The sequence below is a fragment of the Zingiber officinale genome, chromosome 8A, assembly GCF_018446385.1.
Source record: "Zingiber officinale cultivar Zhangliang chromosome 8A, Zo_v1.1, whole genome shotgun sequence".
NCBI classification, from domain to species: domain Eukaryota; kingdom Viridiplantae; phylum Streptophyta; class Magnoliopsida; order Zingiberales; family Zingiberaceae; genus Zingiber; species Zingiber officinale.
In genome coordinates, this window is record NC_056000.1 from 6,300,790 (window position 1) to 6,372,878 (window position 72,089).

Consider the following 72,089-nt stretch of genomic DNA (forward strand, 5'->3'; position numbering starts at 1 on the left):
TTCTTTCTAAACTTGGTACGTAAAGACAATTACTCAAAAATCCATGTTTTATTCTTATCAAAGGATAAACATCTCTCACTACAACAGCTGCCACTTTTACAGCAGTGTCCACGTGGACGGTGTTTTTATTTTCATTTAGTTGTCGGGTTTCCTGGAACCCTGCAATGAATTGCAGACATGATTAATGGCATCTGTATCTACACTCCAGGTTCTAGTAGATAACACCACTAAACATGTTTCAACTAATGAATTAAATACACCTACATTGTTCTTAGTTCTAAGAAGACAGTCTACCTTAATGTCCAAGTCCTATTTCCAATCATTATAATTGGGACTACTAAGTCTTTTCTATAGTATAACAACTAGGGGATTGACTAACATTTAAATCCTAAGAATCACAAAAAATATTTGGTCAAGAACAATACCTTAAAATCCCCATGAATTTTGTATGCTACGATAGTGTGGACGTATACAAAATCAAAGAAGAGATTTTATCCATTAATTTTATTATCTCTTCAACTTTACTTTATGACGAATAAAATTAATAGTTGATCTTTCTTTGATCAAATATTTGGTCAAAACTTTGAATTTAAAATAACATTGATTCCTCAAACAATATTATTTAAATTCACCAACACCTCAAACACCGTGAATTTTGCATGCCACGATAGTGTGGACGTATACAAAATTAAACATTTGTAAGAGGAGGGGTTTACCCATTAATTACCTTGTCAATAAATCTTTGTGACAAATAAAATTACCTCAAATACCATGAATTTTGTATGTCACGATAGTGTGGACGTATAATAAATCAAACATTTGTAAGAGGAGTTTTTAATTTTATTATCTTGTCAACCTATTTATTTGACAAATTAATAGTTGGTTTTCTTCGGTCACACAAATAATAGCAGTGACTCCGATGGGGAGGATACTATTAGATGTGCCTAAGTGTATACCATTACTTGACATTAAGTCCATTAATAAGATTGTGCCCCTTACTTGCCTAAATGTGCATCTGATGCTGAGTTTCAATCTATACTTTCTTTTTGTCATTCACTTGCATGTGGAGGATATTTTGGTCCTCAACGTACGATTAGGAAAGTTTTAGATTCGGGACTATATTGGCCTACCGCGTCTAGGGATGCTTTTAAGTTTCATAAGACTTGTGAGCGTTGCCAAAAGATGGGGAATATAGGACGTAAGCATGAAATGCCTCAACAATGTATTTTATTTTGTGAGATCTTTGATGTATGGGGTACTAATTTTATAGGTCCTTGTCCCATTTCATTTGGTTTTGCTTACATGTTATTAGCTCTCAACTATGTATCAAAATGGGTGGACATTCCTACCAGGACGGATGATTCTTCTATGGTTGTGAGCTTAGTCAGGTCTCATCTATTTTATAGGTTTGGCTTGCCTGGGGTCATCATTAGTGATCAAGGATCCCATTTTCGTAATAAGCACATGAAGACACTTATGAGTAAGTATGGTGTAATTCACAGGGTGTCTACTCCTTACCATCCACAAACGAATGGTCAAGGTGAGGTGTCTAATAGGGAGATTAAACAAATTCTTGAAAAAATAGTGAATCCGAATAAGAAAGATTGGAGTAACGAGGTTTGATGAAGCTTTATGGGCTTATAGGACAACTTACATGGCTCTTATTGGGATGTCACCTTTCTAAATTGATTTTTTAAGTTTTCTATTTCTTCTTTTAATTTAACATTTTCAAGTTTTATTTTATCAAAATCTTCTATCAGACATGATTTTGCTAAAATTCTTTTTAATTCTAAATTTTTATTTTTTTATTTATTATTTTTACTTTTTAATTTGTACATAGATTTTGCCATAGACTTAATTCCAAAATAATGTTGATCAGGAGTTAAGAGGCATACCTCACTTACCATATCAGACTTGAAGTCTGACTCTCCCCCTGCTTCGCTGCATTCATCTGAAGTCGCTCCCCCTTCATCGATGCTGGCTTCTGATGTACTTTGCCCTTCATAGCTCGCCATCAGTGCTAGTCCGGCATATTCTTGCATTTCGGACTCAGAAGATGAATTGTCGTCCCAAGTGGCTTTTAGATTCTTATGCTTCTTGAGTATTTTGACTTTATCCTTCTTGAGTTCTGGGCAATACTCTTTTAAGTGTCCTTCCTTTTGACACTGGTAGCAACGAACCCTTCTTCTATTTCTTGGATTTTTCTTATTCTGTATTTCTTTAAATTTATGAGATCGAAAGAATTTTTTGAAATTCTTTACCATATAAGCTTCTTGATCTTCTTCTGATTCTGACTCGGGTTCATCCTTCTTGGTTGCATTTAGCGTCATAATCTGGCTTGAGTCTTTTGATGTTCCTACACATCTGGTTTCATGTAATTCAAGAGTAGAAAAAGTTCCTCTAGGGTACTTACCTCCAGGTCCTTTGAAATGTAGGCGTCGTCGATTATTGACGTCCATTCTGGAGTCCTGGGAAAGACATTGAGTGCGTAGCGTATTGTGTCCCGGTTGGTTACCATTTCACCGAGGTTTTCGAGTCCGGTGATTAATTCTTTTACCTTCGCATGTAGATCGGCTACCTTCTCACCTCTTTCCAGACAAATATTCGGCAATTTATTCCGAAGTATATCTCTTCTTGCGAGCTTGGCTTCGGATGTGCCTTCATGGAATTCCAGAAATTTTTCCCAGAGTTCTTTGGCCGACAAGTAGCTTCCAATGCGATTAATTTCTTGAGGTGGCAGCACGCTCAACAAGTGATATTCCGCCCGATTATTTGCTACGGAATTGTTTTGTTCTTTCTTTGTCCAAAGACTTTCTTCTTTTTCCTCTCCATTTTGATTCGTAGGAGCTACAAAATCATATTTTATTATTAAACGAATTTCAAAATCTATTTTCAAAAATACCACCATATCACATTTCAGTGTGCGAAGTCTCCCTCAAATTTTGGTGGAATAATCCTTGGTCCGACCATTGGTTGTTTTGCTTCGGTTGGCGGTTAATCCTTCTGAAGCGTCCTTGCTCTGATACCACTTGTTGGTCCCTTTGGAGGCCGGTAAGAGGAGAGCGGTGAATTGCCCTAAAAAAATAAATCAACCCTTTCTCCGACTTTCAACTAAATAAGAACATTGTAATTAAAACAAATAGAGACTAATAAAAAGGAAATAGACACAAAGGAGTTACTTGATTTGCAATCAGAAGATTATTAATCCAAGGAAAATGAAGAGCACTATCTGAAGATCTCCTTCGATTCTGTTGCCACAGCGATTCTGTTGGGCACAAAGGAGTTACTTGATTTTCAATAGAACACAACAAGCCCTCAACTTGTTGCCACAGCGATTCTGTTGGGCACCCCGAGGGAGCACCGAGTAATCCTTCCACACGTCGCAATCTCATTTCAAGTTCCAGAATGCGATCACACACCGTATTAATACTTGAAAACGAATTGCTAGAACTAGGGATGTAAACGAGCCGAACCAAGCCGAATAGTATTAGGCTCGAGCTCGGCTCGTTTAGTTATATTCGGGCTCGAGCTTGGCTCGAGCTCGAATCGAGCTTGGCTCGAGCTCGAATCGAGCTTTTATCACTCGGCTCATTTTACAATTACAAAGCTCGCGAACAGTTCGAGCTCGGCTCATTATTAGCTCGATTATCAAAGTTAACGAGCCTAATTCGTTAAGCGAGCTCGGGCTCGTTTAGAGCTCGTTTTTGGCTCGTTTTAGAACTCATTTTTTGGCTCATTTTAAAACTCATTTTAATGTTCGTTTTAGAGCTCATTTTTTTTGCTAATTTTAGAACTCGTTTTTTAGCTCGGTTTAAGGCTCGTTTTTTTGGCTCGCGAGCCTATAAACGAACATGTTCACAAGCTCACGAGCCGAATATCCTTAAGCTCGAGCCCGGCTCGATAAAATTGTGGAGCTCGAAATCAAGCTCGAGCTCGGCTCGATAAGATAAACGAACGAACTCGAACGAGCTTTTTACTTAATCGAGCTCCGAATAACTCGCGAACCGTTTGTTTCATTTACATCCCTAGCTAGAACCTTTTGCCATGAATGTATATTTGCAACGTCAATGACAACAACCACAACTTGTCTCTGATACCAACTGTCACAGGGTTATGCAACGCACTGAATTATTGCAGATTTCCCACACTTGTGCAAGTACACTCACACGCCAAGCCAATTTTTGATGTCTTGTGCTTGATTATGTTTTCAAGGAATATAACTAGCAAGAACCAAGCATGCATAGGCAGAAACAAAAGCAACACACAATTACGGGCTACACTGCCCAATCTTGCACTAACACGATAGTTTACAATACAAGAAAAAATCTGTAGATGGCTTACACACAAGAAGAATCATCACTTCTAAATGTCCATGCCTTGTACAACTCATGACTCATATAAATGAAATGCATTACAACAACGACTACATAATTCAAGTAACCGTCTTACATATTTGCCTTCACTAATGATGACAGGTGTCACCGCCACGGCTACAGAATTCAAGTAACCGTCATACATAACTGCCTTCATTAATGCTGACAAGTGTCACCGCCACATGCATGTAGTAGGATGTCTGAATGCCACTTGTCTTGGTTATCTTGTTCATTTTTTTTATACAAGGTATTCAAAAATCAAATGTTCACAAAGTAAATTAGAAAATGCTCACGTTTATCAATGTCCTTAGATTAACCATCATTCTATTAGAGGAAGAATACCCCGTAATATGCCGTAGTTGGGATTCAAACTTGAAGTGTTTGATTAGCCGCTAGAGTGCTTGACCACCAAAGCCCTGAGGCAGTAATTAATTATCTTGTTCATCAAATAGCATAAAGTGACCGTGGGATGTAGATATCAAAGCGTCAGAGGCAACACTATCACCAAAAAATACACCCAAACTGTCTAAAAAAATGCAACTACTACAATCCCCTAATGGACACAGATTTATTCCCGCTGTTCAGCAATTCATAGATTCTCCTTCCCCATGAATTATCAAAAAGAACTAAGTTTCTGACTACAGAGACATGTTTTGTAATTAATTTTATTCACACGAATTAAAACACTAGGAAGTAGGAATGGAGTATGCATACATCTTGGTAAAAGAAAGAAAAGCAAACAGACAAGGAAAAGTCTGACACTTTGTAACAAATGTGATTGGAAGAACCACCTTTAAATTTTGGGGGAATAACTTCAAAAGCAGTTCATTCAGAGATCTTGGTCCGCCGGCAGCAGATGATGAGTAGCAGATGGAGTAGTGGATTGTGTCACGTAACAGTGCGCCAGCAGAAATTTAAAAGCAGCTGTCAAATTTCAAAAGCATGCATCAACTTATAGATAATTAAAATTTTCGTAATTCCAGATACTATAATATCCCAACCGAAACTAGGATGAGAACCATACTCTAAGGAACCATACCTCATTTTAGTCCCTAAGGAACACTACGAACTCTCCAGTAGCTACCGCCAAGACAAGGATGCCTCGAGAGCCGCTAGGTTGTCTCATTGATGCCGCCGGTAGCAGATGAAATAACGGAACCCAATGAACTCGCAGGACTGGCACTGGAAGAGAGGCGGCGGCGGATGACGAGCCAAGCGAATCAGGGAATTACACCGAAAGGTGTCTTCGTCAGAGAAAGGGAAGACTACCATCTTCAAGGCAGGTAATGGGGAGAGTTGCAGAGTCAAGCTATGCGCGGCTAGGGAAAAGAAGAAGAAACCCTAACTTTGTTTTTTTTTTAAGAAGCAAAAATCACGCAGCTTGCTTTCCCGATTTCGTAGAGTGGCAGTGAGAGCGTCTTTGTTTCTTCGAGATGTGAGACCCTTCATTTCTCGCGGCCATCAAGCCCTAGCTAAGTAGACGTCTGGTCGCTCGTCTGCAGTGATGCGAGATGTTAACGATAGCCAGACTTTAGTCCCACATTGAAAGTTTTCTCTACGTACAATGAGAAAAAGAAGATAAAAGAAAGTGATGTGCACCACAACAACTCATACCTTTCTCGGCCTTTTGGCTAAGATCAAGTGTAGTATCTGTTCTTATCAGTTTAATATCTGATACGTGGACTATTGATTCACTATGATATTAAATTAATTTTTGATTGGGGGAGGGCTCATAACAATAGCTTGCTATTGGGGTTCTTATGCGTCGCTTATATGTTGCACTATTGTATAGGCCTGGTGCACCCTACCAAATTGTTTTAAATATTAAATTTTGTTACTCAAATCAATAGTTGAATATTGGCTAGGTTTTACAATATATTTTGTTTGTCATAGTATTTAATTAATAATTTAACTTTAGCAAAATTTAAAATTAAATTATGTAATTTTTTTTTACATTCAAAATTATTATAAATTTTAATAGTAATTTTTTATTATAATAAAAATATGTATTCTTTAATTTTATATTTTAGGATTGAGTGGAAAAGCTTCTATACATATTTTTGGATATGTTTTAGTTAAGATAAAGTATTATCTTTATTTTCATTGTTACACTATACTACTGTATTAGCCTGACACACTAAATCTAATTTATAAATCTATATGCTACTAATTTATACTTATTCATATATTATACTATAGAAATAATATGTACGCATGATGATTAAACTAATTTTCTTTAATTATTTGAACGTGGAAATTAAATTTAATGTGATAGAGATGCTATTGAGATCGTTAGTTGTTAATATCTTTAAATTTAATGCTATGAAAGTTTAAGATACCTCGTTAATTTATTCAAATAAAAATGGGACTTTTTGACATTATTTTAAATTTTAAAGTAAATGGTGGTTTGCGCAACAAAATAACGAACTAAGTGGTTCAGTTTTAGCATTTTGTTTACCGGTCACACGATTGTTAAGAATGGAGGTCATGTTTTGTACAATTTCTTTGAATGAAGATCAATTTTTGTAAAATTGCTTGTTTTTTTTAATCAGACATCTCAATCAGCATGGATAGACGTCCAATCTAGTATAATTCGAGCATGTGTCTTGTGAATAAATGTGCGGAGGAGGTCGAGTATTAAATGTGGTCTCCATATACAATATCCAGTTAATTATAGGATGATAGATTTATTATAATGGGATATGCGAGTGACAGAGTTATTACAATGAGACAGGAATCAAATCTCAATGGACACATGTCCTGGAGAAAAAATTTCTCCAAATCCTAGCCACGTGACGGTCAGCTATAAACTGACCAGGTGAGGTAGCAAATGAAGCAGAGAGGAACAGAGAGTGGTGGATTCAATTCGTTCTCTTCATCTTCTAGCCAGCGATCATCCTTCGTCGAAGCTCCGATCATGCCCAGGATTTGAGAGTGCTTCCTACTATGCATTCTTTGTTTTGATATTGCTGATTGATCCCACCGGATCAGAGCTCATCTGATCAATATTCGTTATTCTATAAGTTCTAGATTACTTTGCTAGGATCTATGAGTGTTTGGAGGTATTCCCAGCTCACCTGAGTCCATTTCTTCTCTTCATTTCATTCTAAATTCTGTTATGTTGTTCTATTTCCAATACAGTTTTAAGATCTGTAGCCGTTTAATTTTGAGATCTACATTGTCTGAGTTAGCTGAATTCTTAAATTTGCTTCTTCTTTTCGTTTTTACTGAGTGCTTGTTGAATCAGTGAGTATAGATCTGAATTTGTTTTTGAGTGGATCCAGTCACTGCTCATCTGGATTTGAGTTCTTGTTATTCTTTTTCATTTGGTTTTGTTCGCCGATTAATACTGCTTCTGGTTCAATTTCCTTAACTAAACGGAAACCCCATAGAAGCATGTATAAGGATTTGATTTAACAATTATAACACTTTTGCAAGGTCTTTGGGATGAACTTGGGTTACCTTTCACTATGCTAGTTAAGGGTAGATTCTAAGATATATTTGATTCCATTTTCTTGCGACACGATTGTAAGTTATCAAATTTGGAGTCATTGCCGGAGACCTTTAAGTTGGTTGCAACTCTTAGATTGATAACTGTTGCACTATTGTTACTTTGTTTGTGTTTCTTGATAGTCGATGTGTAAGTGCAGTTTATGACTAAAAGCTCCACGAATTCTAGCAGTAAATTGATTCCCTTTGATTCAGAGATTGAAAGAACTTGTGCACACCGCAAGGCTAAAAGGGAATTGTCATCCATCCTTGTTTCTGATAATAGTTCTGAAATTTTGAGTACTAGGAGAAGAATGGCACGAAATAGCAATCATACACTGAGGGATTTGGCATCATCTGATGGTTCAAACCAACCTCTATGCATCCAGTATCTAGAATTGGAGGTGGTGTTTGAGCTTAGATCAGGGATTATTCATTTGCTTCCTAAGTTTCATGGACTTGTGGGTGAAGATCCCAATAGGCATTTGGAAGAGTTTCATATGGTTTGTTCCACAATGAAACCTCATGGAGTTTCAGAGGAGGTGGTTAAGCTCAGGGCCTTTCCATTTTCTTTGGTTGATATTGCTAAAGATTGGTTCTATAATCTCCCTTCAGGTACGGTCACTAGTTGGAATGATATGCGAAGAATGTTTAATTTTTCCCTGCCTCTAGAACAAATGCAATCAGAAAAAGCATCAGTGGAATCCAACAAGTTAATGGTGAGATACTCTATGAATATTGGGAGAGGTTCAAAATGTTACGTGCTAGTTGTCCACAACACCAAATAAGTGAACAGTCGCTTATTCAATATTTCTATGAGGGGTTGTTGAATATGGATAGAAGTTTGATTGATGCTGCTAGTGGTGGTGCATTGGTTAAAGAGACTCTTATAGAAGCTAAGTAATTAATTGAAACCATGGTTGAAAATTATCAACAATTTGGTACAAATCATGTAGTAGCAAGGGGGGTTCATGAGGCTCAAATAGTTTCTCCCGATCAGGATCAGGCGGTGAGATGAATGGAGGAGATGTTGTCTAAGATGGAATTAGTCACAAGGCAGTTAACATCACACCAACAACAACAGTCTTCTACAGAATTAGTTCAAGCAAGGAGAGCTTGTGGTATTTCCTCTAGTACTCTTCATTTATCTGATACTTGTCCAGCCTTACAACCTGAGGATGTGTCTTGGATGCATGAACAATCATTAGCCACAGTGAATACATTTCCTGGCAGACCTCATTATCAACAAAATCAACAACAAAGGATTTATGATCCCTTATCCTCTACTTATAATCCTGGATGGAGAGGTTATCCAAACTTCAGGTATGGTAATCCAATGGCAGCTCAACAACCAAATAGTCAGCCATATCAGAGCTTCTATCAGAGAGCTCCTGGTTTTTATCAAAATTCTGTTCCAACCAGATTCCAGCAGCAGGGAGGTTTCTAGCAATCTTATCAGTAACCTCAGAATTATCAACAGAATTTTCAACAGTCATCAAGATAACTTTTACTTACTAACCAACCAAAATCATCAAGCCAAGACTTGAAGGAACTTTTGCAACAAATGGTATTAGGTCGGCAGCAAACTCAAGCTGCATTACAGAATTTAGGACAGCAGCTCAGCCAATTAGCTTCAAATTCTAGACAATCCATTCTGGGCAGTTACAAACAGCAAGCTCTAGTCAGTTACTTTCTCAAGTGATACCAAAACCAAGGGTTAATGTGAGTGCTAATAACCCTCAGGAGTGGTTGGTCCACTACTGAACGAAAGAAAAAAATCTGGCCGGAAAAGCACGGATTGTTGACCCAGCTCAGCAGCTTTAGTTTGGAACTATACCAAGTGAGCTCTTGCCTTCCAGTAAGCCATCAAGTTCACAAGACTTAGTGCCCTTTTCAAAACCAACCTTGAGTGTGTCTCTACCATTCCCTCAGAGAGTAGTACAACCTAAGAAGGATACAACTATAGAGAAGGCTAGGGAATTCCAAGTGCTAATGAATATTTTCAGTAAAGTAGAAGTTAACATACCTCTTCTACAAGTGATTAAGAATATTCCTATGTATGCTAAATTTTTGAAGGATTTATGTGTTCAAAAGAGGAAGTTGAAAGGTGATGAATTGGTGAGCATGAGTAAGAATGTTTCTGCTTTATTTCAACCTATGCCACAGAAGTGCTAAGATCCTGGAGTGTTTGTTAAAGTAATTTTTGAGATGCCATGCTTGATTTGGGGGCATCCATCAATGTAATGGCCAAATCTATTTTTCACGCCCTTAGGATTTGACCATTACAACTAACAAAAATAGTAATTCAGCTTGCTAACAGAAGTTTCGCTCATCCTATGGGAGGGTTGGAAGATGTGTTGATCAAGGTGAGGGATTTAATCTTTCCAGTTGGCTTTTATGTTTTAAATATGGAGAGAGATACTCTATCTAGTCAAGTGCCAATAATCCTTGGGAGGCCATTTTTAAAAACTGCTAGGGCTAAATTTGATGCCCATGCAGGGACCTTTTCAATGGAATTTGGGGATACTAAAGTCCAATTTAATGTTCATGATGCTATGAAGTATCCAATAGAAAATCATTCCATACTTAGCATTGAAGTTTTTGGTAAACTAGAAGTGGGTTCAGATATTGTTCTGCTTGATGTTGTTGATTTTCTTAAATATTAAGATTATGGTTTGGGTGATGGTCTAGATTCTATTCTGGAAGCTGATGTTGATCTAGAATTTGCACCAGCAACTGAGAATTCTGTTCCATCAATTGATGAGGATCCAAATGCTTTCTAGCAGTACAACTTTATCGAGCAACAAATTCTATTCTGGAATCTGTTCCGATGCAGCTCTGTTCAATCAGCACATATAGACGTCTAATCTAGCATAATTCGAACATATGTCATGTGAATAAATGATTGTGTAAATGAAGCCGAGTAATTCAAACTGGTCTTTGTATATAGTTTTTAGTAAATTAGAGGATAATAGATTTATTATAATGAAATATAATCAAATTTCAAGAGATATGAGGGTAATAGATTCCTTACAAGAGGAGGTGGAGGAGAAGTTGCGGTGACTGGGGCCGTCTGTTTGCCTTTGCGTGTCAGGCGCAGCTTCATAGTCGGAGGAGGAGAAGACACTTGTTCTGCAGGCGATGGCTCGGTCGTAGGTTGGTCAGAGGTGCAAGGCAGGGCTGAGTCCGCTGGATTAAGTGCAGTTGGCTCAACAAGCATCAGAGCCTCCTCAGCATCAGAAGGCCGGGGTTCCGAAAGTTGCGGACCGACGGCGACGGCGGGAGCAGAAGGTAGACCCTGTGTTAGCTCCTCATTCAGAGCTTGTAGAACGGCCACCGCGGGTGTCTCTTGACTGGCGAAGGAACGGAGGATTGCGGCCGCTGCAAAAATAAGAAGAAAAAGCACCTCAGTTAGCGAAGAGCAGTATACGAAAAGATAATGACTTACCGAAAGGAGCTCCAATTTCGGTAGGGACAGGACTAAGGCCAAAAACATGCAGGATGCCTTCCAGCATCAGCGCAGACAGGCGAACAACGACACCTTTCAGCTTATCCATAGCAGCGGAGCAGGCAGGTTCATGGACATGCGAAGGGAAGTCCGAAGCGAGGAGGGGGCGCCATTGGGAAGGCCCGGCTAAGGGGACGGGGGGCTTGAGGAAGAAAAAGCGAGACCTCCAGCCTTTATTGGAAGAAGGTAGGTCATCAAAAAACCTATGGCCCGGCTTAGCCTGAACATTGAATACCCCCGCTTCGGCTCGCCGGAAGGAATAAAAGTGATGGAATAGTCTTGCGGTCAAGGGGATTTGGTAAATGCGGCACAAGATGATGGTTCCGCAAACCGCTCGGAACACATTGGGGGCAAATTGAGAGATACCAATCCTGCAATACTGACTCAACTCAGAGAGAAAAGGATGTAACGGGAAGCGAAGACCGCCTACGACCTGATCCTTAAAGACTGTGATAAACCCTTCGGGGGGAGAAGAAGGATGTTCGTCTGTCGTGGGAAGGCGAAGCTCATATATGGCGTCTAGCCCCAAGTTAGATTGCAGTGAAGATAGGTCGTGATGGTCTAAATCAGAGATGTAATGTGAATACCAGAGGGGGTCCTTACCATCCATGGCTGTGGAGAGCAAGCAGGCGAGGGGGATGAAGATAAGAAGGGTCACAGGTCAGGCGCAAGCAGGAAGACGAGGAGCTGCACTGCTAGAAACGGCCGCAAACGAAGGGAGGAGGAAGGTGAAGCATCGAGGTAAGAAAAGCGGACTGCCTTTAGGGTTTATAAAGCCCATTCATTCCTAGGAGACATCGAGAGTTGAGCCGAATATCTTTTTGGGGTAACGTGCCTCAACGCCGTCGGATGAGAAACAAGCGCCGAAGGGTGCAAGAGGGGGTCATATGCTGGCGTCAGGAGGCGTGCGCAGTAAAGGCGCCGGACAGGTGTCATCCCGAGAAGAAACGCATTAAAGATCGACAAGGCAAGGTAATCATGAAAGGGTGTGGCCTCAAAAAAGAAGCATTCTTCGTGAAAAGCTCGAGGCTAGGCGGGAAGTCTCATGAAGCTGCAGAAGCCAAGCAATTCAAAAGGGTCGCAGGTAAGACGGGGCATTGGAAGCGATTGCCAGACCAGAAAAGTAGCAAGCAGGTCTGTGGGGATGTTCCTCGACCGAGCAAGCAGCTCTGCATAGGTAGCCCTAATCCGAGCAGCTGACCAGGCGCGTCACGAGAACTGCGGAGTCATCATAAGATGCAAGGGCGTTGTGGCCCAAGGGTGGAGTAAGGTTTTTACGTTCCCTCTCTTATTCTTAATTCTATACCATGCATGATGCAATTGCAGGAAGAGACGCGACGTAAATGAGTAAGGCCAAAGCTAGCAATAGCTACCAGATTAACCAAAGCAAGAGGAGCGGCGCAGGCAGGACGGATGAAGGCAGTACATCTAGGTCTGTGCTGTTTGGAGTTCTTACTGGTCTCGGACCAGCGCCATCGCCATCGGTCTCGGACCGGAGTATTATTACTGGTCTCGGACCAGCGCCATCGCCACCGGTCTCAGACCGGAGTAGCCCCAGATTCTCGCCTCAGTGCGAGTTATAAGTGAGCTCTGCTCTCACGCCCAACGACCTTTCAGGTCGGTAATCCCAGACCCTCGCCTCAGTGCGAGTTATAAGTGAGCTCTGCTCTCACGCCCAACGACCTTTCAGGTCGGCTCCCATGCGAGAATTATAAGTGAGCCCTGTGCTCACGCCCAACGGCCTTTCAGGTCGGTAGCCCCAGACTCTCGCCTCAGTGCGAGTTATAAGTGAGCTCTGCTCTCACGCCCAACGACCTTTCAGGTCGGCTCCCATGCGAGATTTATAAGTGAGCCATGTGCTCACGCCCAACGGCCTTTCAGGTCGGTAGCCCCAGACTCTCGTCGCAGTGCGAGTTATAAGTGAGCTCTGCTCTCACGCCCAACGATCTTTCAGGTCGGCTCCCATGCGAGAATTATAAGTGAGCCCTGTGCTCACGCCCAACGACTTTTCAGGTCGGTAGCCCCAGACTCTCGCCTCAGTGCGAGTTATAAGTGAGCTCTGCTCTCACGCCCAACGACCTTTCAGGTCGGCTCCCATGCGAGAATCGAAAGTGAGCCCTGTGCTCACGCCCAACGACCTTCCAGGTCGGTAGCCTCACCTCAGTGCGAGTTATAAGTGAGCTCGCTCTCACGCCCAACGACCTTGTCGGCTCCCATGCGAGAATTATAAGTGAGCCCCGTGCTCACGCCCAACGGCCTTCCAGGTCGGTGTCCAGACTCTCACGCCTCGGCGAGTTATAAGTGAGCTCTGCTCTCACGCCCAACGACCTTTTAGGCCGGCTCCCATGCGAGAATCGAAAGTGAGCTCTGTCCTCACGCCCAACGACCTTTCAGGTCGGCCCCCACTCGGGGATCAAAAATCAACTCCCCTGCGAAAATCATAAGCGAGCTCGGTGCCTATACCTGACTACCTTTCTGAGGGATGTGCCTCACCTTGAGCGGAGCGTTTTCCATAATCAGGTCAGCTACATCTGGCTTTACTTTACGCAAATTTCAAATATGCAGCAAATACGTAGGGCAAAGGATGCGGAACGTCATCTACCCTACTCCTAGAGCGTCAGTATTAACTACGAAATCAGGTTTTGCGCGTTCATTACAGTTTTAAGTCTTAAGCTCTATGTCGGTTTTATTATCCCAAATTCACACATGAAAAGGAATCATGAAGCAATTATTGACTCTTACATACGGACTAGTTTCTAAAAAACACTTGCTAGATGAAAATTGAGCAGGAAAGACCATGTCAGAAGGAGACAGATGTACAAGCATTGCAGCACAGTCCAACAAGGGGGTGATACAGCCTAGGCCACAAGCAGGAACGCCGTATGACAAAGGAGCCACTGAGACAACTATCCCCCAGACCAGCCTTAACTCGTGGAAGGGACTGGCCATGGAGAATGAGCATTTCCACGTGAAGACCTGTCGGGAGACTCAGGGGCGTTCTGAGCCCGAGCCAGCTCCGCACGTAAGGAGTCGATGACCGCCTGTTGCTGGGCGATCGTGTCTTGCTTGACGTCAAGGCACGTGCGAAGAAGGGATAACCCCGCCTCATGATCTTGCGTCAAGCGTTCTTGGAGGCTAAGTTGGCGCTGCAGGCTAGCCTGGCATTCCTCTTTCCTCGCCTTTTCCGCATGCACGCAGTGCTTCGCCAGACGGTACTGATCTTCCATGGAACGCAGGGCAGTCTTCTGGCGATCCCGATCCTGAGACACGCGCTCCAATTCGCGTTCTCTCGCGACAAGTAGCGAGGTGAGCTGATTTATCTGCATTTGGGAGGGCGGTTGATCAACTTCGTGAGAGGAAAGAGAATGCATATTAAGGGGAGAAAGAAAGCAAGTAGGAGAGCCAGAATGGAGATGGATAGGGTAAAAGAGTGACCGTGAGGCTCTTTATAAAGAAGGTGGGTGCCCGAGTCAAAGCAAGTGTGTGGGGACGGTGCCCCAGGCGACTGCCGATGCAATTAAGGAGGCATGGTATCCCAGGCGACACGACATAAAGGTTGATGTGAAAGCCCAGGCGACGCGACACAAAAGTTGGTGCGTGACGCAGGAAGCAAAGCGCGCAGAGATATGCTGAGGTCACAGAGATGCACTGAGGTAGAAGCACGGAGATATGCTGAGGTGTCAGAGATATGCTGACGTCGTAGAGGGGTGCGAAGGTCTAGTCAGTCAGACTGTCGTCCTCCTTCGACTAGACTTGTGAGGGAGGCTTGTGATACGGTTGGTAATGGAGGGGCCCATGAGGAAAGGGTTAGAAAAGTCAAGGTCATATAGCGGTCAAAAGTCAAGAGGACGTGGGGGTCAATAGTCAAGGTGATGCGGCAGTCAATGGTCAGGCTGACGGGGCGGTTAGAGGCAAGTAGGTGTGATAGTCAGAGGTCAGGCAGACTGGTTGATCAAGGGGGCAAAGCAGTTGGAAGACGAGGGAAGGCGTCAAGCGGAACACAAGTCACGGGTCGGCATCAGCAGGGCTGTCCCGAGGAAGTCCGAGCTACAAGCCCTTGATTCAAAGGACTGGAGGTACAAGTCACGGGTCGGCATCGGCAGGGCTGTCCAGAGGGAGTCTGAGCTACAGGCCTGTGATTCAAAGAATTGGAAGTATAGGCCAATGGGTCGGAAGCGGCAGAGCTGATCAGAAGCAGCCCGAGCTACAGACCTGCGGTTGAGGGCCAGGAAATACAAAGCGCAGGATGCAGGTTGAAGATCAGCGTAGCTGTGTCTAGACAGCTAGGGCTGCAGGTCTGCGAGTTGAAGGCCCGGAAATGCGAACCATGGGTGCAGGCCGGTGCAGGGACACAATGGATCGGAGGAGCTAAGTAATACAGGTGCGGAGAATCTCAACGGTCCGCCGAGGAGAGTCATTACATATCAACACTGCGGGCGAAAGCGGAGATTCCTAAAACGAAAAGATGCCCTCATAACCAGTAGTAGCCTGCCAGCTGTCCCCCACTACAAGACAAAATCCATGTACGAACGCGGAGGTTCCAAAACGGAAAAATACTTGCACAACAAATAGCAGCACGACAGGTGTCCGGAACTAGGCGACAAAGCCCAGCGTCTAACGTTTTTTCTGACAGGATGGCAGGCTCCAAAAGGGGGAGGCATAAAAGGCGAAGAATCCCTCGTATGCAGGTATGCGCACACACTCTCTCGTCACTTTTTTCCAGAACTGTTTTCCTTCTTCTTCTCTCTGTTTTTTCTGGGGGAAAAGGACCTGACTTGAGCATCGGAGGGCCTGATCCGGGGACTTTTTCCCTGGGTTTCGGTCTCTAACGTGAAGGGGGAGATTGTCTGAGTGTGTACAGGGTCCTGCAGCAGCGTCAGCCACCCGTGGGAGCCGAATCATCTTCTACGACCTTCCGTCAACCATCGGGACAGCTGGACCAGCCTCCGTCCGACTCAGCCTCCGGACGGGATCAGTAGCGATCAAATTTAAATGGACACATGCCCTGGAGATAAAATTCTTCTAACTCCTAGCAACTTAGCGGTCTACTATAAACTAGCAAAGTAATTTATCTTTATTCACATAACATAAGAATAGATAATAAAAAAATACCTACAATGAATATACTCACATTTTACTACAATCACCACTAAAATAGATGAATTGACTATTTTATCCGACTATGCATGAATAGTCGTACAAACTCTCTCAATTTACTTATCACAATCATTTTGTTAATCTAGTTTTTCTTGTTGAATTTAATGTATAAGTTGAACATGACTTTCTTTTCTTGTGTTTTTACCAAAATGAAATGGTTTCGTACATTAAATAATCATTAGTACCATTTTACTTAAATATCTATGTCAGCACTAAATATAAAATTTATCTTAAATTTTATATACATTTTTTTACATTAATTACCTTATTTATTCCTTAAATTTATATTTTATGAATAGTACTTTTAATTTCTAAATTTAGGGAATTAAATTCATTCCCTAAACATTAAAATATCTTTTAATTTGAAAAATAAAGGAAATGAACTGGATAATGAAAAACAAATTAAATAATAAAATAATAGAAGAGAAATAAAAATAATAATAATAAATAAAAATCATTAAAATTTTAGAGTAGTTAATATAATATGTAGTGAAAATTAATTATCTAAATTTAATAAAATAGATGGTTTATCCGAAATTTTAAGGATATTATAGAAAAATTGATGTATATGTTCTTAATACCGCGTGAAATAGATTATACTGCCAATAATGTCATGTTAGCAAATTGTTCTACTTAACTAAAGTCTAAATTATAATTAGTTGTCCAGGAGCTACAATTGTTGGAGGGTAGAATCTAGAGGGTGTGTCGGGTCAACCAAGGATGACTCTCGGCTACACTTGGTGGCCGACTTCTGACAACACCGGGCTACGCTCGGTGGTCAATTTCCAGCTACTTTCGACTCTAGGCTACCTTTGGTGTCTGATTCCCGGCTACTCCAAGCTACGTTCGTTGGCCAACTCTCGACAACTCCCAACTTCGGGTTACTCCATGCTACCGATTATCGACTATCGACTCTCGACTCATGCTTCAGCTCCCTCAAACTAAATTGAAACAGTCTCGGCTATTAAGAACTAGAGTAAGAAGTCTTACACTATTCCTTGAAATAATATGTATGCGTGATGACTAATTTTCTTTAATTATTTGAACGTGGAAATTATATCTGTAGAAATCTGCATGTTGGAAGTGGAGGTTATATAATATATACCCATGTGAGAGTCTGATAGAGATCGTTAGTTGTTAATATCTTAAATATAATGCTATGACAGTTTAAGATACCTCGTTAATTTATTCAAATAAAAATGGGACTTTTTGACATTATTTTATATTTTAAAGTAAATGGTGGTTTGAGCAACAAAATAACGAACCAAGTGGTTCAGTTTTACCATTTTGTTTACCAATCACACGATTGCTAAGAATGGAGTTCAGGTTTTCTACAATTTCTTAGAATGAAGATCAATTTTTGTAAAATGACTTTTTTTTTAATCAGACATCTCAATCAGCCCAGTTAGACGTCTAATCTAGTATAATTCGAACATATATCATGTGAATAAATAACTGTGCGGAGGAGGTCGAGTATTCAATGTGGTCTCCATATACAATATCCAGTAAATTATAGGATGATAGATTTATTATAATGGGATATGAGAGTGACAGATTTATTACAATGAGACAGAAATCAAATCTCAATGGGGCCAGATTTGTTACAATGAGACAGAAATCAGATTTATGGTTTGGGTGATGGTCTAGATTCTATTCTGGAAGCTGATGTTGATCCAGAATTTGCACCAGCAACTGAGAATTCTGTTCCATCAATTGATGAGGATCCAAATGCTTTCTAGCAGTACAATTTTATCGAGCAACAAATTTTGTTCTAGAATCTGTTCCGATGCAGCTCTGTTCAATCAGCACAGATAGACGTCTAATCTAGCATAATTTGAGCATATGTCATGTGAATAAATGATTGTGTAAATGAAGCTGAGTAATTCAAACTGGTCTTTGTATATAGTTTTTAGTAAATTAGAGGAGAATAGATTTATTATAATGAAATATAATCAAATTTCAAGAGATATGAGGGTAATAGATTCCTTACAATGGGAGCGATCAAATTTAAATGGACACATGCCCTGGAGATAAAATTCTTCTAACTCCTAGCAACTTAGCGGTCTACTATAAACCAGCAAAGTAATTTATCTTTATTCACATAACCTAAGAATAGATAATAAAAAAATACCTACAATGAATATACTCACATTTTACTGCAATCACCACTAAAATAGATGAATTGACTATTTTATCAGACTATGCATGAATAGTCGTACAAACTCACTCAATTTACTTATCACAATCATTTTGTTAATCTAGTTTTTCTCGTTGAATTTAATGTATAAGTTGAACATGACTTTCTTTTCTTGTGTTTTTACCAAAATGAAATGGTTTCGTACATTAAATAATCATTAGTACCATTTTACTTAAATATCTATGTTAGCGTTACTAAATATAAAATTTATCTTAAATTTTATATACATTTTTTACATTGATTACCTTATTTATTCCTTAAATTTATATTTTATGAATAGTACTTTTAATTTTTAAATTTAGGGAATTAAATTCATTCCCTAAACATTAAAATATCATTTAATTTGAAAAAAATAAAGGAAATGAATTGGGTAATGAAAAATAAATATTATATAGCGAGAGAAAAAAAATATTAAAAAAATAGAAGAGGGATTAAAATAATAATAAAAAATTTAGATTATGAAAATTTTAAAGTAGTTAATGTAATGTGTAGTGAAAAATAGTTATCTAAATTTAATAAAATAGATGATTTATTCGAAATTTTAGGGATATTATAGAAAAATTGATGTATATGTTCTTAATACTGCATGAAATAGATAATACAACCAATAATGTCATGTAAGCAAATCATTCTACTTAACTAAAGTCTAAATTACAATTAGTTGTCCCGGAGCTGCAGTTGTTGGATCGGGGGGGGTTGAATCGAGATGGCGTGTCGGGTCAACCAAGGATGACTCCCGACTACACTCGATGACCGACTTCTGACGACTCCTAGCTATGCTTGGTGGTCGATTTCCGGCTACTTCCGACTCTAGGCTACGTTCGGTGGTCATTCCCAGCTTACTCCAAGCTACGTTCGTTGGCCAACTCCCGACTGTTGATACAGTCTGACCTGGCTGTTGTTTTGATGTTGACACTGATTTAAGTTTGTATCAGATATTAATTAAACTCAGACTGATCATTGATCAAGGTTGATCATATGAAGAAGAAAAGTCCAAGTACGGATACTTGGCACGCGGAGTCGGAGAGGGCTCGGTAGCTCGTTCTCCGGACTAGGTCGGAGAGGGCTCGGTAGCTCGTTCTCTGGACCGGACGAAGTCGGAGAGGGCTCGGTAGCTCGTTCTCTGGACTAAGTCAGAGAGGGCTCGGTAGCTCGTTCTCCGGACTAGGTCAGAGAGGGCTCGTTCGACCAGTCGGAGAGGGCTCGGTAACTCGCTCTCCTGACTAGGTCGAGAGGGCTTGGTCTCGGGACCGGGAAGACCTTAGGGTTTCGGTTGGAAAGTCGCAAAACTCACATGAGCATTGGATCACCGCATCGATCCAAAGGATATTGTCGCCCGGATCGGTCCGCACCAACCGGGATACTAAAGATCACCGATCGGTCCGGTGACCGATCAAGAACTTTACGTGGGCTATTTGATCGATGCGGTGACCGATCAGAACCCACGTAAACTTTACGTGGGTTAATCGATGCGTGGACCGATCAAGAACCTACGTACATTTCAGGTTATCTCGATCGGTCTGCACCGATCAGAAAGAAGCGATCAGAAATGCTGAGAAAGGGTGGATCGGTCTGTGGACCGATCCACACATAGGCTGATCGGTCCACAGACCGATCAGGCTCTTCCCGGACCGATCAGGATGTGTCCTGATCGGTCCAGAGACCTATGGATCGGTCTGCTGACCGATCCACAACATGTCGTTTTGTTTCTGCGCTTCTCTGATTTTGCTGATTCACTTCTGATTCACTTCCGATTCACCTGACCTAACTATCTGCTGTGAGATCTTTACATAATTAGGTTGACGAGACATAAATTGAGTATGGGGAAGACCATTACATAACTCATGTGTATTTGGTTCCTAGATCTTACTCATATATTCCAACCAAGGAAACTTGGTTGGGCCTTTGCCTAGATTTTATCTAACCTTGATTAATGTGTTGTTTGATATGGCTGTTTGATATTGTTCATGATTTTGAATGAAAAATAAGACAAGCTATTGAAGTAATAATAGCAATTTGAATATATTTTGACAAATTTGAAACTGTACATAACAAAGGTCAAAAATTTCAGTTTTCAGGCCTTAAGTTGTTTGTTTTCTAATTATCTGCATCTTTAGGGCTATAAACAAGTTCATGCCTTAATTTTTAGGTAATAGTTATGCTTGTAGATCCTCCAGGTTCTAGATTCTGAACTTGGAAGTTTTCCTAGAGAAACTCCCAGGAACTATCGAACATCTCTATGTATTTCAGTTACTGAAACTGCGAATTTCAGTTACTGAAATCTAGTATCAGACAATGATCGGTCTACGGACCGATTAGGTCAGCCTGGCACGCAGAGCCCGCTACTAATCGCTTTCTGATTGGTCTACAGACCGATCAGGGAGTTCCCTGATCGGTCCGGAGACCGATCTGATCAATTCGGCACAAAGGCCACTGATCAATCTCTGATCGGTCTACCGACCGATCAGGAAGCTCGCTGATCGGTCAAGGGACCGATCAGTGAGTACTGATCGTCTCCTGATCGGTCCGTGGACCAATCAGGATGTTCCTGGATCGGTCCAGGGACCGATCAGGAGGCTTCTGATACTCCTGATCGGACAACCGTCCGATCACATTTCTTCACTGTACACCCATCTAAACCCTTAAAACCTCCCGATTCCTTCCTTTCCCCTTTCACGTGATACCCTAGCCGACTCTTCCCACCAGCTCACCCTTTCTCTTCTCTTTGCACGCCGGAACCCTAGTCGAAGTTCTAGCCCTCCGAAGCTCTAGCCAAGAGTTCAATGGCACCACGGTAACTCCCTATTTCTCTAGAACTCTGGCATTTCGATTTCATTTCTCACATATATGTGGCTTTTGTTTCGGGTGGCTCCGGTGCTCTTTATTCTTCCCATTGTATCCCATTAGAAAGAAACCAGTGGGTGAGGGAACCTCTAAATCACTTGAGAAGTCGAAATCTAAAGCTCCTTCCCGACCTCAACCATCTCTTTCCGGGAGATTCCCGAACAACAATTTTGAGGAAGCTTTTAAACAAAGAACTTTTAAGTTACTCCCCTGTAGGTCTGTAGATCGTAAATTCATGGACGAATTTTGTCCAACTGTGTCTGAAACCATTGCCTACTACAAACTTGACTCACTTGTCTACTTAGAACGGGATATCAACTATGACTTGGTCTCTGAGTTTTACAACAACCTTCATCAGACTAATGATGTAGGTTATAAGACAAGAGTTGCTAAGCGTAATCTCGATTTTAGTTACTTATGCTTCTTTGAATATCTCAGTTGTCGGTTGTCTTCCGGTAATGCTTGTTCGCTTTTCCCTGATTTACCAGATCCTTTACCTCCACCCTTTGATATCTCATCTGACGAGATTTATGAGTACTTCTTCAGACATCCTAGACCAGGTGGCCTTGATGAGCTAGATGTTGACTTTCCTACTTTCGCAGCCTTGAGATTATCTCCTCAAGACTACATGCTTTTTAAAATTGTCACAAACTGCCTTCTGCCTATCACATCTAAACCATTGTCTGAGATTCGACCATATCACTGCTTGATGCTTTATGGATTGCGTCGGCGTCTCGACTTTGACGTCGTATCTAGCATCTACTCCTCGATCATCTCCTATATTGAGCCGAGCGGCTACACTGTTTATATGCCTTATGGGCATATAATTACAGATTGGCTCGAGACTCTTCAGATTGATGTTTCTAAGGGTAGGATAATCAAGATGGTCAGACAGGATTGTAGACTTGGGAAGCGGGCATTTTCCAAATCTGGGATCATAGGACGAAATGGGGATGTTTGGTGGAAGGATGGGAGAGCTCTAGGGGAGTTACCACGGAGACCTCCACAGGTTGCGGCTGCTCCTGCTGCTGCTGCTGACGATGGAGAGGCCGACCCTGATTTGCGCTGGCAGATCGCAGAGCTGAAGAGTCGCTTTGACCGACACGACGAGCTGCTAGTTGCTGAGCTTCACGGGCTGCGCGTCCGGATTGACCAGCGCTACGATGATTTACGCAGTCAGCAGCTGGCGACCCATCAGGCGATTATGGACTGGATGGCCAGATACCCACCTCCGCAGGATTTCCCGGGTTATCCATCTTCGAGCAGCGGCTTGCCACCTCAGGGATCCTTTCCTCCCGCTGATGTTGCTGATGCTCCTCATGATGAGGAGGCTGACTGACACACATTGTGCTATGATATCATTTTGATGTTTTGGATGTTGCTTGTTGATACTTATGTCTGACCAGACTTCATATATTTATGTTGTTCATTTTCTTATTTTTCTCTATGTTTCATTTCCTATTTGTTTTCTTTATATATATTTGCTGCTCATATGTCATGTCTGGTATGTCTCTTATGTTGTTATCACTGTCTCGTAATACACTTAGAGGTATTTTGGGTGGATTAAGAAAGAAAACAGTATGGGTTAAGGGGGAGTCTTTTAACATTTTCTTACTTAGTTCGCACCTTTTCGGTGTTTGACAAAGGGGGAGAAGGTAACTAAGTTTAGAATTAAATGAAAGTTTGAGTTAGGGGGAGAATCATGATTCCCCTATTCTTACATGGTATTGTATCTGTCTTAGGGGGAGAATCTTGATTCCTCTAAAATTAGGGAAATATGAACATCTCTGATCTAAACTTAAATCTCGTGTTGTCAAACATCAAAAAGGGGGAGATTGTTGATACAGTCTGACCTGGCTGTTGTTTTGATGTTGACACTGATTTAAGTTTGTATCAGATATTAATTAAACTCAGACTGATCATTGATCAAGGTTGATCATATGAAGAAGAAAAGTCCAAGTACGGATACTTGGCACGCGGAGTCGGAGAGGGCTCGGTAGCTCGTTCTCCGGACTAGGTCGGAGAGGGCTCGGTAGCTCGTTCTCTGGACCGGACGAAGTCGGAGAGGGCTCGGTAGCTCGTTCTCCGGACTAAGTCAGAGAGGGCTCGGTAGCTCGTTCTCTGGACCGGATGAAGTCAGAGAGGGCTCGGTGCTCGTTCTCCGGACTAGGTCAGAGAGGTCTCGGTAGCTCGTTCTCGGGACCAAGAAGACCTTAGGGTTTCGGGCTGGAAAGCTGCAAAACTCACATGAGCATTGGATCGGTCTGCAGACCGATCCAGTGATACCTTGGTCGTCTGGATCGGTCTGCAGACCGGTCCAGTGATACTAAAAGATCACTGATCGGTCTGGTGACCGATCAGTAACCACACAGACTTTCTGTGGGCTATCTGATCGGTCTGGTGACCGATCAGGAACCACACAGAAACTTTCTGTGGGTTAACTGATCGGTCTGTGGACCAATCAGTAACCACACAGACCGATCAGAAAGAAGCGATCAGAAACGCTGAGAAAGGGTGGATCGGTCTGTGGACCGATCCACACATAGGCTGATCGGTCCACAGACCGATCAGGCTCTTCCCGGACCGATCAGGATGTGTCCTGATCGGTCCAGAGACCTATGGATCGGTCTGCTGACCGATCCACAACATGTCGTTTTGTTTCTGTGCTTCTCTGATTTTGCTGATTCACTTCTGATTCACTTCCAATTCACCTGACCTAACTATCTGCTATGAGATCTTTTAGTTACAGGTTGCAGGTATCGTGCCATTGGTTGATTTCAAATGAATCTCCATCAGAAGAATAAGAACAAGTGCCTTTTACGCTGTATTTCACTGCAAATGATTCATTTGAAGCATCAACGGATACTGGCGATCTGAGTATGTTCTGGCTGCAATCAGCTTGACTCCTTGGCATTGGTTCGAGCTCAGAAGACACCAGTGAAGACCATGGATGGTATTAGTGTGAGTTCAGAGGACCAGATGAGGAGGAGGAGTGATTGGCTACGCCTGAGTTAGATTGCAGTGATTCGATACAGATTGCAACGATTCTATGCAGCTTGCAGTGATTCGATGCAGGAAAACGCAGTGAAGAAAGCAGAGAAATAAGAAGGAGGAAGAAGAAAGGATTGCTAAGGTTCTGAAAAAAAAACTCTCTGTCGACCAAAGCAAGGGCGCTGTGTGGTTGAGCTCTTGGCTGAGGAATCCTTCTGTCTTTACGCGTTGTTTTTCATTGTGGCTGTCGAGTTCATTTGTTCATTCCTTTAGCCACAAAGCTCTGTAAGTCTGTGCTTCATTTCATATCATTTTCTGTGACTTTTGTGGAGAGGTTACTCCACCGAGAAGGAGGATCTTTAGCCGGAATTTATCCGGGGTGCGATCTACCGAAGATCAAGGGGTCGTCCACCTTACGGACACGCCGAGGAGTAGGGGCAAGTTATCCCCGAACCTCGTAAATCCGTGTGTTAGTTGTGTTTTGTTTTCTTCCTTGTATTAGTTTGTTTTTGCTTATTTCCGCTGTGCTAACAAAGTTCTGGAAGAAAATTTGTGTTTAAGTTTTTAAGAGGCTATTCACCCCCCCTCTAGCCATCTAAGATCCTAACACCGACAACTCCCAACCTCGGGTTACCCCATGCTACCGATTACCGACTCTCGACTCATGCTTCAACTCCCTCAAACTAAACTAAAACAGTCACTGCTATTAAGAACTAGAGTAAAGAAGTGTTACACTATTCCTTGAGAATAATTAATAATGCAGTCGTTATCGTGAGAAAGGCGAAAACGTAGCTATTAACTCACATAGATGAATCGTAATGGGCATTTATTTCGGAGAACGTGACCACGACAGTGAGAAACAAGAGGACACAGGAAGAACGTGCTAGAGAGGTCCGGTCCTATAAAAGGTAGTCGATTCTGATGAATAAAGGTACGTACGCACATATTTTAAAATCCTAATTTTTTTCTTTTTCATAAAGAGATGACTTAAACATCAGAGTGACTTTGCCTCAGACTTCCTTGATTATCATTCTAACTCATTTTCTATAAATTTTCTTCTTTACAGAACGAATGTCACACCACCTTTGACCTTCCTACTGAACAATAATAGTAGTAGATTATCGACGAATCAAATGTCTCCATTCTCCGATAACATCAAGTATAAATATGGTTTTTCTTCCCAGAACATCTGATGTAGATATATAGGTAACGTCCTAGTCCTAGATGTGGTTTGGTTGAGCCATTTTAACGCAAATGGAGATTTGAACATATCTCATTAAATCTCAGTAGCAGAACAAGAGTGAAAAAAATGGATAATTTGAGGGAAAAGGTGTAATTTAAAATGTACAATCTAAGAGATTAGAGAATGAAAATATTGAACGAATTTGAATGAAAGATGCAGTATGATCTTGTCCGGAATTTGAGTCAAATGAAAATCGGCTGAGCTGTTACTGGCATTGATGGAGAGGTGACCTGAACACCCTTGGCATATGTGCACCTGAAAACAGACCCCCACATGAAACTGAAGGACGGCGATGACTTAACCGATGGTACTTAGACTTTGCGCACACTCAAAAAAGCACGCAGTGTTGAATAAGTGTGAATGGAGAAGAGGAGGAAGAGAAGAAGCTCTATTGTGCATGGGATTTTAGTTCCACATTGGGAGTTTCTTGACATTTTTGTTGGTTTATATTGATTCACATACATTGAAGATGTGAACAAATGCATGGGGAGAGGCTCTCTCTCACGCGTGGGTGCGCAGGGGGTGCAAATCCAAGGCCTGGATTGCACTGAACCAAGTTGACTTGTGCGCGAGTGCGACCTGCGCACACGAATGCCGGACCGGTCGGGGCAAAATTTGCCCAAGCGGAACAAACAACATTTTGCCACATATATCTTTTTACTGCTTGTGTAACGAATGCATTAAAGAAACATTAATGCAGAATCAAAACGGCCAAGTGAAAAGCTGACGTTGAGTAATGATCATTACTGCTGCGAAGAAGGCAGAAGCTCTCCTCCTCATTCCCCTACCTTACCCACTGCAGACCTGGTCTTCCTTTCTGTAGACCTGCTTGAGCAGACCTGGCCATTCTGCTCAGCAGACCTGGTCTTCCTTTCTGCAGACTTGGTCATTCTGCTCTGCAGACCTGGTCTTCCTTTCTGCAGACCTGGTCATTCTGCTCTGCAGACCTAGTCTTCCTTTCTGCAGACCTGGTCTTCCATTCTGCAGACCTGCTGCTCTCGTCTGCCACTCTACAGATCTGTTCTGCTGCTCTCGTCTGCCGCTCTGCAGACCTGCCCTGCCACTCTGGTCTTCCGCACTGCAGCGCTGCAAACCTGTCCTGCCATTCTGGTCTGCTGCTCTGCAGACCTGCCCTGCCGTTTTGGTTTGCTGCTCTGCAGACCTACCCTGCTCTTCTACTCTGCAGACCTGCTCTACCGCTCTGCAAACCTGCCCTGTCGCTCAGCTCTGCTGCGTTACGGAAACCAGCCCCTGTTGACAGCCTGAGATTATTTGCTTAGGTCATTTCGACTGTAAGTTGAATTTAAATTCCGTGTAAGTTTTAAATTCAACTAAGTCCCCTAAAATCTCCGGCAACAAATTGTTTGTATTGTCCAACACACAGAACATTAGATACCAAAAATCAGGAAAAAAAAGTCCCCGGCGCAGGCCCTTCGACGCTCAAGTCAGGTATTTTTTTTCCCCAGAAGAACAGTGTACGAAAGAAAAAGAACTGTAGAAGACAAGTGCGAATGTGCAAAAGAGCATACCTGTGTAAGGGAGAGGACCTCCCTTTTTATATGATACTGTGTACCTCTGGAACCTGACCACTGTCAGAGAATATCGGGTGTCAGGGCATGTTGGGTGATGGATGACACGTGGTGCCATCTTGTGGATTGAGAGAAGGTTCTATTCGCAGATGACAGCGGGCCACTGAATATTTCCTGTCATATGACAGTTATTTCATGACAGACGATTACGATTCCTTGGCATAATTGTCGCCTAGTGCCTTTTGTCCCACCCGGTTTTAGTTATGGGCAGTTCGAACTGATCGTTAGGGTGTGGCGCCTGCCCCAGTTTGCGATAAGTGTCTCATCTTTCACGTTTGGAGTACTGAAGGGTCGACCGAGAGTTGTTTTACTGAAAGTACCAGGCCTGTCTATACAAATCGGGTTGAGGAAACTAGACCAGTCGGAAAAGGTCAGACCTTACTTCAGGTCGTATCTCATATCTTTGACCTGGGATCCTGATCTGTCAATACCCGACGGAATTATGCGGCTGATGACGTCTGGTCGTCTAACTCTTTCTTCCTAACTTCTGACTGTCACGTCCCCTTGACTTCTGACTGTCACGTCCCCTTAACTTCTGACTATCACGTCCCCTTGACTTCTAACTATCATGTCCCCTTGACTTCTGATTACCTGACTTTATCGGACCCCACCTTTATGTCTCGTATCACAGTAAATTAATTATTTAGTAATAAACGGCTTAAACACCTTTTATATATATATATATATATATATATATATATATATATATATATATATATATATATATATATATATATATATATATATATATATATATATATATTAAAAATGAAAGATTTTTTATACGTGGGGGAAAAAATGTTCAACAAGCTCAGACAGGCAGTGAACGGTAAAGGGTCAAACCCGTCACGGATTGTCACCGATTTACACAACCTGTGTAGAGCAAGTCTGTAGATGAAAAACGTAAATCCAAGTATTAGAGGAAAGGCATTTAACCGAATAGTTCGAATTAAAAAACACTGAATTGAATTGAACAGAATATTGGTGTCCCAACTGGCATTTGTTTGCATCCAACAAAACCTCATCATGAGAAGTGTTGGTTAGGGGGAACAACCACATGTGGCCAGATTGCCCCATAAACTGAAACTTGTTTCCTTGACACCTCTCCATGGGGCCTTGGACTTAAAAGCAGGACTGGACCGGCGTGCACTGTGGCATAAGCTAACATTATTAGCATGCACCCTTCGATTCAATCTCCTTTCCTTTCATTCACCACTGCAATCATACACCAAACTCTCATCTCAAATCCAACCGCATTTGTCGGCTTTCCCGTCGACCGTTCCACCATGCCGTTGTCATTGGTTTCATTATTATCTTCAGCAAAATTATGGTGAAAGTCGCTAAAATTTACCATCTTCGAAGAATATGCATCAATTAATGTAATGAACATTTAGGGTGCAAGGGTGGTGATGCCATTGTTGTAGAATGATTCACTTGATGAAACAGAATGAAGTTGTTAATTTCTAGCAGTTTAAATTAACAATTACAGAAAGAATATTACAATCTCTCCCCAAACCCACGTTCTGAAAATTAATCACTACAATCACAGGTAACAATGATACCTGGTAACCGAGACTGACCAACTTAATGAGACAACATCTATATCACTGAGCATTGGATCCGAGCTTTGCTCTTATGTACATATGCTTTCTTCTTGTTGCAAGAATGAGATCTACAAGTATACACACTGTACATCTGAGAAGAAGCAATATGTCGGCCATTGTTCTTTCCAGTACATCTACCTCTTTGCTTCCATTAGCAATTAATGTAGCCGGTCCAACTCAAAAATTAAGCATCGCCAGAGATTCATCAAGTTCTAGAAACAAATTGAAAGCATTGTACCATGGTCATCTTCTGTTATTGAATTGTCCTGGTTAGCTTGCATTTTGACATGAAGAGGGTAGTGGTATAATTGAGGCTACAGAGCTTCAATAGATAGGCAGCCCTCTGTTTTAGCTCTGCATCGTAACCACTCTGGATGACAAACAATAGCTTCGCACCCAGACCGGCTTCTATGGCAAGTGAAGCACATACATCAGGGGCAAGGTTAATGATGTTCCACAATATAGACACCCCATGTCGCGTACAAGCTTCAGATGTCATCAGAAGCTTCACGGCAATTGGAATGGTTTGAGGGCAATTCTTCAATGCCATTTGGCCTTCTCCAGTTGCAGAGAGATTATCCAATATGTGCAAAGCTGGTTCCAAGCAATCAGGGAGCAGATTTGGCAGTCGCTCCACGAGCTGAGGTACGGCTCCGATGCTGACAATTAAGCTCCGGACATGCTCGTGGAAGGAGACTGATTTGAGCAAGCTAAGCCCCGCCGCAATGCCGTTTGGATGTCGTTCATCCTTCGCCAATCTCAACAGCGCCACCAAAAGACTGGGGCTTGATACAAGCTCTGACCGGAAGCTCTTCTCCCCCATCAGCATTTCGATGAACTTGGTACAATTGATCTTAGTATCGATCGTTCCTTCATTTAGCATGCCCGCAACGATCGAAATCTTCGCAGGCTGCATCAGATTAGTCTTCGCATCGGTTCCCAACCTAATATTTACAAGAATGGCGATCACCTCGGAGCCAACGGCGTGGGAAGTGAATGGGCCAAGGAGAGAAGAAAGATGCGTGACGCCGCCGGAGTCCGCTACTGTCTTTTCAACCGAAGGTTGGTCGAGGATGAGCTTTAGAAGGTCTTTGAGAGCCTGAACTCGGGCCTGCCCCTTGGCCTTCTTCAGGCTTTGGACGAGCCCGGCGGCGCGGCCTTGGACATCCTCGGATCTCTTCTTCGAGAGCAGGTGCCTCTGCGAGAACCAAGCAAGGATCAACTGGCGGAGGGTGTGATTGGGAGTGACATCGTCGTCCCAGAGTTCCTGCATGGTGGTGGGGCAGTTGAGGTGCCCGAGCGAGATCCACTTGAGGATGTGGGCGCGCTCGTAAGTCTGACCGGTGCAGAGTGTCACAGGATCCACCATGGGCTCGAGTGAGATGGGGCAGATAAACACCGAGGGCACGTCCTCTCCCACCGCCGAGTCGAGTTCATCGACCATCTTCTTGAGGTCGAACTTCTCCGCTGCTGTCACCAAGGTTCCGTCTTTCTCTGCCAAGAGGCCTCCGCCGCTGCGGCCACCAAGGATCCCATCTTTAACGGCAGTCTGCAGATCTACGACCTGCCCGCGGCCCTCCAGCCTCCACTGACCCTGCTGCCGGTACTGCGGCATCCTTGATGGTCAAGAACTCAGCTATGCGTCACAAGACTCGACCTTTGGTCCAGAAAAAAGAGAAAAAACCGGAGGAAGCGAAGATGCGGAGAGAGGACTGGAGTTGAGAGCTCCCTTTTGATCTCCTCTAGGCGACGTCGATCCCTGCTCTTGAGATGCGGCTACCTCGTTTCCAGTCAAAAGGAAGCAAATCGTTATTATAACAAACACAATATGCACCTAAGCTCGATCCATCTCTGCACCAGTGACAAAGCCTTAGCACGGTATCACTCCCCTCTTCCTCATAGGCTTCACAAAAGATTCGGGGGAAAAGGCAAAATAATGAGCGACCTAACGGCCCGTATCGAGAGAGGAGATCTAATCCAAACTAATTAAACCTCCCCGCCTCCACGCTACATGAAAAATGACTGAGATCAGAGAACGTCAGAACGATAACAACTCGACTAGAGACTTGAGGATTAGCATGCACTAGAAAACCGCGAGGAAGGCCAGGAACGGTGACAGAAACAGGTACAGGATCTTTCGTCGATAATGCAAGATCTACGGCTACTCGGGAGGCATGTAGGCATTCTCTGGTCAGTGGTCACGAGGTACAGGCTCGAACAGTAAGAAGGAGACTACACGTCAAATAAACAACAAAACAAGGCGAATAATCTCTCCCTTGCTGAATAAAAAGGGAAAAATTTATCGAAACACCGACCATCTGTGAATTTTAACTAAATTAAAATCATATAAAATTAATTTTAATTTATTTATCGAGATATCTTGAATAGATAGCTGCTAGATTATTTAAAAGATATTATTTCTTTTTGCCGATTTTGAGTTCTAACCGAGTCTGAGTGGATAATGGAGTCAGCCGAATCTTTCGAGTGTCGAGTCGGAAAGCAGAGTTGTCCAAATACATACGGAGTGTAGCTACCGAGTAGTTCAATCTGGAAGCTTACACTCCCGAGTACTTCAATCAGGAAGCAAAGACTTTGAGTGCTACGCTAAGTCGGGAAGTAGTGTCATCGAGATCGCCAAGGGACATTAGGTCTGTGTTCAACATAGTTTTCTTGAAACTAATTTATCTCACCTTTGGTTGTACTTTGAAATTCTTTCAGGTCCTCCGTTTCTCATAATACAATAGTACTTCGTGATCACCACTAAATATTGATGGATTATGATAAACTGAGATTGTATCCGACTACTATTGCAAATAAATATGTCGAGCCAGTACATGGTAAAGAGGAAAAAATGGGAAAATGAAGATGGAAGTTTTTTCTTGAGGGTTTGCTATAAGTTCTCTCTTTTCTCTCTACTAATGACCTCTTCCTTATAAGGATCTTAGCCTTTGGCAATAGTAAATGGCCGAATAAGGTCAAGGTCATCGGTTTCAATCCGATGAAATTAATCTCAATTAATTCTTCCATTTTTTACATTTGAGCAGTAGTAAAAAATATGATAAAATATTGATTCATTCATTTGGATAAATTTTGTCACGATCGATCTAGTATTCGACATGTATAAATTGTGTTCACACATTAATCAATTTGATTCAGTGTGATATAAATCCTAGATTTACACATTTTCCGTATAACTACATAGATTTTTTTATATATATTTATTAATATCATGCATGTACAACAATATAATTCAATAAACTTATGATGAGATTTCTAATAAGAAACTAAAATCCCGTTGATAATAAAATCTCCTACTTACCCCTGTTTTCATTCATATTTCTACTATGCACATTATCATATGTGAGACAAAAAAAAAATATATATATATATATATATATATATATATATATATATTTTTTTTGAAAACTAATTTTTATAAAACTAAATCTTTCTTAAAAAGTTGACTTTTATAAAATATATATACAAATCTAGTTTTGAAAATTTTATTTTCCAAATTTAGTTTTGGAAATTATATTTGTAATTTGAATTTTATAAATTTGGCTTTGTTAATCTTATTTTTGTAAAATAAGTATATTTGAAAATTAATCTTTAAAAATTATTTTTAATTTATTTCTAAAAAAACAAGTAGATAAAGTTTGAATTCTACAAAGTTAGTAAGTTATTTTTTAAAATTAGCTAATTTTTTCAAACTTAACTATTTTTGAAAAAGCTAAAAGATAAAATTTAAAGTAAATTTTCTACTTGAAACTCCCCCAAGTCAATCTGACTTTAGTTCGGATTCTCAATTTCAATTTTTTTTCTTTCACTTAACTATTTATTTTTATCTATTCTATATTCTTTTTTGATAAATGTCAAGGGGGAGGATTAGGTGGGATTTAAGTTAGTTAACAAACAAAATACAAAATATCAAATCCTAAACCCTAACCTAAAAAACCATCTTAATTGATTACTTACTTTTTGCATATTTTTTCACTAACTTAATTCAGGTTGTCATTGCATCAAAAAGGGAAAGATTATTAGTGCGGTTAATACTAACGGTCTAACTCAGGTTGTCATTGCATCAAAAAGTGAGAGATTGTTTGTACAGTTAGTACTAAGGTTTAACTCAGGTTTTGATGAATGACAAAATAGGTTAAGTTAGTTTCATTGTGATCTAACACTTTAACTAAGTGTGCAGGAGAAGCCTAGACTGGTCGAAGGGCTGACCGGATGTCTGACACGAAGTCCAGCTAAGTCGACGAGCTGACCTGATAGCTGGCACGAAATCCAGCTAGGTCAATGGGTCGACCTGATAGCTGGCACGAATTTCAGACTAGTCGACAGGCTAACCGAATATCTGGCACGAAGTCCAGCTAGGTCGACGGGCTAACCTGATAGCTGGCACGAAGTCCAGACGAGTCGACGGGCTGACCGAACGTCTGGCAGGTAAGTTAAGATAAGTCACTGGAGGGGAGTGACTTGGTGAGGACGCATTCCCGGTTAGGGAACTTAGGCACTGATCCAACTTAGAACCATTTTGAAAATCTAAGTTGAGATTTTTTACTAGATTTCGGTCTCGGTGAGACAGAATCTAATTACTATTCTTTTATTATATTGTGCTAACTTCTATTTTGCAGGGTAGTTTAACTATTAGTTTACCTCGGACTAACTCTTTCTTGTAGGACAAGGACTTTTTGGAGAAAGGTAGTCCAGGCGCCTCGAAGATAAATTCTATCCTCAATAGCTTGGAGCACGCTGATTGGTCCGACGACGTCACGGTCCAGGCGCCCTGAAGGGATCCGAGTGCCCAAAACATCCTATATAAGGAGGGTGAGCCTTGGAGCAAAGAATAACAACGACATCTGCTCTACTGCGCTGTGCTCCTGCGAAGCTCCTCCGACAACGTGCCGCCAAGAGTTTTTCTTTACTTTATTTTGTTGTCAGTATTTGTTTTTTTTAAAGTTCGTATACTTGTATTTGTAATCTTTTGCGAACTGCTAGTGAATTACCCAACGAAAGCACTCAACGAGTGCGGACCTTGGAGTAGAAGTCGATGAAGGCTCCGAACCAAGTAAAACTGGTTCTTTTTAGGGTTATTCTTTTACTTTTCCGCTGTGCACTCGACTATGAATTTTTTGATCGATATTCACCCCCCCCCCCCTCTATTGACTTTCACGATCCAACAATTGGTATCAGAGCTCGGACTGCCAGAAGGTTTAACCGTCGACTGTGCACAAAAGCTATGGTCTGATTGAGCCATGTGAGTACAATATTGACCTCGAACAAAGAAAGTGGGGGCTCTTATGTTTCAATCAAGAGGACCAGACATTAGACAGGAAGTCCCAGTTGCGGCTAGGCAAGGAAGTCCTAGTAGGTCAGGTGGACCGAGGGGCAGGAAGACCTAGTGGGTCGAGGATCGGACGTGGAAAGTCTGTGGTCCTTTGTTTGAGGGGGGATTGTTGGGGTTACAAGGTCCACATTGAAAACACAAGAGAAAGATCATGGATTTATAAGAAAAAAGATATTTCCATTGAAATGAAGCTTTTTGGGTAGAGCCCAAGAGCAAAACCATGAGAATTTAAGTCTAAAGTGGACAATATCATACAATTATGGAAATATCTAAATTATTTTTGATCCAACATATACACGCCATGGAACTTTCCTTTGCCTAAAGGAGGGCAGTCGTACATCTTCCACTATCCGACATATTCTGATACCTGATATTCTGTAACTCCTTATCATTACGGAGATTACGAGGAGTGGTATCTGTTGGTTAGGTACATATATCTGCATTACTGTTCTAGTGTTCATCCTTTTTCGTATTTATTATCGATTCTGACTTGAATGTCGGAGTGTGTACGCTAGGGACCCCTCGCTGTTCTTGCTCTAACGTTCCCCTTGACTCTGCCTGTGGTGTGCATAGGTCTGCAATTCCTAGCTCCGGGTCTATAATTTTTAACTCCCAGCTCTTCCTTTGTCAATATTCTCATCTTGTCATTAGTCATCTATCTACTCAGCTTCTGAACAGAATCAATAAATATTGGGAACTTATTTAATTACTATGTAAATGTTTTTTAAAAATATTTTAGGAGAATTATTAGCCATTTGATTTAGGTAATACTTATATGTTTAAATTCAATTATAATTTCAATTAAGTACCAAAATATACATCTAATTCTTAAAAAAAAGTACAAGGATTAGTTGACTGTAACTGTTTTAAAACTGTCGTACCGGAGACGAATAAAAAAATACTCCAAATAGTAATAACATTACATTATGGAATACCACCATTCCTCTAATGTTATGCGCCATAATTTGCATTTCTTGTCGAACAAACAATTAAGTCCCCCAAAATGGGATAGAGCTAAAACTGAACGGCGAGATAGGCTCCAACAACGCATGTGTAATCTGACGCGGTTTTCGTCAAAGGCAAGCATGACTTTCAAATGTAGCCTGGAACAATCAAGAACAGCAGCAGCAAGCCATCAACGTAAGACAGCGGCGGCTCACGTGGAGTTTATTTATAGGGAAGGAACTGCAAACATGAGAAGATGAGCTTCGGCCTTGCCGCCTGGGCCAGTGTCAATTACAAGCATGAGTACTGCTCCGTCCCTTCCCCTGCAATTCTCCACCCTCCCTGCCCTGTTTCACCTCCTAATGCTCCACCTCCTCCTGGTCGTCCAAGGCTCGCCTCCGGGGCCGGTCGTCTTGTGCCAGTCCGGAAACACTAACTGTACCCTCACAAACGCCTACGGCGCCTTTCCCGATCGCAGCACCTGCCACGTCACCGCCGTCTCCTACCCTTCCACAGAGGAGGAGCTCCTGCGCGCCGTCTCTGACGCCGCCGTCAAGAGGCATCGCGTGAAGGTGGTGACCGTGTACTCCCACAGCATCCCGAAGCTGTCGTGCCCTGCCGGCCCCGACGGGCGGCCGGGCCTCCTCATCAGCACCCAGCGGCTCAACCGGACGGTGAGCACCGACGCGTACGGAGCGAGGATGACGTTCGAGGCAGGGATCACGCTTCGGTCTCTCCTCGACGCGGCGGCGGCCCGCGGGATGGCGCTGCCGCACTCTCCGTACTGGGAAGGGGTGACGCTGGGCGGCCTGCTGAGCACCGGCTCCCACGGCAGCTCGGCGGTCGGCAAGGGATCGGCGGTGCACGAGTACGTGGTGGGGATGAGGCTGGTGGTCCCCAGTGCTGTCCCATCGGCGGATGGATACTACGCCAAGATCGTGAGCCTTGGCGAGCATCATCCTGATCTCTTGGCCGCCAAGGTTTCTCTCGGCGTTCTCGGAGTTATTTCTCAGGTTCTCAATTAAACTAATATTAGTTATATATATTCTATATATATATATATATATTTTTTTGCATACATAAAACATGGCAATCTCCAATGCAATGGATCGATCCCCAGTTTTATCGATTATTAATTAATCACTTCGATACGTCATGCGTAATGAGAGCACGGTCCTACTAGATATCCAAAAATAAAATAGCGTGTAACTTTTATTTGCCCTTGTCTTTAAAATTTCCATGTATACAATGTCGTCAAGCTTTGCATTCATATAAGTAGAATTTCGTGTATACATGTAGTGCAAATACAACATTAACTGTATGTTAATATTCATTTATGACAATTAATTAACTTTAAACTCAGGTGACCCTCCAATTAGAACCGATGTTCAAGCGGTCCGTCACCAACAGGGTCGTCAGCGACGCAACGTTCGAGCAATCCATCTCGTCCTTCGCCGCCACGACGCCCTACGGCGACATCATCTGGTATCCTTCTCAGGCCATCGTCGTCTACCGAGACGACTTCAAACTCCCCGTCACCGCCAAGGGAAAGGGCAGAAATGATTTTATAGGCTTTCGACCTCAGCCCACCTTCTTCATCGCCTCCGCTCGTGCCGCAGGTCATGTCGACGCACAATATCTAATCACAATTCTACCTAACTAATTATCTAATTTATTCGTAATTATTAATTAACTTTACTAAATAAATAGCAGAAAAATTAGCGGAAGTAACAGAAGACGCAAATATCAAATGCGTGCTGTCCAAGCTACAAGTACAGACTCTCATTTCGCTCGGAATGGGCTTCAAAAACAACGGCGGCGGCGGCGGCTTGCTTGGATTCACCGGTTATCCGGTCATCGGAAACCAAAGCGACATGCAAAGCTCCGGCATGCATTAATTAATTAATTTTGACTAACGAATCTTATAGTTCATTAATTATGGTTTTCAACTTAATTAGCAATCCTTAATTAATTTAAGGGAAATTCTAAACAGGTTCGTGCTTGCGGAGCGCTGAGGATGGCCTTGTCACGGCCTGCGGATGGGACCCGCGGTTCAAGGGACTCTTCTACCACCAGACCGCCGTGAGCATCCCTTTCGCCAACATCACCGACTTCGTCGCCGACGTGAAGAAGCTCCGCGACGCCAACTCCGGCGCGCTCTGCGGCCCCGACCTCTACTTTGGTTTCCTCATGCGCTTCGTCCGCAACTCCACGGCCTATCTCGGCAAGACGGAGGACGCTGTCGACGTCGACATCACCTACTACCGCGCCAGAGACCCGCGGCAGGCCCGGCTGCATGAGGAGGTGCTGGAGGAGATCGAGCAGATGGCGCTGTTCAAGTACCGCGGGTTGCCGCACTGGGGGAAGAACAGAAACGTGGGGTTCATCGGGATGAAGGACAAATTGGGAGCGAGGTTGCAGAAGTTCTTGAGGGTGATGCGCAGGTACGATGGCGAGGGGTTGTTCTCCTCGGAGTGGACGGATGCGGTGCTGGGACTACGAGGGAAGGAGGTTGTGGTGGAAGGCAACGGTTGTGCGCTGGAAGGCCTTTGCATTTGCTCCTGCGACGAGCACTGCGCGCCGGAGCAGGGTTACTATTGTGGAGAAGGCCAAGTGTACCGTCAGGCTCGCGTTTGCCGAAAAATCACCGAAGACAGCGGTTAATGTGATCGCCGGTTAATTAACTTGGTCTGCTCATTGAAAAATTTGTAAAGGTTATTGCTCGTTTTCTCATTCTTTTTTAAGCTAGAGAATTAATACCTAATACATCGATCGATAACGTAAACAGAGAGAGAGAAGCACCCGCCAAGACGGAACATGATTTTTGTTCCTGGCATTTTAAAACTACAGTAGGCGACCAGAAAAATAATTATTGTCTACAAATTGTTATATCAGCTTAATCCTCCATGAGTAATTCTTGCATTCGAAGGCAATCTATCTAAGTAATACTCCAACTCAATAATACGTCCCATTTGGATCGAGTTCCAAGTACAAAAAGCTCTGGATGCCAGAAGGGCGGGCCCACATTGGATTAGTGGTTATTTCGAAGCTGGCATTTTTAATTTATTTCTAATTTAACATGGAGTCCGAATTATGTAAGAATATGCATGGTGAAATTTGGACTTCTCTGCCTTTCTTCAGCAGTTGGCCTTGTGTTTGAGCGAGTTCGATCCAAAAAAATAAAAATGATTGCTTAGGGAGAAGGTAAGATCTCTTTTGAGATTTTTAAAATGTAAAGGATTTTTTTTAGTGTTTTCTCTAATATTTTGCAAAGTTTTGCATTTCTAATCATTAATGAAAGTTATGGCGAAATTAACTGATAGCTTATGCATCACTGTAAAATTTAGTCCATCCCTAATCACTTACCATGTGCTACAAACTAAATCCATGATTTATTTTTTTTACATGACCTAGGGATGACAATTGGACATCGACTTTGTCTAATTGAGAAATTCCTATTCCCCACTCCATAGGAATTAAGGGGGTGTTTGGTTCTTTCCTACGAATAGAAATCGGAATGAGAATCATAGTATTATGGAATAGAAATGTGTATAAACATGGATATCACTCTTAAAAGTAATGTTTGGTTAGTTGAATATTTTCTATCAGAATAAATTAAAATTTTCTTTTTTACCCTAAAGGAAAATAAGATAAAAAATTAGATGTGAGAGAAAGTTGAATGTGAGAAAAAAATGATGAGAGAGAAAGTGTAATGGAAAAGAATGAAGAAAGAAAATGAGGAAAGAGAGTGTGATGGGAGAGACCATGATGACAAAAGATGAGAGAAAAAAATATAATGAGAGAGAATGAAGAGAGAGACAGTGTAATGAGAAAAAATGAGGAGAGAGTGTGTGATGGGAGAGATTGAGGAGAGAGAAAGTATGATGAGAGTGAAAGTGTGATGAAAAAAAATAGGGAAACGAATGTGATGGGAGAGATTGAGGAGAGAAAGTATGATGAGAGAGAAAGAGTGTTGAGAAAAAAAAGGAGAGAGTGATGGGAGAGATTGAGGAGAGAGAAAGAGTGATGAGATAGAAAGCATGACAAGAGAGAAAGTGTGATGAGAAAAAAAAAATGTGTGATGGAAGATATTAAGGAGAGAGAAAGTGTGATAAGAGAGAAAATATAATGAGAAAAAAGAGGAAAGAAAGTGTGATAAGAGAAATTAAGGAGAGAGAAAGTGAGTGATAAAATAAGGAGAGAGAAAGTATGATAAGAGAGAAAAGGAGAGAGAAAGTGATATGAGAGAAAAATTAAATAAATATATTTCGATATTTAATATTAAGGGGAAAATTTTTAGTTTTGGGTCAAGGTATTTTTGGAATAAGGAAATATTTTAATTGTTGAAAATAGAGTAATAACTCATTAAAGGGGGGAGAAATGGGAATAAGTCATTACCCAATTATAAGGATTCATTCCCCTATTTGTATTTTCATTTCTATAATCCAAATATCAACAATGACAATCAATGATTGTTATTCTCATTCCCCACTCTTATTCCCCTAAACCAAACGCCCCATAAATTCTTCTCCCCATCCCCTTCCCCACTTCAAATACTCATTCACTTGAAAAAAAAATCAATATTAATGATCCTGTCCGGAATCTGAGTCAGATGAAGACCAGATGAGGTGTCCTTGGCGTTGACAGAGAAGAGACTATGATGTTGCGATCATGCAGGCTTCGGCGGATAGACCCCCACGTGGCCTAAAAGGACTATTGAGCCTGAGCTGGCGATACTAGCACTCTGCACACACTTAGATAAGCGCACGGAATGTTAGAGATCAAGAACTAGGGAAAATGCCCCCGGAGCAGGCCCTCCGACGTTCAAGTCAGATACTTTTCCCCAGAAGAATAGTGCACGAGGGAAAAAGAAAAGTAGACAAATGTGCGAGTGAAAGTACCTACGCAAGGGAGAGGACGCCCCTTTTTATATGACAGTGCGTACATTCTGGAGACTGACCCCTGTCAGAGGGTGTCAGGTGTCAGGACTTGTCGAGTAGTGGAGGGCACGTGATATTCTCCAATAGACTGGAGGAAGGTTCTGCTTGCAGATGACCCCAACCGCTAGAATATTCTTTGACATGCAGCAGATATTCTCTGACAGGTTGTTACGATTCCTTGACCTGTTGTCGCGTAGCGCCTTCTATCCCGCCCGGGTGCAATCGAAACAGCCTGGGCGGTCTGCTAAGTGCTGATGAACAGACTGGATGGACGGAAGGGCGCGACCAGAATCCCTTTTTGTCGGCCTTTATGATTTAGACCCGACTGAGAATAACAAGTCTACTTACATAGGCTAGCTTGAGAACACTCGATCGGTAAAGCCAGGTCGGGCTTTGCCCTGATCATGCGTCCTGTCGTCGATTCGGTTTCCTGACCGGTAAAACCCACCCTGGCTTTATACGCCGAATGGCACCAGGTGGTCCCACTCTATACATTAACGGCCACACCCTTTAACCTCTGACTGCTACGTCCCCTTGATTTCTGACCGCCACATCCCCTTGACCTCTGACTACCACGTCCCCCCAACTCCTGACTTTTGGACCCTACCATTATGTACTGTATCACAAGTCTCCCCTCCAAGTCTAGTCGAAAGAAGCTCAGGTCTGACTGACTAGACTCATACTTTGGTTTCGCTTGGCCTTGTCCTTGCGACTTTAACTACTGCTCCTTTTTCCCAAGTCTTCGGTCGTTTACCCCCTTCTCAAATGCTACGTCCTTTCCTAAATGTCTGTGCCACTACGTCAGTTCCCAGATCTTTGGATAAGTAACTTGTTCTTGAATGTAACACGGTTCCCCATATGTTATTGTATGCTTCGAGGCTGGCTCTTCACATCTTTCCCTTTAAAAAGGGCTAACTCCTCTTATGCCCTTATGTTTTTCTAGCTAACTTCTGCATACCATGGAATCCATCATGGAGCCTGATGAGGTGTCACCTTTACGTCAACAGCTTACTCATTTGACTCAGTTACTCGTCTAGAAGAATGAGGCCCTATTCGAGATGACACAAAGCAGGGACCTGCAGACTTCCCTTCGTCAAGAAATGGAAGAACTTTGGCTAGCCGCTAAGTCCAGGACTTGAGCTGAGGCGGCCTTGAAACATAAGGCTTATTCATACCTAGAGAGCCAGACCCACTTTATTGCTTATTTGAAGGTAAAATATGATGATTCCCTGACCTTTTTCCAAGAAGAAAGTTGGATAAAATATGAAACTATTACCTAACAAGTAACAACATCGCACCATTCAGTGTATCAAGGCAGAGCTGACCCACGTACGAGCCCAGTTAGGGCGGGCAGGCTAGGCAGGTCGATCTTGCCTAAGGTGTCGACCTAACACTGCTAATTGAAAAGGGAGTTAGGACTACTTATACTCTCAGCGTGATAATATGCACTCCGAGGGATGCCATTCAAACTTTATCAAATAAACGACAATCAGACTAGGTTGTGGGTCTCTGTTCATGTCTTTCTCTTGTGTTTTCCTATCTTCCTTAGTACTTCTCCTTTTTTGTAAACCAATGAATTGTTGAATATGAGAATATGCTTACTTGTAGTTTGTGTTGAGGCAAGAGTCAGAAAGCCCGATCGAGAGATCGTTAGTCGTGAGAGCATGCTCACTTATAACTCGCACTAGGACGAGAGTTTGGAGGTATGAGAGCAAACTCACTTATAACTCGCACTGGGGCAAGAGTCTGGAGGTGTGAGAGCAAGTTCACTTATAACTCACATTGGGGCGAGAGTCTGGAGGTGTGAAAGGTGCATAATGGTAGGGTCCGGAAGTCAGGAGTCAAGGGGACGTGGTAGTGAGAGGTCAATGGGATGTGACAGTCAGAAGTCAAGGGGACGTGATAGTCAGAAATCAAGGGGATGTGGTAGTTAGAAGTTAAGGGGGCGTGGCAGTTAATGTACAGAGTGGGACCACCCGGTGTCATCCAACGTATAAAGCCAGGGCGGGGTCTACCGGTCAGGAAATCTGATCAGTGACAGGGCGCGTGATCAGGGTGAAGCCCGACCTAGCTTTACCGATCGGGTGTTCTCAAGCTAGCCTATGTAAACAGACTTGTTATTCTCGGTCCAGTCTAAATCATAAAGGCCGACAGAAAGGGATTCTGGTCACACCCTTCCATCCATCCAGCCTGTTCATCAGCATTTAGCAGATCGACCCGGGTTGTTTCGATTGCACCCAGGTGAGATAGAAGGCACTACGCGACAATAGGTCAGGGAATCGTAACCACCTGTCAGAGAATATCTGCTGCATGCTAAGGAATATTCTAGCGGTTGGGGTCATCTGCAAGCAGAACCTTCCTCCAGTCTATAGGAGAAGACCACGTGTCCTCCACCACTCGACAAGTCCTGATACCCTCTGACAGGGGTCAGTATCCAGAAGGTACGCACTGTCATATAAAAAGGGATGTCCTCTCCCTTGCGTAGGTACGCTCACTCGCACACTTGTCTACTTTTCTTCTTCTCTCGTAGACTGTTCTTCTGGGGAAAAAGTACCTGACTTGAGCGTCGGAGGGTCTGCTCCGGGGACTTTTTCCCTGGTTCTTGGTCTCTAACGTTCCATGTGCTTGTCTGAGTATGTGCAGAGTGCTAGTACCGCCGACTCAGGCTCAATAGTCCTTTAAGACCACGTGGGGGTCTGTCTGCCTAAGCCCGCACGACTGCAACATCACAGTCTCTTCTCTGTCAACGCCAGCGACACCTCATCCGATCTTCATCTGATTTAAATTCCGGACAGGTCAATTAATATACAAATTTAATGACATATAAATACTAATATTAATTAAATAATACATATATAATAACATTAATCATTTATCATTTAATAAATAAAATTTTAAATTTTATTATTATTATTATTATCAGGACATATTCAGAATGAAGATAGCATCTACATACCTATTTCGTTCAACTACATAGATTTAAAAAATCTTCAAATCTGAACTCATACACGGACTCTCCGAATCCATCCCATTTTAGGTTTTTCCAATGGAGCCCCTAATGGAGTGTACCTTGAGGTGAGCATAATTATCTAGTATTAGGATTGTAAAACTTCATCCGACCTAATTTAACCCATCTCTTTTATTACAGATAAGGGTGTAAATGAACCAAGTCGTTCATAAACTATTCGAATCTTGATTTGATAAAAACTCATTTGAACTCGTTTGTTAAGATAAATAATTCAAACTTAAACTTCACAATATTCGGCTCGTTAATTTGTAAATATTTTCGTTAAATTCATAAATTAATTTTTAATAAAAAAATAATAATTTTAATATTAAATTTATAGATTTTATATTTTACTTATGAAACATACCGATGCATATATTAAGTTTCTTTATTAGGAATTAATGCAGTTCCCAATTCTTTACATGGCATAACTTGACATCCGTTAATGGTCAGTTGTCACTAGTCAACGTTCACCACGAGTCTCCTCTTGCTTCATTTACTTCACAGATCTACCATTTTTGTACAAATCTTCGAGTCGCGGTTGTCGGCTTCGATTCTTCCATCGATCTGGAATCCTGTTCCATTGCTAAATTTTTCTCCATCTCGTCGATGCTGAATCCCTTTTTTAACCCATGATCTTTCGATGATGCAACCGAGGGTTTCCTCCTCCGACAATGTCAAGGAGTTGGCGCAGGCGAGAGGATCCGCTTACCTGCAGCCCCGCGCCTCCCATCGGTTGTTCCTCAAGATCATCCTCCCCGTGCTCGCCCTCGCCGGAGGCTTCTCGGTATTCGCCATGTACTTTACCCGCCTGCAGATTGGGTTCCCGGTGGTCGGCACCGCGTTCCAGCCCTGCGTCGAGGATACGGGTGGCCTGGAGCAATGGATCCGGCCGCCGTCGGACCTGATGCACTCGATGAGTGACGAGGAGCTCCTGTGGCGAGCGTCGTGGGTGCCCCAAGTGAAGAGGTACCCGTTCAAGAGGGTTCCCAAGCTCGCTTTTATGTTCTTGACAAGGGGGCCGCTGCCGCTTTCTCCGCTCTGGGAGAGGTACTTTAGAGGGAACGAAGGTCGTTACTCGGTCTATCTCCATACACAGCCATCTTATAAGGCCAACTTCACCTCGAACTCGGTTTTCTACCGGAGGCAGATCCCCAGTAAGGTATTCTACTATCGCTGAAGTCACGATTTAAAACTGAACTTTGTGTTATTCTTAACTCGCTGTCTCTTACTATGAACCTGCTTTATATTCTGTTCAAATTTAATGTAGATCAGTTATTTTGCCTCTAAAAAATTATATAAAAAAAGTTGTAGATCATCCTTCACGAATTGTTGCACTTAGCAAACATAGTCTTTGGAAATATATCTAGATAATGCAGCACACAGAGAGAATGCATCATTTCTAAAAACACTTGCTTAATGCTACTTACATAGCAAGCAGATATGCTCTGCATTGTTTGTGTGGAAGGACAGAAAAGTGAAAGAGACGATAAAGTTAATGACAATAATGGAAATAATCTCTAATTAATTTCAATCAATTGAGATTTATTATATTTGGCACACAATCAAGATCGACATGAATCAAATAGGAAAAATAATATTTTCAAGTCTATTATATTACTGTGTTTATAATTATTATGGTTGTATGCCTTATTTAATCTTTCCATTATTGTTTTGGATAATTTGTATAATAAGACTATTGGCTTTAGTAATAAAATAATCAAAAAGTTTTATATTATTTCTTTCCTCTACCTATTAATTTCCACATTGTATCTGAGCGATGATCCTTCCTTTTCCTTATCTTCCCTCAAAATTTAGCTTCTTCCTTCTTTAATTCCTCTTCCAGTACCTCAATTCCAGCACCAGATTTCTACAACATTAGTCAACAACAACATGAACATCTTGGAGCACAACAACAACTTGGAACAACCCAAAGATCAGCGTGCTCCAGTAACATCTTGCAGTCTCATCGCCAATGTCCTTTCCTGCCAGTTTTGTGCGCCAACCTCAGGAACTTCGATAACTACAATAACAATTTTTTTTCTTCAACTAGTTCGGTTTTCGATTCTCTGCATTGAAGGAAAAAAAAATTTAGATTTTGATTAGCGTATCTATTCGCTTTCATGTTTTACTCTTAAGATTTCTATTCGGTTGAATTAAAAAAAGTGAGAAAAAAAATCAAGGAAAAAAAAGTGAGAGAAAAAAACAGAGAAAAAAAGTGAGGAAAAAAAATCGAGAAAAAAAACGTGAGAAAAAAAAATGAGAAAAAAAAAGTGAGAAAAAAATGTCTTCTGTTGAGTCTACTGAAATCTCTTCATCATAACAAAATACCTCTTTTTCAATTCCTATGGTTCCTTCTTTCTCCGTTAAACTTAACCATGATAATTATTTACTATGGAAATTGCAATTTCTTCTTTTACTTTGTGTTCATAATTTACTTGGTCATGTTGATGGTGGTTTATCCCCACCTCAAAAGGATGATTCATCCTATACTATTTGGTTTAAGAAGGATCAATTAGTCTTGACTTGGTTAATTTCATCAATTATATGGAGAATTTTAGAAAAGAGAGGTGTTAGCGTAACATATATTGAACTAATTAAGGATATGTATGAGGATGTAACGACCAGAGTAAAGACTTCAGGCGGAGTAACTGAAGCATTTCCAATAAAGATAGGGTTACATCAAGGATCAGCCCTAAGTCCCTATCTTTTTACACTAATTATGGATGAACTCACTGTACACATTTAAAACATAGTACCGTGGTGCATGTTGTTTGCAGATGATATTATTTTGGTAGATGAGACACGTGAAGCAATAATGCTAAGCTTGAATCTTGGAGGGAAACACTAGAAGGGAAAGGTTTTAAGCTTAGTAGATTAAAGACAGAATATATGGAATTTAAGTTTAGCAATATTAGAAGTAATGAAACAATTGTTAAGATAGGAGAGGACGAGTTGCCCGGAATCGAGAGATTTAAATATTTAGGATCATTTTTACAAAATGATTGAGGGATTGAGAGAGATGTCTTACATAGAATACAAGCAGGATGGATGAAATGGAGGGGAGCGTCGGGTGTTTTATGTGACCGTAAAGTACCTCTTAAACTTAAAGGTAAGTTCTATAAAACCGCAGTTAGACCTGCTATGTTATATGGAGCTGAATGTTGGGCACATGAGCATAAGATGAGAGTTGCAGAGATGAGGATGTTAAGGTGGATGTGTGGACATACGAAGATGGACAAAATAAGGAATGAGAGCATTAGAGAGAAAGTCGGAGTTGCATCTATTGAGGACAAACTCCGAGAGACACGTTTAAGATGGTACGGACATGTACTTAGACGACCAATAAATGCTCCAGTTAGGCGATGTGAAACCATGATAAACATGCATATCAAACGAGGAAGAGGACGACCAAAAAAGACTTGGTCAGCAACAATAAAATAAGATAAAATTTATTTAAATATAGATGATAATATAATAGGAGATAGGGCTCAATGGCGTAAAAGGATTCATACAGCCGACCCCACCTAGTGGGAAAAGGCTTGGTTGTTGTTGTTGTTGTTGTTGTTGTACTGAGTCTATGCTTCCTATGCTCGTTGGGCTCAACACTTCGCGCTAGGTTTGGGAAGCTCTTGATCATTCTTTTGCATCTCACTCTTAAGCACGAGTTCTCCAACTTCGTCTACAATTACAGTTTGTACAACGAGGAGATGCCTCCATCAATGACTATATGCAATCAGTCAAGACCATTGCTAATAACCTAGCTACAATTGGACATCCAGTCTCTGATCCAGAACTATTAATGCATGTTCTTGTAGATTTAGGTCCTCAATATGATAGCTTTGTTCCCAGTGTGACAACTCGCATGGATCAAGTGTCACTTGAAACGCTTCATGGTATGTTATCCTCTCATGAAAGACTTCTACAAATACAATTTCAAAGGATGGTAGGTTCTCTATCTTTATTGGCACACATGATTAGCAAGGCTCCATAACCTGATCAACATAATCAGCCTTCTCCCCAATATGGTCAACAAAATCAATTTGGAGGTTTCAGAGGTCGGGGTTGAGGTAGAGGTCGAAGTCGAGGACACTGTCAGATTTGCTTTAATTATGGTCATTATGCTCAAAATTGTTATAAAAGATATGATTCAAATTTTCGAGGAGGACCTGTATCATCAAGTCGACCCTCTCCCTCATCTTGACAATCCAGTACTTAATCATCTAATTCTGGTGCATTTTTACTCTTCATTCCTCCTAATGCAATGTCATCAGTTCTTGAAACCTCAGGATGACGTCCGGATTCTGGAGCAACTCATCATGTTACACCGGAATATAATATTCTCACATAAGCTTCACCTTATCATGGACCCGACATGATACAAATAGATAATGACTCAGGTTTGCAAATTGCTCACATTGGAAACACATCCTTTCATTCATATGGTCGTATTTTTGCATGAGCAACACTCTTCATGTTCCTTCTATTACTAAAAATTTGCTTTCCGTCCGTCAGTTTGCTCTTGATAATAATGTGTTCTTTGAATTTCATCATCATCATTGTCTTGTGAAGGATCCTCCAACAGGAAATATTCTACTTCGAGGAAATATTAAAGATGATCTTTATCATCTTCAGCCCACCTATACTAATGCGTTTGTTGGAAAATGCACTGATAAATTCACTTGGCACGCACGTCTTGGTCATCCGTCTCTACGTGTTGTTCAGAATATCATTAACCAATTTCTTTAGCCTCCTCTTCTCATTTATGTGAAACTTGCATGAAAGCAAAATCTCATAAATTACCTTTTGTGTCTTCTTCTTGCACTTCTAGTTTTCTTTTAGAAATTATTCACTCTGATGTGTGGGGTCCTATTTCTATTCTATCTAATCAGGGTTTTCTTTATTATGTTATTTTTATTAATAATTTCAGCAAGTTTACTTGGATTTTTTCTATGAAAAGAAAGTCTGATCTCTTTGATATTTTTTGTCGCTTTCAAAAACAAGTTGAGCGCTATTTTGATCGTAAAATCCTCTTCCTTCATTCTGATTGGGGTGGAGAGTATCAAGCGCTTCATCATCATTTTACTTCCTCTGGCATCATCCATCGAGTCTCTTGTCCCCACACTCCTGAACAAAATGGATCCGTCGAGAGAAAACATCATCATGTGGTTGAAACTGCCTTTGCTCTTCTTAATCATAGCTCAATTCTACTTAAATTTTGGGATGATGCCGTCCAAACCGCAGTCTACTTTATCAATCGTTTACCCACTCCACTACTTCAAAATAAGTGCCCCTTTGAAAGACTTTATAATTGTCTTCCAGATTATTCCTTCTTTTGTATCTTTGGTTGCGCATGTTATCCTTGGCTACGACCTTACTCTAAGCACAAGTTAAACCCTCGCTCTTTATAATGTGTTTTCCTTGGTTATAGTAATTTGCATCATGGGTACCATTGCCTCCATATTTCGACCGGTCGGATATATATTTCTCGACATATTACTTTTGATGAATTTATGTTTCCGTTTGCAGTTGCTACCTCAGATCCTCTTTCAAATAATCAAGGCAATTATCTAATATCACCGAGCAATATACTAGAAGCCCCACATATTGATTCATCAGGACATATTAAAAGTATAAGGGGAGATGGTATCTTGGGTCCTGCTCCATCTCCACAAGTTCTTGTAGACTCGACGGCTAGTGGTGATCCATTCTCTAGTTCTAATTCTCATCCGTCTAACCACTCATCTCCGAGTAGCTCTAATGATGATATTCCTCGGCTGATGCTTCCTCTAAGCGATATTTATGCACGATGTCAACCATTTTCCACTCGTTATCTTCTTCCACGTGCTCTTATTGCTTATTCAAATTTTGTTGAATCTTCTAGTTTTACACAGCCAGTCAAAGATCTAAATTGGTGCGATGGCTACAGAATTTGATGCTCTTCTTCATAATGCAACCTGGAGCTTAGTCTCTCGTACCCCATCTATGAATATTGTGGGTTCTAAATGGGTTTACCGAATTAAGTATCGTGCAGATGGTTCTATTGAACATTACAAATCTCGCCTTGTTGCTAAATGCTTTAATCAACAGCTAGGTATTGACTTCAATGATACTTTTAGTTCAATCGTCAAAATTACAACTATCAGATTGTTACTATCTATAGCTGTAAGCTCCAATTGGCCAATACGCCAATTAGATGTTTCCAATGCTTTCCTTCATAGACACCTTGAAGAAACTGTTTATATGGAGCAACCTCCTGGATTCATCCACTTGTAACTTTCAACACATGTGTGTCAACTTCAGAAGTCTATATATGGTCTTCGACAAGCACCTCGTGCATGGTTTCATCGTCTATCTACCTGACTTCATACCCAGGGATTTTCTGGCTCAAAAACAGACTCTTCCCTATTCTACAAATGTAATGAGGAATTTTCAATATTTGTTCTGATTTATGTGGATGATATATTAATAACTGGTAGTGATCAAAACGACATTACTACTTTACTACATCTTCTCCTTCAAGAATTTTCTATTCGGGATCTTGGCAATGCTCGTTTTTTCCTTGGCATGGAGTTTCTCGCACATTCTGAAGGTTGTCTTCTCTCTCAGAGCAAATACATTACTGGGCTCCTACAACGAACTAAAATGGATGGTGCACGTCCTATCCCCACACCAATCATTGAGGGTGGTTTCACTGCACCTTTATCCTCCTCTTCGATGTTTGACACTAGATCTACCGTAGTATTGTTGGTGCCCTACAATATGTCACAATTACACGACCCGATGTGGCTTTTGCTATGAATCGTATCTGTCAATTTATGCATGCTCCTACTGAACATCATTGGGAAGGTGTTAAGAGAATTCTTCGATACCTCAAAGGCACTATTCTACATGGTCTTCTTTTATATCGTCATCGTCATGAGAGTTGATTGCCTACAGTGATGCAGATTGGGCTGGATCTTCCAAAGAAAGACGTTCTACTAGTGGATATGCTATATTTCTTGGGTGAAATCTTGTTTCCTGGCTTTCAAAGAAGCAATTTATAGTCTCTCGCTCGAGTACTGAAGCTGAATATAAAGCTATCGCTAACGCAACGTCAGAAATTATTTGGCTACAATATCTTCTTTCAGAATTACACGTTTTCCCAACTGCTATCCTAAAATATGGTGTGATAATATTGGAGCGACTTATCTTGCGGCAAATCTTGTTTTTCATGCTCGTACCAAGCATGTAGAGATTGATTTTCATTTTGTTTGCGAGCGTGTAGCGACTTGACAACTTTCGATTTTTAATATCTCTACGGAAGATCAAATTGTTAATATATTTACCAAGCCATTATCAGACAACATTTTACCAAGTTAGCATTCAAACTCAATGTTCAGGCACTCCCGTTGAGTTTGTGAGGGGTAATGACAATAATGGAAATAATCTCTAATTGATTTCAATCAATTAGGATTTATTATATTTGGCACACAATCAAGATCGACATAAATTAAATAGAAAAAATAATATTTCCAAGTCTATTATATTACTAGGTTTATAATTATTATGATTGTATGCCTTATTTAATCTCTCCATTATTGTTTTGGACAATTTGTATAAATAAGTCTATTGACTTTAGTAATAAAATAATCAAAAAACTTTATATTATTTCTTTCCTCTACCTATTAATTTTTACAAAAGTATGAATTATTTATTGGATCAGTTCTTCCATTTTCTATTTTTATCTGATCACGGCCCCTTTCCACTATTTTGTCTAATCATACCCTCTGGATGAGAGTTTTCCTAACTGTCCCCAACCTGCACCCGGATTAGTTTACCAATCGAATAGGAGAGATGAGTGGGTTTTCCTCTTTCCAAACAGCATGTTATTGATGATTCTATCTCTTCTCTCGTTTCTGACCAAAGCTAATGCTCTCCCTTTTTCTGACCAAACAATGATGAAAAAAAATCATAAGTACAATCCTCATTTAAGGAGTCAAAATAGTTTTCTTCAAGTAGGATAAGATAGTGATGTTAATGGGAATATAGGTCCGGACAAGTATTACAGGTTGATACATCTCATGTATGTGGTATGCAATGGACTTACCATTTGCATATGCTTTTGAAATTTTGATTCCAAGATTATATTTTGGGTCTTCTAGGACATTTTAGAATGGATAATCAAAATGCATTTTAAAATGAAGTCACAAGTAATATTTTGAGCCAACGAGTTAATTTCTTTAAGTTGAGGAAATATTTAGTCCAGTAAAGTAGCATCTGGGAAAGACGTGCATGATCCAATTTAAGGAAGTTTTAACTTCTAATACTGTCTAATATCAAATACATGGCCATTTTTTTAAGTTTTAGCTACCGTTGTAGAAGTTTCTATATTAGTAATTTCAGTTGGAACACATTGTTAATCAATACTTGGTAGGATTTCATTGCAAATTGAACATAAGGATCAAAAACAATGGGAGGAGATGTGGAAAAAGATCATAATAGGCTTCTTTCTTATATTTTCAATTTTCAACATTTGACACTGTCTAGTACTATATAAACAGCTAAGTGAAGCTTATATTGATTTCTCTCTATGTGGAGGACATATTAGCAAGTTGATTTTGAGTAGTGAGAAGTAGAAATCCTTAAGGAAAGCCATGTATTAGGATAGTCTGTCCTGCATGCTCATGCCAGCAAAATCCATCTAGTCATTTCCTGTGTATTAATCAAAATTTTAGATTGCTTGCCTTCACTTCCTTGGGCTTGCCTTACATTATTTATCATCTAGATTAGAAAATAGCACACTTGACTGGAAATTTTCTATTGGGCCACATCCTCTAACACTGTGGTAGTTGTTCTTATCCAAAGTCATTACCCTCCTATTTTAAGATTACTATGACTTGAGGTTGTACTTCCTGCTGAGATAATTGTTTCATTTACTGTTAGTTTTATTGTGACTAGGAACTTTTGACCAACTCTGTTATAATTCAAGTCCTAGAAATAATCCAAAGTTGTGCTAGAGAGCAAACAAGCATTCATTAATTGCTTGTGAAATATTGAAGTTGAGTAGACAAATGACATCTGGAGAGGGAATCTTATTAAAATATTAGGTTCAGTGCAAATACACATACGCAGAAGGCTTACAGTTCCATGCTTGGATACACTTGAAGGACATTGACTGATGTAGTTACTACCATCAAATTATTTATTTAGAAAATATGTATATTTTTATGTGTTTAAATGAGTCTGGACTTGGAAAAGAGCAATTGTGCTTTGTGTAAGATATGTTAAGAGGTCATTTCAATTATGATGAGAATTCATTCAACTCTATTAATATCAAATTCGAGGGTAAGAATTTGCCAAGACGATTCTAAGTAGGCGACGATGCAAGATATTTCTGTGTGATTCAGTCGCTGATCTCACAGGGGTAGTGTCTCAGTTAGTGATCTCTCATGGTGAGAAGATAAAATATGAGAAGCCTTAATGATTAACAATGGAATGAGTGTCTCTTGTATAGAGTTCTACAATAATCTGTTCTTACTAAGACTCATGCAAAATATATCATGTACTGCTAATAAAATTAAAACTGAAATAAAATGGCATTTCAAGACCTCGGAAGTAATTTATTCTAACTCAGTCTTTTTTCGTGTGCTATGATTATGCGTTTAAAATGTGTTCATGATTAAAGGCAAACAAAGATGTACTATACATGGAGCATTTCCCAATAAAATTTGGCTTCTTCCGGATTTGATCCTCGTGACAGATAATCAGTTTATAGCAATTTTATCTGCTAGCGACAATGTATCATGTGACTTGTGCACTTATTTGAGTACGTTACTAAACAATATACTACTACCACTGCAACAACAACAACAACAACAACCAACTCTTAAGTTACTAAACAATATAATCCTGGGAAATGAATCATCATTTTTACTGTGGTATTTATTCCATTTCACAATTTATTTCAGTTAACTCCTGTTTTCCAACTTGTATGTTGTTTCCTCTTTTTTTCATATTATTGATTTGAACATCTGTTCTACAGGTGTCTGAGTGGGGGCAGATGAGTATGTGTGATGCTGAAAAACGGCTCCTTGCAAATGCACTACTTGATTTATCAAATGAACGGTTCATTCTGTTGTCAGAGTCATGCATTCCATTGTCAAATTTCAACATTACCTACCAATACTTGATGAAATCAAAGTATAGCTTCATTGGAGTGTATGATGATCGAGGACCATACGGACGAGGCAGGTATAATCCAAACATGGCTCCAGAAGTAAACCTTGAGCAATGGCGCAAGGGGTCTCAGTGGTTTGAAGTGAATAGGAAATTGGCCGTTACCATAGTCAAGGACACCACTTATTATCAGAAGTTTGAAAGGTTCTGCAGGCCACATTGTTATGTGGACGAGCATTACTTCCCCACCATGCTCACCATAGAGTCAGCCCATCGTCTGGCGAACAGAAGCGTCACTTGGGTGGATTGGTCAAGAGGTGGTGCTCACCCAGCAACCTTCGGCAGGAGTGATATAAGCGAAGCCTTTCTCAAGAGAATTCATGATGGGCAGAACTGTTCATACAATGACAACCATTCATCTCTTTGTTTCCTCTTTGCAAGGAAGTTTGCTCCAAGTTCAGTGGAGCCTCTATTAGAATTGGCACCTGCTTTGCTTGGATTTGGTTTGTGAATCCGGATTTCAGGAATTGTTTAGAAAAACAGTCTTGTGTGAGATTAACAAGATATTTAGTAGGGACTAGGGAGAGAGTCCTGTAACCTAGTGTTGTTTAACAGTCAATTAGGTCAGTCATGGTCCAAGCCAGTCGGCCTGGCTCAGCATGTCTGTTAAGAAACGTGCTCAGCATGTCTGCTAAGAAACGTGCTGAACCTGGTTGGGTTGCTGCTGGCATGGCCTGTTTGACTCTTTAGTGTACAACATGATTTTGACCTAAACTTATCCCAATTTCCGTGCATGTATTACAAATTTGGCAGTATTCATGTGATTTGTGTTTCTTTTCATGAAACAAATTTTTCATTATTGGTTACTGCTGTGACATCTTATCTCCTGGCTTTTGATGCAATGTCCCGAGTCCTAACTGCTTATAGTGATATCGTGATTCTTGCAAATGCTTGATCTATGCAGCTGTTGAATAAAGAACCATTGATATAAAGTTAAGGCTGGGTTCATTCGGACAGTCACGAGAGGAAATCAACCCATCAATTTAATGAGTAATTTATTTCTGTGGTTGACAGTTAGTATCTATATGGATATGGATGTTTGTAGATTGTGGGTTAAGTCCATTTTTAACCAATATAAAATTCTTCATTGGGTGTCAAGAGCATATCATCTTTTTCTCCGATGTATGATTTTATGATTTTTTTTTTCTCCCCCAACTTTCCCTTCTGTCTTTCCATTCAACTAAACTTAGCCTAAAACCGACTACTCCGGCATTATAGCTAACAGAAGCAAATTCTGCTTTATACAGGTTTTTGTAAAGCGTAGAATATGGACGGACCTCCATGATTGGGTCATGCGAAGACTATTAGATTTTTATCAAAATATATTTTGAAATAATAAAATGATCAATAATTCGAGTATTTGGGCCGGGCTAAAATTGTTTGGCTGGGATTTGATCGATAATCCATGGTCGTTAAATAGGAGTATTTTTTTTATTTTGTTTTTTTTATATATAAAAAGTGAATACATTCGTTCTCATCGTCTCTGTCAATTCGTCTCAAGGTCAATACGGAGGAAGTAAATCATGGATGGCTACTAGCCACTAGACTTATCCGAAAGGACAATTAAATAGGAGATCTGATGATTATGTTGATTGTTATTTTTTTAAAATAATTATCAACAAAACAAATGACCTTAAATATTTTCAAAAATAATGATCAAATATATATTTGACTGAATAGTTCTTGGCCGATAAAATTTTAAAAATAAATAAATAGTACATTTTTAAAAATAATGACCAAATACATATTTAGCCCACAACTTTTTAGAAATAAATGACGGGTAAATTTAAAAAAAATAAAAACCAGATATATATATATATATAGTCAATAATATATTAAAAAATTATCAGCCAAAATATATTTGGCTGCTAAATTAAAAAAAAAAATATTGAATCATTTTTCTCAATTTATGAATTTTCCCACAAAATAATAATTGATAAATTTCAAAACACTAATTAAATAACTGATAAAAAAAGCTAAATTCTACCTACTAGTAAATTATCTAAAAATACAAAAGAAAATAAATATCGAAGTAATTAATAAAATTGTGCTACTATAAAATATCTAACTAAAACATCAAATATTTAGATAATCTTCTCCCTTGTGAATAAGAGTCGACTCAGACTGTTCGAGTAATCCACTAGTTTGTTGTCGCATGAGGAGTTGCTGTAATTAATATTTTTTATGTCTTGACTTGTTGAGTCTTTAATTTAGATACCTACGTATCTTATGTAATAATTGTCTCTCACATAATATCTATCTTTGCTTGTGAATTAGATGATGCAGGAGTAGCAAATGTCGAAGCCTTGTATGTCTTTGGTGGCAGTTTAAGTCCCAATCTTAATCCATAAATATAATCAGATTTGGGATCAAGTACTTCCTAAGGGCTATGCAAATACTAAATTCTTAAAAACTTGAGGGTGAGTGAAGTATCATCTTTGTTGTTATCACCAAAAGTGAGATTTTCTTGTTATCTTAGAGGTTCATCATTTCTTATTAAACAAATATATATGAATATAAGAAATGTATCATATCAAAAATAAAATACAAATATGAAAAAATAATCATATTGCTCTGGGCGCTCGTCCATCCAACTTTCCATGTGCAATAATATTGACGTCAAACCTCAATTGCATCATGTCCCTTACAATTTTATTTAAAAAATTAAGCATCATGTCATTAGTAAAAAAATAAAAATAAATATTTATATAGAATCAAATATATAATTATAAATTTATATTAATTGTAATTTAATTTTCATCTTCTATATGTTGAAGCACATGTTTAGAGTCATCCGTGACGATTAAACAAAATTAAAGCTTTGCACGATTTCTTTTAATTTTTTAGAAATTTTCTATAAAACAAGTACAACCAATAATTAATAACTATTATATGATAAAATTAAAATTGTAATAAAATAAAATAAATCACTTTAAACTCTTCGGACTCTCAATAATTACATAAAAATGTCCATTATTCCTGTAATAATAAATTATTCAACTTCTTTTCTTTTGGTCTAAAATCCAACTAGCTAGAAATTTGTTATACCTTTGATGTCATTTACTCACTTGAGTAGAAAATGATTTCCTCATCAACTTCCAAATATAAGCCGCTACATCATCACAACCTAAACTCAAACACATAAACAATAATAATTACTTCAATAATTTATCTAAAAAGAAAATTATTGTAAATAATTTATCTTAAAAAATATTACTTAAAATGTGCTGAATTTGTTGAATTTTGTACTATGGGATCTCCTTAAAACTTTTATATGTAAATGATAAGAAATTATGCACCAATGTCCCAAGCTTAGTAATAAATATATTGGTCCCTTCGGGGGTAATACAGTGGTTGAGACATGGGGTGTTGCTACATGAGATCTTGGGATTAGAAATCAGTGTATCTAAGCATGTCCTCCCCTATGCCTTGGCCACTTGCACTAATAACTAGTTGTTACCTATGATTTACCTCCTATATATTGGCCTAGGGATGTGTTGACAGAGACGTTGGGGGCGAACTAATTACCTTTTGCCACATCAATAGTAAATATATTGGTTGTCAGGCGATACGTATGTGAAATTCCCTTGGATGACTGCATTGATGAGCGCGCATGACTACCTATAAAAAAAATAAAAAAAAATTATTAATTCATGAACCAGTTCAAATATTATACAAATATTAAATATTTAATAAAATTTAATTTAAGTGTAAACATATATCTCACCGTGAAGATGTTGAAATCATAATTGGTGAATCTGGATGATCGATAGATGGAGGAACAATTAATGTGATTGTTACGTTAGTTGTTATTTGCGAAAGTCCAACATCAATAGAAATATAGGATTGCTTAGCTAATATGTTTAAACTAAAAAAAAAAAATAATTCCAGTTAACCTCATTGAATATCCCTGGGGTGATCGGTCCGGTCTCACGGAAGTTTCCCATCGGCCATCAAGGTAAATCGGGAAGCGCATGCAGCGGCCAACCCAGAAGCCTAATATCTTTTGATTACGCCCCTCATTTGAAGGAAATTTTTTCACAAATACATCATAGATAGAGTTTGAACTGTGAGTACCTGAATGATAGTCTGGATGTCTTACCGTGTTGTGATGGCCCCAGGGACTGATATGATTAAACTAGTTTAAAAATAAAGTGATTTGGGTGACATCTGCATTTAAAAAAAAGAGACTTAGTAGATTAATAATTTAAATAAAAGACTGAAAATGGTACATAGATATAAATATACCCAACAATCCGAGGTGCATATCCAAATAAGAATAAAAAACACATCGAGAAAGGAGATCATGAAAATTAAAAACTAAAGAACTAGGCTAAACTATAAAGAAAAACATGAACCAAAATTAAGAAAATTATTCCAGAATACTAGAAGACTAAGGCATAATGAGAAGAGTTACAAGCACCGGGAAGAAAAACTTAAAAAATATAGTGTAAAATAAATATTAGTCATGAATGAGACTAAACTGCTTCTTTTTGAATTTCAATTATTTAATACTCCAAAGGATTAAACCAAAATATAATATATTTTCTATGCTCACTCAGGGATAACATTGATTTAAGGTTTTTTTTATATTTTGCAAATATTAATTAAGTTAATAAAAAATGATCTTCTAGACTTCTAGTTAAGCACTAACTACATACAATCTTTGTTGTAGTTTTTTACTTTACAGATCACACAGGCATGTTAGAATGAGGTATATTTATTAGTCAAATAATTAGTGGGTCAATGAATACAATTATATCTAATTTCTTGAACTAAAAATAGATAAATATTGAAATGGGAAAAAATTAACTATTAAATATACACTAGATGAACTTATAATACATTTGCTTTGCTATGTGATCCCGTCCGGAGGCTGAGTCGGACGGAGGTCGGTCGAGGTGTCCCGATAGTTGACAGAAGGTCGTAGAAGATGATCCGGCTCCCACGGGTGGCTGACGCTGCTGCAGGACCCTGCGCACACTCAGACGATCTCCCCCTTTCATGTTAGAGACCGAAACCCAGGGAAAAAGTCCCCGGATCTGGCCCTCCGACGCTCAAGTCAGGTCCTTTTTCCCCAGAAAGAACAGAGAGAAGCAGAAGGAAAGACAGTTGTCCAAAAAAGTGACGAGAGAGTGTATGCGCGTACCTGCATACCAGCAATTTCTCGCCTTTTATGTCCCCCCCTTCTGGAGCCTGCCATCCTGTCAGAAAAACGTTAGACGCTGGGCTTTGTCGCCTAGTTCCGGACACCTGCCCTGCTGCTATTTGTCGCGCCAGCATCTTTCCGTTTAGGAACCTCCGCCTTCGTACATGATTTTGTCCTGTAGTGGGGGACAGCTGGCAGACTACTACTGGTTATGAGGGTATCTTTTCGTCTTAGGAACCTCCACCTTCGCCCGCGTCGTTGATATGTAATGATTCTCCTTGACGGACCGTCGAGGCTCTCCGCACTCGTGCTACACAGTTCCTCCGATCCACTGTGACCTGCCCCGGCCTGCACCTGTGGTTTGCATTTCCGGGCCTCCAACTCGCAGACCTGCCGCCCCAACTGTCTAGACACAGCTACGTTGATCTTCAACCTGCACCTAGCGCTTTGTACTTCCTGGCCCTCAACCGCAGGTCTGTAGCTCGGGCTGCTTCCGATCAGCTCTGCCGCTTTCGACCCGTCGGCCTATACTTCCAGTTCTTGGCCTCTGCTTAGCTCTGCCGATCCCGACTTGCATCCTGCGCTTTGTACTTCCTGGCCCTCAACCGCAGGTCTGTAGCTCGGGCTGCTTCCGATCAGCTCTGCCGCTTCCGACCCGTCGGCCTGTGTGCCGCCTGACGTCTTCCCTCGCCTTCCGACTGCTTTGCCCCCTTGATCGATCAGCCTGCCTGACTTCTGACTATCGCACCTGCTCGCCTTTAACCGTCCCGTCAGCCTAGCCATTGACTGCCACATCACCTTGACTATTGACTACCACGTCCTCCTGACTTTTGACCGCCACATAGCCTTGACTTTTCCAACCCTTTCCTCATGGTCCCCTCCATTACCAACCGTATCACAAGCCTCCCTCACAAGTCTAGTCGAAGGAGGACGACAGTCTGACTGACTAGACCTTCGTATCTCTCCATGACGCCAGCCTATCTCTGAGACCTCAGCATATCTCTGTGCTCCTGCCTCAGCACATCTCTGTGACCTCAGCATATCTCTGCGCGCTTCTGCTTCCTGCATCACGTACCAACTTTTGTGTCGCGTCGCCTGGGATACCATGCCTCCTTTATTGCGTCGCCAGCCGCTTGGGGCGCCGCGTCCACGCAGTTGCCTTGACTTAGCTGCTACTCCTCTTTATAAGGAGCCTTAAGGTCGCTTCTCCATGTTATCCCTTCTTCTTTACGCTGTCTTACTCGCGTTCCGCCAACCGCTTCCCCACACGATGCATTCCCCCTCCTCTTCTCAGGAAGTTGACCAACCACCCTCCCGAACGCTGGTGAACGAACTCACCACGCTACTTGTCTCGAGAGAGCGCGAGCTAAATAGGGTGTCTCAGGATCGAGATCACCAGGTAGCCGCTCTGCGTTCCATGGAAGACCAGTATCGCCTTGCAAAGTACTGCGTGGATGTGGAGAAGACGAGGAAGGAGCAGTGCCAGGCTAGCCTGCATCGTCAACTTGGTCTCCAGGAACAGATGCGTCGAGAGCATGAACGGGAGCTATCCCTCCTTCGCTCGGGCCTTGAGGATAAGCAACGCACCATCACTCAGCAGCAAGCGGTCATCAGATCTTTACGCGCAGAGCTGGCTCGAGCTGTGAACGCCCCTGAATCTCCCGACAGATCTTCACGCGGAAGCGTTCACTCCCCAGGGCCAATTCCTTCCCCGAGTCAAAGCTGGCCTGGGGAATAGTTGTCTCAGTGGTTCCTTTGTCATACGGCGTTCCTGCTTGTGGCCTTGGCTGTATCGCCTTCTTATTGGATTGTGCTGCAATGCTTGTACATCCGTCCCCTTTTGGCCAATTTGCATCTGCTCAATTTTCATCTAGCAAGTATTTTTAGAAACTGTTTCGTAGGTAAGAGTTAAGAATTGCTTCATGATTCTTTTTCACGTGTGAATTTGAGATAATAAAACCGACATAGAGCTTAAGACTTAAAATTGTAATGATTATGCAGAACCTGATTATGTAGTTAATACTGCCATCCTAGGAGTAGGGCAGATGACACTCCGCATCCTTTGTCCTGCGTATTTGCTGCATATTTGCAATTTGCATAACATAAAACCAGACGTAGCTGACCTGATTATAGAAAATGCTCCGCTCCAAGTGAGACACATTCCTCAGAAAAGTAGTCAGGTATAGGCACCGAGCTCGCTTATGATTTTCGCAGAGGAGTTGCTTTTTGATCCCACGTGGGGGGCCGGCTTATGACTCGTATTGGGGCGAGAGTTTGGGGCTGCCGACCTAAAAGGTCGTTGGGCGTGAGCACAAGGCTCACTTTTAATTCTCGCATGGGAGCCGACCTAAAAGGTCGTTGGGCGTGAGAGCAGAGCTCACTTATAACTCGCACTGGTGATACGCTGCCGACCTAAAAGGTCGTTGGGCGTGAGCACAGGGCTCACTTTTAATTCTCGCATGGGAGCCGACCTAAAAGGTCGTTGGGCGTGAGAGCAGAGCTCACTTATAACTCGCACTGAGGCGAGAGTCTGGGACTACCGACCTAAAAGGTCGTTGGGCGTGAGCACAGGGCTCACTTTTAATTCTCGCATGGGAGCCGACCTAAAAGGTCGTTGGGCGTGAGAGCAGAGCTCACTTATAACTCGCACTGGGGCGAGAGTCTGGGGCTACCGACCTAAAAGGTCGTTGGGCGTGAGCACAGGGCTCACTTTTAATTCTCGCATGGGAGCCGACCTGAAAGGTCGTTGGGCGTGAGCGAGCTCACTTATAACTCGCGAGGCGACTGGGACTACCGACCTAAAGGTGGTTGGGCGTGAGCAGGGCTCACTTTTAATTCTCGCATGGGAGCCGACCTAAAGGTCGTTGGGCGTGAGCGAGCTCACTTATAACTCGAGGCTCGAGAGTCTGGACTGCCGACCTGAAAGGTCGTTGGGCGTGAGCACAGGGCTCACTTTTAATTCTCGCATGGGAGCCGACCTGAAAGGTCGTTGGGCGTGAGAGCAGAGCTCACTTATAACTCGCACTGAGGCGAGAGTCTGGGACTACCGACCTAAAAGGTCGTTGGGCGTGAGCACAGGGCTCACTTTTAATTCTCGCATGGGAGCCGACCTGAAAGGTCGTTGGGCGTGAGAGCAGAGCTCACTTATAACTCGCACTGAGGCGAGAGTCTGGGACTACCGACCTAAAAGGTCGTTGGGCGTGAGCACAGGGCTCACTTTTAATTCTCGCATGGGAGCCGACCTAAAAGGTCGTTGGGCGTGAGAGCAGAGCTCACTTATAACTCGCACTGAGGCGAGAGTCTGGGGCACTCCGGTCCGAGACCGGTGGCGATGGCGCTGGTCCGAGACCAGTAATGATACTCCGGTCCGAGACCGGTGGCGATGGCGCTGGTCCGAGACCAGTAATAATACTCCGGTCCGAGACCGGTGGCGATGGCGCTGGTCCGAGACCAGTAATGATACTCCGGTCCGAGACCGGTGGCGATGGCGCTGGTCCGAGACCAGTAATAATATTCCGGTCCGAGATCGGTGGCGATGGCGCTGGTCCGAGACCAGTAATAATACTCCGGTCCGAGACCGGTGGCGATGGCGCTGGTCCGAGACCAGTAATAACCCCCAAACTACAAAGGCCTAGACGCATCACTCTCTTTCGCCTCCATCCGTGCCAGCCACGCCGGCCTCATTACTTTAGTTAATCTGGTCGCTATTGCTAGCTTTGGGCGTACTCATTTGTGTCGCGCTTCTTCCTGCAATTGCATTACGCATAGTATAGAGTTAAGAATGGAAGAGGGAGCGAAAAAACCCTTACTCAACCTCTGGGCCACGGTGCCCTTGCATCTTATAGTGACCCCGCAGTCCTCGTGACGCGCCTGGTTAGCTGCTCAGATCGGGGCTATCCACGCAGAGCTACTCGCTCAGCCCATCCGCACGGGGAACACCCCCGCAGACCTGCTTGCTACTTCTCTGGTCTGACAGTCGCTTCCGCTGCCCCGTCTTACCTACGACCCTTTTAAATTGCTTAGCTTCTGCAGCTTCATGAAACTTCCCGCCTAACTTCGAGCCTTTCACGAAGAATGCTTTTTTCTTTGAGGCCACGCCCCATCATGATTACCTTGCCTTGTCGACATTTAATGTGTTCCTTCTGGTGATGACACCTGTCTTGCGCCTTTACTGCGCACGCCTCCTGACACCAGCAGCTGACCCCCTCTTGCACCCTTCGGCGCTTATTTCTCATCCGACGGTGTTGAGGCGCGTTGCCCCAAAAGGATATGCGGCTCAACTTTCGATGTTTCCTAGGAATGAATGGGCTTTATAAACCCTAAAGGTAGTCCGCCTTCTTTACCCTGACGCTTCACCATTCTCCTCCTCCCTTCGTTCGCGGCCGTTTCTAGCAGTGCAGCTCCTTGTCTTCCTGCTTACGCCTGACCTGTGACCCTTCTTGTCCTCATCCCCCTTACCTGCTTGCTCCTCACAGCCATGGATGGTAAGGACCCCCTCTGGTATTCGCATTACATTTCTGATTTAGACCACCACGACCTGTTTGCACTGCAATCCAACCTGGGGGTAGGCCCGGCATATGAGTTTCGCCTTCCTTCGACAGACGAACATCCTTCTTCTCCCCCCGAAGGGTTTATCACCGTTTTTAAGGATCAGGTCTTAGGCGGTCTTCACTTCCCGCTACATCCTTTTCTCTCCGAGTTGAGTCAGTATTGCAGGATTGGTATCTCTCAGTTTGCCCCTGGTGTCTACCTTTTTGCATGTCACAAGGCGCTCCAAATTAATAAAGATTGGAACCCATTTAAGCTAAAGAAAATGCGTGTAGTAAGGAGTCCCAAGTCGTATTTTTTTCCAAGGTTAACTAGTAAATGTGTATGCATTCTAGAATTGGTTCCAATCAAAGTATTACATCACAAGATCAAAGAATAAGATCAAATAATGTTCATTCTCATCTAAACATGATCCATTTCCTTCTCATCAAATAAGCATCAATTAAATTCAGATTTAAATGCACCATTGAATCAATTAACATACCTTCTATTTAAAGTCACAGTAACAAAGTATTCCAAGCATTCTACACTCACCTTCTCAGAAACAATTTGAATCTCAAGTTGAGCATTCATCATCATAGCATGTTCACAGTTACAACAATCAAAAGTTAAGATCAAGGAGTTTTGATATAGGAATGGATTAAAGGCAAATAAAATTATAAAACTTCAAATCTAGATCAGATTACAGGAATTAAGAAGCTGAACAAAATTTGGATTACAGCAGTTCATCAAGATCAGGTTAGCAAGTAGAATTTCAGAAATGGGATTGCAAAGAAGAGCAAACAGAAATTAACAAAATCTGAAGTAAGAAATGTAGAACAAAGATTAAAACACAATCTAAACTATCAAATCTTCAAATCTGAGCATGTTCAAGCACAATTCTAAAACAAGATAAAGAAATCTAAAACCCTAGCATTCCACAATCCGGATCCAAGCTCAAAAACTTCCTCAATCTGCCAGGAAACCTCCAAAACAGAGGTGCTCTCGGAAACCTCCTTTCAAGCACCCGACAACAATAATCAAGCTTCCAACTATTACCAGGGAATGATCATAACTCCAGGAAACCTCCCTTCAGCTCACATTCCTCTGATAACCTCACCTGCCGAAGAAACAGAGCTCAGGTTCTGTGAAGTTGCAAACTAGATCGAATGGCCAATTCAACATAATTTGGCTGCGGAATGGAGATCGGAAAAGGTCCAGTAGCTCTCAGGAGACCTCCCTCTAAGCTCTGGTGGATGCGAAGATCGCCGATTGGGAGACCTCCACAATCGGAATCGCGGCAGTGAGTAGAACCTGAGTTGCGTCCGAGAAACCTCTCTCAACACTCTCTGACCACCGGAAGATGAACGCCGGCAGCTGATGATCGTCTTCGGTGAAGAAACCAAGCTCTCGGATCTGGAACGTGGAATGGGAACTCGGCCGCCGCAAGGAAGAAGACGATGACACTGTAGCGGAAATCACGAAGCCGAGCCCAAGGGTACTGTAGCTTCTCAACAGATTTTATATCCCTTTCAAATTAAATCGGACGGCTGAGACTGTTCTGAGCTTGATCAACGGTGAAAGTCATCCAAAATATGATCTGAAGGTACTGATGTTGATCTAGGGTCTGGATCTACTCTCCTGTAGGTCGGATCGATCAGATCATCACTGGATGGTCCAGATCCGCCCAGTCTTCAATGAACGGTCCAGATTAATCCGGCTGGATCAATGGCTGGATGAACTCAGATCTGCATCAAAACTTCTGGATCTTCATCAATGGCTCAGATCTGCTCCCCATTAAGTTGGATCGTCCAGATCTTCAACGGATGGTCCAGATCTGTTCAATCTTGGATGAACGGCCTACAATGCTCCGAGGCTTGATCGACTTGATTAGCTCTTGACTTGAGCCCAAATGTGGTCCAATATGATTTGGTCCATGACCCTTTTGATGCCTACAAAATAAGAATCAAATATTAGCATCAAATACCATGAAAATTAGCTAATTTACAATTAGGTCCAAAATCAAATGCAATTACAAAATGTAATGTATATGTGAGTTTAAGCTATGAATAGACCATCAAAAATATGCATTATGAATCAAAATAATAAAGCTAAATCATGGTTATCAAATCCCCCACACTTAGTCTTGGACGTCCCGTTCAAGTAAAGAAAACCTAAAATCATCTCCACATAAATTTCCTAGCAATACCTAGAAACTGGTAAAAATAATTTAACTAAGGTCATCTTAAAGATCATGAACAATCATGAATACAATCCAAACAATAATCAGTAAGTATGGTGGTTTCAATCCAATTGAAAAATTAAGCAAGTTGCATTCTCACAAGGTATTCACCTACTCTAACCCTCACACTCAAAAATGCATATAAGTGGAGTTCACTCAATGTCACTCACAACATTTCACTACCATAAGCTTGCTTATTTTCTAATTCTCCACCACCATAAAACATAGCATACATGAATCAAAAGGATTTTATCATCAAAATTTTAAAATGGAAGCAAAAAGAGCAATAAAAGTGAATGAAAATGGCAAAAGAAAATAATTTAATAGAGAAAATGAGAAGATAAGAGTATTGGAGGAATATACTTGATGAGTTGACCATTTTGATGTGAAAAGAGATGAATACCATATGTTATTACCACTTCAAAGTATCAAGGTAACCTCTCCTTCAATTTGATGGCAAACAAAAAATCTTGATACTCTATCTTCCACTTGATACTCTCTTGATGTGCCATTTTTCAATTTTTTTCTCTCACTGTTTTCCATTTTTTCACTTAAATTCCAGCATTTGAAACTCAAAAATAACCTCACATCAACTTGCCAAGAAGAGTCCCCTCCCCCACACTTAAAATTTGGCCGTCTCGGACAATGAAACAAATTATGTTATTCAATGGCTTGATACGCTCTCCTAGGATAATCAATATCAAGATGGTACCAATCTTTGTAATTGCGACATCAAAAAGTAGAGTCAGTGTATGCCTTATATCATAAAGCACCATTCTTTATTCTTGTATCATATTTAGCCATTTTCTGAATCAAATCAGATATTCAAGGTTCAGCAAAAGTCCCCCATAAAAATTGTTGATGCAGCTATATTTAGCAATCACTTCACTCTGAATTCCTGCATTTCAAAATCAATTTTCAAACTTCACTTTTGCATCTCTGCTTTAAGACTTATCTCCACCTTGTTGTTCACTTACAGTAGCAACATGTTTCATTTCCTTGGACATTAATTTTAGGATCACTTATGGAATTGCAGCCCAGCTACAAAGACTCTAGAATAGAGTTAATTTCTGCAATTCATGAATGCAGAATTCAAATTCAGAAACTAGACCAAAATTTAGAATTAAAGCTGGATTTCAGATTCTTAGTCAAGCAAATCTGGCTTGAGTCATGCAAAGCTAAGCTTAGGAGAAGGTTTCATTTAACACTGAAATGACAGGAACTTCTCTTGAGGTTATCTTTACCCAGAAAATTCCATAAAATTTGGCACACAATAATCCAAGTTGACACTTTAATTTCCAGCTCGATTGGTTTAGTTTTGGACCTTGAATTCCATTGGTCATTCCTGTAGAGATTCTACCCATTTCTGCAGTTTGCATAAACAGGAAAATAATTCTGAAATTAAACATCTCAACTTCTGCAAATCAAGTTTGCACAATCAGTTTTGACACTTAATAGCAACTTCTTTTCTCAAATCTCTTACAAGTGATCAGTCTAAACAACAGCAGCCATCTAGCGTTTGGTTGTCAAACTCTTAAGTAGTATTACAGCAAAACAGATTAGGCATATCAGTTTCCTGGATTCCCATTTCAGAAATCAACCTCAAAATCATCTGCCCTTACACAAGTCAGCAAAGCAATCAGATTCAAGGAAATGTTACAGAATTTTGATACTTCACAATTTCAGAAATTCCTTGGCACAAAATAGTGTATTTCCAGACTCTATAACCTCTAATATAAGAATAGAACTGAGTTTACTTGAACTTAACTCTGGCTAGAAAATTCACAGGAAACTCTGCACAAACTGGCAGTGCCAAAGAATTTCAAACTCTCCTGCACACTTCAAATTCCAGCCACTCTGCAAGCTTCAATTTCTGCAAGAACAAACTCCATTCGAAATCTGAAATTTTTAACTAATCCATTACAACATTTGATAATGTTCCAGCAGTTTTAGTAATCAAATTCAATGATTGATCTCGGACAATGAAACACCACATGTATCCAATGTATTTGATACATTTTCAACCACTGTTTCACTTTCTGCAGATTTTTTTTCTGTTTCTGCTCTCGAACCAACTACAATTTCAGAAATCAAATTCCTGCATCAACTTCAGGGAACAGCAAAACTGTATGATATTTCTGCAAATCTAGTTATTCCATTTGAGCCACTCCTGTTCAGATACAGCATTTTTCAGAACCTTCTTCCAACATACGTCTTCTACCAGCAGCTCTAATGCATTCTGCATTTCTATCAGCTTCTAAAATTAAGAATCTGTACCCACTTGAAATTTAAACTAATTTAAGGCTTCCCCTAGATTTTGATACCAATTTGATACATCATATTGAGCATGGACTAATCATCAGATATACCATTCTTACTTGTCAATTTCTGAACACCATCTCAATCCAGCAACTTTTCTATATTTATCACAGTAGACTTTCAGAAATTATATTTCAATTTCAACTCAATTGTGATTCAATTGTGATTTCAGTTCTACTCATCACATTTGACATATCAACTACACTTGATTTCAACCTCACAGTTACTGGACTTCTCAGCTTTTATTAATCCTATCTTCAGCTCTGCACTTCAATATCCCTGCAGATTCTGTACAATGATCAGCAAACTCATCCTGTATTTCTGTCGTGTATAGAATCCATCATTCAGTCAGCAGCTATGTCCATTAGTTTGCTTAGTTGGTACTGTCCAGAATTAAGCATTTCTCCACACAACAGTTTCAGCAACTCACAGTTTCCCAAGTTGGCACAAAACTGCCACATAATTCTGCCTTTCTGCCTATGAATTTCCAAGATTCAGCAAACTGCATATTTCAGCATTTCTTCATTTACCAGTAAAGAGACCCAAACAAGGTTTAATATTCCAACAGCAATTTTTAGACTCAGCTCCCAAACACTTATGCAACTAACAGCTCTTGATTTTACAGACTTCATCAACAATCTGATTACAGAAATTATCAAACTCCACCAGCTTGATTTAATGTCACTCCAAAAACTTCATTTTCAGTTCTGAAATTTAGAATGCCAGGAAGTTCTGATATCATTTCTTCCAGAAATAAAGCTACTGGTTAATTTCAGGATTTCGGAAGAAAAGAATACCAAGTGGCAATGGCATATCAAATGCTTAACTCATATGTTTCACCGGAATGTAATTCCTGAATTCTTGCTCTCCTTCTATACTTTAGTGCCTTGAAGCTCAAGACTAAACTCCTCTATCCATGGCCAACATAGTTTCAAGCACTTCGTTTTTTCCTGAGATCAGATCTCATAAGCTGTTCTGTAAGTCATACAAACCTGGAACTTCAATTGAAATTGTTAAAGTCAAAGACTGCCATTCATTAAGCTGCTCAGCAATTTCTGACACCCTGATTCAACATTTTTAAACTTTTGCAGCTTTCAGCTGGAACTTCCAAAGTTTCTCCAGCAATTTCAACTTAAGTTGAGCTATTACAGAGATAAAATTTATTGACATAACTACATTTCTTGAATTCCAACTTAAGCTCTGCAGCCATTTCAGAAATCTGCAGCTTACTGCAGATACCAGTAGTATTTAAAACTAAGCTGATAAGATTTAAACTTGAAGTTGTTGCTAGCATAATGGACATATGGACTTAGACAGTTATCACTAAGTTCTGAAAATTGAAACTTCAGTATCAAGCAGTGTCAGAAATCAGGGTATCAAGTAACTGAAATTATCTTCACATCTTCGCTTGATATTCATTGATAAAGCATTACATTCTAAATGCACTTGGCAGCTCTCAGCAGTGTACAGATCTGCACAAGTTCCTGAATTTTCAAATTGGTACACTCAATTGCTAATTCATATGCTACTGCTTCCTTGCTTCAAGCTTCATCAGATTATTTCTATAGGACTGCACAATCATTTCGTCAGATAATAGCTTGATTTTCATCCTATTTCAGCTTCATAACATCAAGTAAAATGTTTAGTGCAATTCCAGAATTCCAACATATTCCTACACATTTCTGCCACTTCATCAAAACTGATTTTCTTAAGCTGTACAAGAGTTTCAAAAATTTTCTGTTATCAGTTTCAGATTCAAGCTGAAATATTTCTTCATCTCCAACCCCTCATTAGTTTCTTCCGAATGTATGCCACTGCTGCTGTAATTTCAGTTTCAGAATTACGATTTCTGAATTTGCAAAACAAGAATTCTAATTTATAGATCACTTGGATAAGGAAGAATAACATCATCGAGATTGCTTATGATTAGAATCTGCAATTAACTCTGGCACAAAACAGTATTAACTGATACTTTATTGCTGGTCAATGAACTCATTAAAATCAGCACAACAACCATAGCTTTTTGTAAATTCTGAATTTAATACCAAGCAAAACAACACTTGATTCAGGAAAATTAATAGGTATTGAATTCCTGTCAAATCCTGAATTTAGATACTCAAATATGTCAAGGACTTAAAACACCAAAGTTCATTCTCCAGAAGAGGTCCTTCTGTACTATTAACAGCAGTGATTCAATTCAGAATTCAAATTCCAGAATTAACAACCAGCAAGTTCTTCATCAGCTTTTACTGTAATTTCAACTGGAAGTGTTGTGTGTCAATTGCAACTTGATACTTCAAAATTCTGTCCAGCAGGTTTGTAAAGAATTGAAAGGTAGTAACATTTACTTGAAACTCAGATTCAGAAGTTGTCTTCGTGCATAAATTCCATAGAAATAAACTCACATAGTCCCAGTTGATACTTCAATTTCAGGAATAACTGTTGTCTAGAAATTGCTCATGGTCTCTGCACTAAATGAAGTTCTGTTCAATTCTGTTCATAGCAGATTCTTCACCATCTTCACTTGTTCCTCTCGTCTCATAAAAATTCTTTGCATTTTGATGAATAACCCATATGGTCCAATACTCAAACTAATGAAAAAGATAGTATTTTTCAATCCCTTTCTCAACAGTCCCATATTTAATCATCAATGGATTTAGAAATGGATAGTATATCAATAAGAAGCAATATGTTCCTCTTGGCCATTCACTAACATACTCTTGCAACTAATATTTGGCACAAAATAATTCAATTAAATGCATTTCCAGCAGCACTTCTCAGATTTCAATCAAACTGAAATGCAACATCAACTTGAACTCACAACTTCAGAATTTTCAAACAATTTGAAGTAAGAAACTTTATAAATCTTAAGCAAACACAATTCTCCCCCACACTTAATTCTTTGTTCATCTAGTCAAGCTAACTCATCAAGCAATTAATCCAAACTCTCAACGAAATAAAAGAAATATGACAAGCAAAGAGAATTAAGAATTAAAATGCTAGATGAGAAGGTTTCAAGATAATTGTGGAGAAAGAAATGGAAAGTATAATGGAGCAAAAATTGATAAAATCCTCAATTTCCATGCATACTTATGCTATTGTGATTTCGAAAAGAAGCAAAGCAAGTTCTAGAGCTTCAATTGTCATGAGTACATGCCACACAAAAATAAAATAGAGTATAGGCTTAAAGTGGTCCTCTCTAGGTAATTTTCATGCAATCTAGCCCAATTGATCAAATTGGAATCCACCACCATTTTAACCAATATCATGTAAGTAGAATATCCAATCATGTCACATGACCTAAATTGATGATCAAATTTAAGAAGCTTTTACCATCTTAAAAATATTACTTAGAAAATTCCCATGGAGAATCTTATCCAAAAATGACATGCTATGTAAACAAAATGCAAAGTATGAAAGCAAAGTGTGGAAGTAAAATGCAAATGCAAAGTATGAAACTAAAGTACGTTGCACAAAAAGAATTTATTAACAAAACATGAATTAAAATTGCAAAAGAAAATGAAATTAGAACCAACTCCCCTTTAATTCCGGCGGTCGAAGAAGATTGAGAAGAATAATCCATGCCGGTAGTGGAGTACTTTTGGTTCCACTCAATTCCTTTTTATTCTTCATTTTTCCTTTCAAAGCTTTTTCTGGAGGACGGAGGCGGTTCAGTTCAAGCATCCACTCCGGAAGCTTATGTTCTCCTACAACATCAATCAAAGAAAACGTCTCCCACACGCATGTGAGGTAAAAAGAAGATAGGAGAATATTAGTGTGGGTAAAATATGTATCAAGAATTGAATCACAACTAATGAAATCAACAATTGGTACCTCTATTGAATTTTCTGATAAATCACAAGAAAAACTCACCTTTTCATGTTGAAAGGTACCTGGAGTGGTGATTGTTACCTCTTCCTCATCATATTGATATGGCTCAAGCTCTTGTTCTTGTGAATGTTCATCCTCATGTAGTGATTCTTGGGTGCTTGGCTCCATAGCACAAGTCCCTACACTTACATCTTCAACTCTTGGTGATTCTTGAGGTAATGCTTCTAGTAAGCATTCCCCTACACTTAAATCATCTTCAAAAACATGCTCAGAACCTGAATCACTAACAACATCTTCAACAACAAAATCATTAGGATCAGAAATTTGCATAATCACATAATCATCACAAAAAGTATTAGAAAAATCATGTGAATTAATGGAAGTAGAGTCAGGCCTGACAGAATCGCTACTTTCCATCTCTCCACTGGAGTTTTGTGCTTGCGGCTGATTAGTAGATGATGCAATTTGATCTAATTGAATCTGTAAGTTCTGTATCTTTGAAAATTGCTGCTCTTGATGTTCGATCATTTGTTGCATCATCTCCCTGAGTTTCCATGTTGTCTCAT

At 40.8% G+C, this 72,089-nt stretch overlaps 3 protein-coding genes and 1 non-coding gene across 4 annotated transcripts; 3 read left to right on the top strand and 1 right to left on the bottom strand.

Annotated features, from left to right (window-relative positions):
- The first annotated feature begins 5,983 nt into the window (after positions 1-5,983).
- Positions 5,984-6,181, top strand: LOC122013042. The gene has a single exon (XR_006120426.1). It is a non-coding gene; the product is annotated as a U2 spliceosomal RNA (small nuclear RNA).
- A 22,648-nt stretch (positions 6,182-28,829) lies between these two features.
- LOC122008266 (U-box domain-containing protein 30-like) lies at positions 28,830-31,139 on the bottom strand. The gene has a single exon (XM_042563945.1). It carries the CDS (start codon positions 30,608-30,610, stop codon positions 29,249-29,251), a length of 1,362 nt encoding a protein of 453 aa, XP_042419879.1. The 5' UTR covers positions 30,611-31,139; the 3' UTR covers positions 28,830-29,248.
- Positions 31,140-35,577: 4,438 nt separating this feature from the next.
- Positions 35,578-38,017, top strand: LOC122011795 (L-gulonolactone oxidase 2-like). Its single transcript, XM_042568180.1, has 4 exons — positions 35,578-36,303; positions 36,654-36,909; positions 37,004-37,177; positions 37,284-38,017. Exons 1-4 carry the CDS (start codon positions 35,590-35,592, stop codon positions 37,952-37,954), a joined length of 1,815 nt encoding a protein of 604 aa, XP_042424114.1. The 5' UTR covers positions 35,578-35,589; the 3' UTR covers positions 37,955-38,017.
- Positions 38,018-43,685: 5,668 nt separating this feature from the next.
- Positions 43,686-54,254, top strand: LOC122012131 (glycosyltransferase BC10-like). Its single transcript, XM_042568579.1, has 2 exons — positions 43,686-44,399; positions 53,262-54,254. Exons 1-2 carry the CDS (start codon positions 43,881-43,883, stop codon positions 53,904-53,906), a joined length of 1,164 nt encoding a protein of 387 aa, XP_042424513.1. The 5' UTR covers positions 43,686-43,880; the 3' UTR covers positions 53,907-54,254.
- Positions 54,255-72,089: the final 17,835 nt, after the last annotated feature.

Coding starts and splice junctions, on each gene's coding strand:
- LOC122008266 (XM_042563945.1), bottom strand. CDS start 30,610: ATGCCGCAGTACCGGCAGCAGGGTCAGTGGAGGCTGGAGGGCCGCGGG.
- LOC122012131 (XM_042568579.1), top strand. CDS start 43,881: ATGATGCAACCGAGGGTTTCCTCCTCCGACAATGTCAAGGAGTTGGCG. Junction 44,400..53,261: donor GGAGGCAGATCCCCAGTAAG/GTATTCTACTAT, acceptor TCTGTTCTACAG/GTGTCTGAGTGGGGGCAGAT.
- LOC122011795 (XM_042568180.1), top strand. CDS start 35,590: ATGAGTACTGCTCCGTCCCTTCCCCTGCAATTCTCCACCCTCCCTGCC. Junction 36,304..36,653: donor TTCTCGGAGTTATTTCTCAG/GTTCTCAATTAA, acceptor CTTTAAACTCAG/GTGACCCTCCAATTAGAACC. Junction 37,178..37,283: donor AAGCGACATGCAAAGCTCCG/GCATGCATTAAT, acceptor AATTCTAAACAG/GTTCGTGCTTGCGGAGCGCT.